This window comes from Poecilia formosa, unplaced genomic scaffold (genome assembly GCF_000485575.1).
Source record: "Poecilia formosa unplaced genomic scaffold, Poecilia_formosa-5.1.2 Scaffold95, whole genome shotgun sequence".
Taxonomy (NCBI): domain Eukaryota; kingdom Metazoa; phylum Chordata; class Actinopteri; order Cyprinodontiformes; family Poeciliidae; genus Poecilia; species Poecilia formosa.
In genome coordinates, this window is record NW_006800034.1 from 10,673 (window position 1) to 82,761 (window position 72,089).

The 72,089-nt window shown below is 38.4% G+C and overlaps 2 protein-coding genes across 3 annotated transcripts in view; both read right to left on the reverse strand.

Moving 5' to 3' along the window:
• Positions 1 to 14,610, reverse strand: part of LOC103142262 (SH3 and cysteine-rich domain-containing protein 2-like) — a 19,948-nt gene extending 5,338 nt beyond the window's left edge. The window contains exons 1-3 of one of the 2 annotated variants that reach the window (XM_007558218.2): positions 14,173 to 14,610; positions 2,549 to 2,915; positions 2,372 to 2,466 (exon numbers count right to left, since the gene is read on the reverse strand). In XM_007558218.2, coding sequence (XP_007558280.1) covers positions 2,372 to 2,466; positions 2,549 to 2,915; positions 14,173 to 14,262 — 552 coding nt within the window. In that variant the 5' untranslated portion in view covers positions 14,263 to 14,610. The remainder of the gene's footprint in view (positions 1 to 2,371; positions 2,467 to 2,548; positions 2,916 to 14,172) is intronic. The other variant, XM_007558217.2, reaches the window with a different exon arrangement.
• A 16,682-nt stretch (positions 14,611 to 31,292) lies between these two features.
• med1 (mediator complex subunit 1) lies at positions 31,293 to 44,009 on the reverse strand. Its single transcript, XM_007558219.2, has 16 exons — positions 43,753 to 44,009; positions 42,408 to 42,514; positions 41,742 to 41,820; positions 40,955 to 41,009; positions 40,735 to 40,867; positions 40,562 to 40,590; positions 40,387 to 40,458; positions 39,777 to 39,851; positions 37,609 to 37,772; positions 36,945 to 37,056; positions 36,724 to 36,848; positions 36,503 to 36,630; positions 36,151 to 36,352; positions 35,955 to 36,050; positions 35,578 to 35,683; positions 31,293 to 35,503 (listed from the first exon to the last, which is right to left on the reverse strand). Exons 1-16 carry the CDS (start codon positions 43,871 to 43,873, stop codon positions 31,726 to 31,728), a joined length of 5,382 nt encoding a protein of 1,793 aa, XP_007558281.1. The 5' UTR covers positions 43,874 to 44,009; the 3' UTR covers positions 31,293 to 31,725.
• Between the last annotated feature and the right edge of the window lie 28,080 nt (positions 44,010 to 72,089).

The window sequence follows — 72,089 nt, forward strand, 5'->3', positions numbered from 1 at the left end:
TTGTACATTTTGTTGGGCTAACTGAATTATGAAAAGCTGAAGCATCTAAAAGAGGTGAACGTGTTTCTTATTTTTTTAAATGGCCTTTAAACTCAAGGTCAGTCATGCTAAGCCGGTCCATTTCTCCAAGGCGCTGCTCCCAACAGCCAAACTTAGTTGTAGCTCCCTCAAGGTCTTTGAAGATCCACAGCATAACAACAATTAATTTGTTTCTTAATTTCATATGCTTAGTTGTGTATTTTAACAAGATCTGAAACATAAAGCGCAACTGAAGCAATCGCCTTAATTGCACTCTCCGCAAAATTATAAACAAGCTTGATGATAACTCTATTTTATCAATCAAAGTTTTGGTTTTTGAAGATTTAATTTTTGGAAAATGTGGACAAGAATAAAGTTGTAATATTAGGAGACATTTTTGAGAGAGAAAAAATTAACAAAGAATGTTGAACATCGTACAAACTTATACTCTGGTATAAGTTTTACAGATAATAGCTAATAGGAATACCTAATCTTTTAACACATTAGCATCAAATTAATATCAGGCAGATTTTTTCTGATTAAAACAACTTTTAGCTCATAATTATAAGGCATTTTTTTCTGCTAAAACTATGAAAATATTCTTGTAATTAAATAAAAATTCTTGTAGCCTGGCCATAGCGTCCCATCATGCAACTTACTTTTATATTTTATAAAAGTGGGGGGAAAAAGCCACTTTTATAAAACATTTTCTGTAATTTGTAATTTCTTTGTTTAGAAAAAAAAAAAAAAAAAGATCAAAACCAGACCTCAGATTTGGTATTAAAATAAATCGGAGATTTTATTTTTAAGCCATTTCCCTCAGCTGTAATGTTTTCATTGAAAAACTTTAATTTACATGCATAAATGCTGGCTTACGCGCCTAATTTCACAAAACGGCTAATCTCTGCCTTGATGAGTGTGCAGTGATCGAAAAGGACACTGGATTGGTGAGAGCATGCACATCCTTGGGGGACAGTGCTCGCCTCAAACACAGCAAATTTCACACTGAATTAGGCAGACCAGCTGGTACAGAGAGATATTGATTTTCCAGCAAAGTTTAGAGGAAATGTTGCATCCAGACAAGTGAGAGAAAGAGGGTAAAGAAGCAGAAAGGTCGTAAGACAGACAAAATATGGGGATGTAACCAGATGAACTTTACTACTGCTAGACTCAGCCTTTTTTCTTCTGATAAGGCATGGCATATAGAAGAGGAAAAAAATGTGCTCCTCTGCTACTCTTTCATACATTTCCAGTCAACCCATGTTCCAATTATACCTCCACCTTTTTGTCTTTGCTGGTGTGAAAAGGGGACTTTATTCTCTCTCTCTACAAGCCAGGGATTTTGGGACTGGGCATATTACCAGGGCTAAAAGGCTGCGCCAAATGACTCAGAGACACTTAAGGCATCCAGATGCCATTTAATTCTGCTGATACAGAGCATTCTTAATTTGTGTCTTCTCTCCAAGGAACAGCCACATTCCCAGTACATTTTGGAAACAATTACAGTAAATCTAATTAATTATGTGACTTTTTTTTTTGTTTGGGGTGAAGCAAAGGAGCAAAGAAAACAGAGAACTTCACATAAACAATCAGTACAAAATAGCCAATTAAGCATTTTTTAGCTAATAAGCTTCCTTTCACAGCACAGGAAAATCTGTCACACTTAAGCTACAAGCATAATATTTATGAAAACCTTAATGGTACTGTATATTTAGAAGATATTAGGCATATGGCTGCATAATGGCATAGCTGCTGGCACTGTTAAGCTGCAGGAAAAAAGACCTGGATTGGAGACGAAGTCTGAAATCTTTCTGCACGGAGTTTGCATGTTCTTCCTGTGAATGTGTGGCTTCTTTCTGGGTACTCCAGTCAAAAACATGCCTGTTAGGTTAATTAGTCTCCCTAAATTCTCCTTAGGTGTGAGTATGTGCAGATAGCCAACAGGTGAGCACTTTGAATTGCCTTGTTGCTGAAAATGTGCTATATAAATAAAATTACTTTAGCTTACTTTTATTGGCCATGTAGTATCTGCAGCAGGGCAAACCATGACTCCATAAGGTGCAAAAGGAGACTACGCTCCGCCCATATGGATACATTTTTAACTTATGGCTGTGAATTATGTTTAGCAAATAAGCTGTAAGTTTTGTTATCCATGTTATTTTTTTCACAAGCGTGCGCTACCGAGAGCGGCGGAGTGAAACAGACTCTTTTTAATGTGAAAAATCGTTTATAAATCACATTATGACTCTCTAACATCCACTGAAGGGGAGCCCTGCGGATGCCGGGGGAGCTCATGCCACCCTGGGTGGTAGCCCATATCAGAAACCTCCACTGGTTACACCGAGTCTCTTACCTTGCCATTACAGGCCTGCTGAGATAGTTCAGAGGAACACCAAAGATGAGCCGCCAGCTTGCAGGCTTTACAACGCAGCCCTTGTTTGGAATTTCCTGAATACACAGCAGATGAAAAGCACTTTCCGGTTAAGTCAATACAATAATAAATTGCTGAGCAGCTTGCTAATTGACCTACCTTGGATCATATGTTTGCATCGCTGGCAGCTGGTAGGCCTACGGAAGACATGGTCCTGGAAACAGTGAGTTTTGACCGGTTGCATTGGCTGAGACTTCAGCTGGCTCTTTAAGGTCCGGGACAGCGAAGGGCTGATGGAAGAGGAATGTGACGACAAGGAAGGGTTGGGGCTGACTGATGGGGATAGAGAGGGAGAGCGCTCATAGCCCAGAGGGGACTCAGAGAAGGGAGGAGACGATGGACGTGGCGGCGCTGTGATGATGGCTGAGGCTGGCCGAGATTCGCCGTTGCTCTGTTGGAAGAAGTTATCCACGCTCTTGCTGCGTATGACTGATTTGAGGGACAAGGAGCGCTTCAGTCGCTGCAGCTGGAACACAGAGGGAATGTTTTAAGACTGCTTTGTAAAAAGAAGAATCGCTCAAATTGAGCAAACATCCAAGTGTTTCAGAGAACGATGATCCGAAAGCTATACGTGCTAGAAAAAAGCAAGCACACAGAATCGGAAAAGGTACATGAGCGGTGAGCAGCATTTCAAGATTTCCAGGATTTTGTTTGGCATTTCCCAAATTTTCACTTCTCCATACGTTATATTTTCTGCCAATTTTAACCCTCTAAGCCTAAACGGATCCAGCCGTAATCCCGCCACACGTTGCGCTTTCTGAAAAATTCAGTTTCTGAAAGGAGAGACGTGCTTTCCAGCCAATATCGGGTTATTACGGTAATTTCACTCTTGCCGTAGCAGGGAGTGAAATTAATCTGATGGCCACTCTTAATAGACAGTAAACTGCGGAAATAATTTGCTACATATTGAAAGTTCCAGTTGCTATTTATAAATGGGCAAATATATTTACTCACAGGACATTTAAAGAACTTCGTACAATTGAAATAAGCAAAATTATCCAGGCGGAGATTTGAAAGGACTAAATTACATGACACAATTTCTGTATTTTTGTTTGCGAATGGCCTTAAAGTCAACCAAATGATAGTGTATTAGAGTTTGGATTCAAAAAAGGGATAAATTAGCCAATCTTAGTGAAAATATTTTATGCTTCTGCATTAATTTCTCCACAGAGAAAGAGGAACCAAACCAAATTTTTACCAAGTAAAAGTTTCAGTCATAACAGAATTTTTTTAAAGAAACCGCTGGGATCTTTCAGATAGCGTAACCTGTGGCGGGATTACGGTACTGCAAGTCTGGCTGCGTCGCTGGCAACACGTTTGGTCGGGAAGGGTTGAAAACCGGTTGCAGATACCGTACTATGATATTCACGAACCAAAACTAAAAACCAGGGGAGGAACCGACGCTCCCCATCTGATTCCCAGTAAATTCAACAAGCATTTATCAGTGCAAGCCTTTTTACTTTAGGTTTTTATTGTTTAAAATATTGGCAGGTGTTTAATGTGAAAGCAGGTGCCCAGCTTGAAGGGCTACTCAGGGTTTAAACTCTCTGGACGCTGAACGCTTTGACTGTCCCTTCAAAGTCAAGATAACTTCTGATATTTTGTTATCTTTCTCCTCCACTTTTCCTTGGGCTGCAGATTTACAGCCTCTTTTGAAACCACCTATGTCAATACTTCTTAAAATTCACATTGAATTAATGCTATTGAGCGCCCCACACCTTCACTGTATGCAGGCAAACGTTTTGTTCGTCTTTGCTGCCGTTTGCCTCCATTTCGCTGAACAATTAGAGATTCGGAAATTATGGGAGGGCGGTATATGGAAATAAAACTGCAGTGGAGTCGTACATTAAGGGGGAAGGCTGACGGATGAGGACAAGGATGTAATGGGTTTCTGACAGTGAAGAGCAGCTCTCCAGTTTGCGATGAACTCATTATCTGGCTGTAGTCACCGCATTAAACCACACAGATTAAGTTATCGTAATGATTTTCATGTGGCGGCTGTGAAGAAATTTAGACAAACATGTCAAGATATTAACAATATTACAACCTCCCTATCATGTTTATTGCACTTTTTAGCTTTTATATCCACCACATTGTCCACCTGCACTCACTTCACACACACAAAAAAAAAAAAAAAAATCGATAGTATTGATCAGGTTTCTCCTCTATAAGATACAGATTTAAAGAATCCAATTAGATTGAGTGATGAAAAGACCCACTAGGTTCCTCTCATAAATGCTTTCAAGAGAAAGCTGAGTTTATGCTTTCTTTAATGGTCTTTTCTTGGCTCAACTGAAGCCCCATTCAGTAATGAGTGTTCATCTCTATTAGATCTTTAAGCTGCTTTACTGTGCTGATCTTCTGTCTGGTTTGGAAGGAAAAATGTTGTCTTCCTGCAAGCTAATTTTCTAATTGAGCTGTAAAAATCAATCTATTTTTTGGTAAATGTCCCTACAAAACATGTAGTTTGGCTCATAAAACATGACAACGAACAATTAGGTCTGCTGAGAGAAACATAAGGGCTTGTTCAGGTCTAAGGTCTGGAAATGAGCAGTCTGCAGACCCCACACACCCTGGACACAAACTGTTTAGACTTTAACCTTCAGGTCATCACATTCATCTAAAATGAATCAATCGAGTTTATTTGTGTAGCACATTTCTGCAACAAAGTCCAGAAATGTGCATCATGAAAATATATTAAACAGGTCATAGTCAACAAATGTGAAAACCAGTAACAGACAGCAAATACACATCAAATGCAGCTCTGAGAGACCACTTAAAATGACCAGTTTCTCTCAGTTTACTCTTTATAGGTTTATGTTTGAGTAAAATGAACTTTGTTCTTTTATTCTATGAACAGCGGACAACATGTCTCTGAAACTCCAAGCAAAAATTTTGTATTTATTTGCAGAAAAGGAGGAATGAAAAAAAAAAAATCCAGTCCTTTCAGACCTCAAATAATGCAAAAAAAACACGTTCATATTCATTTAGAAGCAACAATACTAATGTTTTAACTCAGGAAGAGTTCAGAAATCAATACTTGGTGGAATAACCAGGTTTATAATGAGGTTCAGTGCAGTGAGCTCTTAGTTTTTCCCAGAGGTGCGTGTTGGTCCAAACAGATTATTTCTATGTTTAAAATCCAAAAGGAAAAACGTTTCTTTTCTTTGTTCATTCACCAATCACATCCACCATCTGGGTGAACTGTATGCCAGTAAAACCTTGATTTTTATGCATTTCTGTGCTGCTCATTGCCTCAGTTTTTGGGTCCCCTCTCAGCTGTTTCCTACCAGTAATCACAAACCTCTCTTTCATCCAACAAAGATGAAAGACTGTATTTATACACCTTGATTTTACCCAGTTCTCTAACAAATCTGAGGTGTTTTTCTGCTCTTCCTCTACTTTGATTTTTCATCGCGCTTGCTTGATATTCTGCAGTTTTCAAAGTGAAAACAATATTATTTGTTCCATCAAGAAACTAATCCTTTTCATTCCTCCTTTTTGTTTATTAATCATTTTATATTAATCATCATATCTACATGGAGACCAAAAAGAATGTGATTAAGTCTTTTAAAAGTTTAGGTTTTAAAAAATAGCACCAAATACTATCCTGATTTAGTTCATCATTATCACTGTGCACAGAGAAGAGACATAAGACAATAACAGCTGTCTACGCTGCAGGGCATCACACTGCAGAGACTCCTCTATCTTTATTATCTCCAAAGCTTTATAGTTACAGTTATAATAGATGTGCAGCATTGTGTTGGAGAAGCTGCTGGTTAATTGGTAGTTATTTTAGTCTGCAACCTTCCCTGAAAAACAGTGCAGAAACCAAAAGCTCAGCTCATAACTATAATATTTACTGATAATACTGTGACTCTCTCCAACATTTTAAAATCTATTTATGGATCACAGAACCCGACACAGTCCTCGCTGAACTAGTGACAGCAATAATCTCATCACAGAGGAACTGTGTAGAATAAAGAATGTGTAGTAAAACAATTTATAAACGGCGCCACTGATTTATATACTAAAAGAAAAAACATTCTTATATGCCACACAACTGATGCCGAGTGAAGGATAAGTAACATCTGTTGCAAAATCATCTGACACACTGAGGTCAGGGTAAATGTATGGGTCTACTCACAACGACCTGAGCTTTGAATTAAAGGTGACCTCGACGGGCATCCATCCAGCTGGAGTGCATTTGGTAAACATCAATTCAATCAATCTTTTTCAGGAAATGCAAGTAATTTTTCTAGCACTGCTGACTAACATAAATTAGAAAATGTTTTGAACAAGTTCAAAACTATATATGTTTTTTTATAAATATTGATTTTTATATTAATTACGTTTAGGTTTTTCAATACTATTTGCCACATAAAATATACAAAACAGAATTCCGACTTTTGATCTTTTGAATTCAAAAGTCACATCTGACTTTTGAATTATGACTTTTGAGATCAAAAAGTCAGAATTCTGAAGATTAAAGTCAGAATTCCAGAGGGGAAAAAAAAAAAAATTCTGAAGAACAAAGAGCAAATTTCAAAAAGATTAAAGTCAAAATCCCAAAGAAATAAGTCAAAATTTTGAAGATTAAAGTCAAAATTCAGACAAAATAAGGCACTTTTTTTTTTTTGGCCCTAATCATCTTCCATTGCAACCCCAATGATCCCATTGATTTTTGTAATTTCAACATGAAATGGGGAAAACCTGAAAGGTTATAAATAGTTCTGCGAGGCATTACAGGCGCAACAAAATCCCTGAAAATGTGAAGATTCAAAATTCCCCTGTCAGGAATTTTGAAGTCTCAGCCTGTGTTTGGGGGAAAATAAGAAAATACAGCAGGCCATGAATGTGATTGAAGTCAACCTTGTTGCTGTATGCATGGTTACTTTACCATTATATGCAAATGAATGAGCCATTGTGATTGTCAGCGGTTTCTAAGAGCTCCTTCTGCAGTTAAGCCCTTTTAACTGCCGGATTTGGAAATGAAAGCCTCTTTCTCTGCACACTTTGGCAGGCAGCTTGTGGGCTGCTGGAGTCTGCTAAAATGCAAATCACCAAAAAAAACAACAGGCAGGCCTTTTAGAGCCACACACAGAGGTGTGAATGTAACAAGAAGAGAAGGATGAAAGAATTCATACAGCAGCTGCCGTTCTGGTGCAAAGTTGTTTCACCTTCTGGGGAAATAAAAACGGGAAACAAGGAGTCAGGAAATCATCAAGGCGCAGATGATCCAATTATTATCCAATTACTTTGTGCATCAAGTGTTAAAATAGTAAAACAGTAATTATCAAACAAAACTCTAAAAACTTATTCTACTCACCAACCTTCAAGTCAGCTGAGACTTTATTTTACTTAACTTTTATTTTCTGTTTTACTGCTTTGAGTTCTTAATCGTTTAGATTTGTCATTTTATTTCTGATGGGTTTTTTTTAAATCGCTTCATAAATAAAGTGATGATAATGAAAACTCAGATACAAATCCGTTTTCTGCTATTTTCCAACTTTCCCCTTTCAGTCCAACTACGTTCTTTATCAGGAATAAAAGGATATGGGTAGGAGTTTTAAGAGTTGGTGAACAAAATAAACCATTTTCTCTAAGTCCATAATTTAATACATGTTGGACTGCCATGGTTTCCCCCAGAAACTTACTAAGCCCTGTGTTTGGGGTGCTAGGGCAGTCATCCAGCTGCCCGCCATGTTTTTGAGCTAAAACATGTTTACAGTTGACAGGAAATTTGAAAATATCACTTGATAGTTATGTGTTACTGGAAAACTGAAAGATTAATACCTAAATACAGACTATAAGGTCTTAAAAAAGGCAATCATTAAAAAAAACTAAAATAAATTAACAACGCTCAGCCTGGTGGGGGCACAAGTAAAGCCTGGTGGCCCCACCAGGCTTATAATACGCAGATTTTTGCAGCAACGCAGCAATAGAAAACCTCGAGGTTGTGATTTTGATGTTCTCAAATGATCCCAGAAATTTAATTTTATCTTAAAAGAAAAACAGCCAAAGTGTCAAGTAGTAAAATGTAAACCCTAAATTGATGCTACATCTCATCCTACACCTGGTTGTCATGAGTTATGCAGATAAACCCAGATATTTTTATCTTACAGAAATCTATTGCTGGCCCCAAACATAGTGAAAACAATTCTGATTAGCCGATTAGTTTCTATATTATGATACTTTATTTTTTAAAAACAGGTGCAAAATTCATTTGCACCTGTCATTTGGGTGCATTTAACCCTTCTATGCATGAATTATGATCTTTTAAGTCAGGATTTGTTGTCATTTGATTTCTGATTTTCTTAAGACATAAAAAAGGTGGGAAAATGTTAGTAAAGTAAAAAAAATTCTAAGATTTTTTTCTAGGTGATCAGTTGTAATTTCCTCCAAATGCAAAGTTGTTATTTGGTAAATACATCAAGAGTAGAAGGAGGGACTGGATATTCCTCAGTTGCTTTTTCGTCGGTCTGCCATATTGGATTTAACAAAAAATTTCTTGCACTTGCAGTGGATGGCCAGTAGTTGGCAGTGTATTTTGTGATGCACTAGTGTCCACTTTAGTGGTCTCTATGCATTCATAACATAAAAATCCACAAGTAGCACAAGAAAGTGGCTTATTGACAGCTGTCCACTGCAGTGACTGCTATGCATGAAAGGGTTAATTTTATTTTATTTAGAGGTGTCCGACTAAAATAGCTCTAGTTTGATGTATTTTAGAATAGAAGCAGTGATGATATTCTCTGTTTTATGTAATTTCTCGCTGGTGCTTTCAGCCTTTAGACATATTTTTGCCCAATCATTTTGGCATGGAAATCATGAACATATCCAAGTCAGTCAAAAAATTATATGACTTAATGATGCATCCATCTGCAAGCAGAGATATGAAATAAACAAACACAAGTAGGCTGAATCTGTTTTGTCCAGAAATGTCATCAGCACTCATTAAGTTTGCAGATTGGTGCTGGCATGTGCAACAAACACTCTGAAAGAAGCTGAGATTTTATTCTGCAGAAAGAATGCAGCTAAATAAATGCCAGTGCTTTTACACAATGCAAATGAAGAAAATCTGCATGTTACACTGCTGGGCAAATACACACGCAAGACTCGTTTAATGAGCTGCAAATAACCTAGAATCATAGCAGAAAATTACAAAACGATGAATTTAGTTTAATGTAGTCGGCGGGTGCCCGTTTTATCTTCCATTATTATTCAAAGCATCTCTAAATAGCCTTTATCTTTACAATCAAGCACTATGCAAGGGTCAGGGAGTGAAAAGATCATAATGGAAAATTAACAGTGATGGTGCAGCAGAGGAAAGAAAAGGGATGAGGAAGTGAAGGACAGGTGGAAAAGGTCATCGGACTGCGGAAATGGAAAGAGAAAAATGTTACATAACCTATGTGTGGGGCATAAAAGTAATACAAAACTGATAAGGAGGTAAATGTGAAATGAAGGTGAGCGGAAGAGCTGGAAAGAAACAGTTTTCATCATTGCAGACTCATTAAAATGTCTCTGTGTTGGCCAAATATCCAGTGAACTGTGCAGAGGCCCTGGAGACTGCTGCATATCTCCACCTTGCATTATCGGCAGACTCAGCCACTTCAACGACTTTATTAAACTTTATGTAGCGTGCAATCATCAGTTCATCCTCACTGAAACAACAGAGGATACATACGACAGTCCAGGAATTGCAGAAACCGTTGAGATGATGAGGCAAATAAGATGCTGCAGCCTGCTGACTATTGGACAATTCCCAAATTCATGGTTATTTGATTGTTCTGGATTAAAAACAGATGTGTAAAATCATCAAACATGCCATTTATCTGAGAGGACCTCTTTGCCTTGCATCAACACATCACCTTCCTGAAAGAATAGCCTATTGTTTTTAGGAGGTGGTGCTTGGAAAACATAAAGAGGAGAGTTATAGCCTCTGCAAGTCTGTTGGCCCAGCAAAAGTACTGGGCCAACAGTACTTTTGCTGGGCCAACAGCAAAAGTACTGTTTTGCTGTTGGCAAAAGAGAGAAATGACGGGGTTAGCAAAGTATTTCATAGTTTAAATCTTAATTGTGAGTGCTGTTAATGTAGACGAATGTCATAGGATGACAGAGAACTGTTTAAAACCCTTTATGACCTAAGTTTCAAATCTCCGGCTGGATAGTTTTGCTTATTTTAATTGTACGCAGTTCTGTAAATGTCCTGTGAGTAAATATATTTGCCCATTTATCCATAACAACTGGAACTTCCAATATCTGGCAAGTTATTCTTGCAATTTACCGTCTATTAAAAGAGTGTCCCTCAGAGGGACAGTGAAATTACCAGAATAACCAGAAACCATTGGGATTTTTCAGATTGTGCAAAGTTTGGTGAAATTACAATACTGCAGATTTAGCTGGATTGTCGCCAATACATTTGGCCTGGAAGGGTTAAACCATTAGAGTGCAGTTTATTATCCCAACCTTATCAAACCTGCAAGTGCCATTAAGACACAATACTAAAACAGATTGACTATGCAGACGTTTCATGTTTAGATCAAACTACTATGAGATGAATTATAAGTTCTAGAGTAGGGGGGGGCATTTATCGTATTATTATTTATCGTGACAAATTTCTTATGAGAATTTTGATGTAGCAGAGTTACAATAAATTTGAATTAACGCTGAACTGTCTGTATTTTTACTATTTTCTCTACTGTCTGTTAACCTTTCCATACTGAAAGGAGGGCGAACGATAGTTAAATTTGCAGTACCGTAATCCCGCCACACTATCTGAAAAATTCCAACTGAAAGGGGAGACGTTGCGCTTTCCAGCTAATATCGGGTTATTATGGTAATTTCACTCCCAAAGTAGCAGGGAGTGAAATTAATCTGAGGGACGCTCTTTTAATAGATGGCAAATTACAAAAACAACTGCTAGATATTGAAAGTTCCAGTTGTATGGATAAATATATTTATTCACAGGACATTTAAGGAACCGCCTACAATTAAAATAAGCAAGAATATCCAGATGGAGATTTGAAACTTAGGTCATAAAGGGTTAAGATAAATACTAATAAAGTTCAAAATATGATTAAATGCAGCTACTGTGAGCAGTTTTGTGATACAAATTACACTTCTTTGTGCTAAAAAAGATTATTATAAATAGGAGTATTTGTAAGAGCATTGTATTTTGTGCTCTGCCAGGCAATCACATCCATAAAATTACCTAAAGAAAAAGTAATTGTCACTTTTTTACCACTAAATATTGCAATAAAGGTTTAAGTTCATATTCCCCAGAGCTATTTTACAGATTCTTGAAGAATGAGATAAAGTGAGAAATTGCATTTCTGCTCATCTTCTCAAATATTAATACAATCCTGAGTGTAAGGTATTTGAATGACATGTGCTCCAAGTGATTATAGAGGAATAATAATATTTTTGGAGTCGTCACCTTGCCTGTAGGTGGAGGAGGTGGAATAACTATTCACTCTGTGTCACTGCCTCTATTAGAAGCACTCTAGAAAGCTGGTGGGCCCACTTAGCACTGTAATAAATACTCCAAGGGAGAACAGAGAGGGATCGAAGAGAGACATGAAGGAGAGCTGCTGCTGACGGGCTGAGACAGATGGATGCAAAAGACTCATATCTGAAGGTTGAGGTTGTTGGGAAATTATTAAAATAGCAGGTGTATCGAAAGAAATAAAGATGTAAAAGAACCTCTTGTGACATATGTTTAGTAAATTCCTCTTCATTCCTCTGCAGGATGTTTAAGGGAATGGGCTGCCAGCAGGGGCTTGACAAACATCTAAACTACATGGTCGATGTAGCTTGGAGATCCATTTTGTCTTGACAACCACTTGGGTGAATTATGGCCGAGCCCCTAGCAGGACACTGCAAACATCTGCTAGATGATTGGCCCATAAATTCAAGTGCCACCTCGCTGCCCACCATTCATTATCGTATCTGTAGACAAACGGAGACAACAACAAGAAATCTGCTCTGCTGGACTTAATCTGGGCCCCCGTGGAGATGACCAACAAAATCTATCGGAAACTAATAATCTCTGGCAATTAAGGCTGCTTGTTAAAGCTCAGCTGAAAATGGAAAAATGAATAGGGTGGTCAAATAATGAGGAACAAGTTTAAGATTTATATAAAGATAATTAAGATGATGACGAACATTGTTCCTTTATTCTATGAACTACTGACAACATGTGTCTGAAATTCCAAGCAAAAATTTTGCATTTATTTCGTCAAAATAATAGAAAACAAGTTCATATTCATTTAGAAACAACAATATTAATGTTTTAACTCAGGAAGAGTTCAGAAATCAATATTTGGTGGAATAACCAGGAGGTTTTCAATGGAGTTCAGTGCAGTGGACTCATTATATATCATACCATGCATTTGTATTGAACCCCCTTAACCCTGACAACCCTAAATAAATTTAGCAATGTTAAAAGTTTCCCATTTACTAAACATTTGTGTGTAATGTAATCTTAGTATAACTATAGGTTTACTGGATAGATGTTATCCAATAAACCTCAAATGTTTATTGGACTATCTTAGTGAACAAAGAGCATCACCAGAACCTTGATTGTTCAAAACATTGTTGGGGTATAAAATAATATCTTTCATTTATTTAAAAATACAGAGGGGGGAATAATCTGACAATAACATAACCACACAATAATTAATGCAGTTATTAAATCCAGACTATAACTTGTGGATATTTATTCAGAGTAATAAGATCATGTTAAGAAATAAAACAAAACAAAGAGTGACTATGTCAGAAAGCATTTCATACCCAGTGTTGGGTATGCTGGAAGATTGGTGATGCTGTGGGCCTGTTTCTCTACGAAACTTATTAGATAGGGATTGAAAAAAATAGTAAACTGACAGCAAAGTGAAAATGGTTAATTACCGAGGAGAATAATGATCCAAAATGGTTCTCCAGGCATATTTTTTGATAGACCCCCCCAGCAATAAATACAATAGAAAGTCACAAGATGAATGGAGGGTATGACAAATGTGCAAAAAGCTCCCACAAACTATGCCACAACCTTGTCAGATGTAAAAAATAAGTTGTACAAAGTGTCACAATAATTGTGAATTTTTAACATGTATTTTTCTTCTTCATCCACCTAATTTTGAAAGTTGTGTTTCAAATTTTGACTGCAAAATTTTAAATTATGCCAAAAGTTTGAGTAAACAAATGGCATTACTGTATAGCATTACTAATAAGTTAATCTTTCAAAGTCAAGGTGAAACAATGCATTTTATTTTAAATAAAGCAGAACCATATCACCTAGAAGGAGTTCTCTTGTGCATCTGTCAGGAATAAGTTTTGTTTTTAATTTGAGATCTACAAGAAAATGAAAGCTCTCATTGAATATGAATATGTCAGCGAAAACATGCACACCTTTGTGTAATCTCTGCTCTCTAACTTTGAGGTCAGGCAAGGTGGGAGAATTACAGAGGCTTAGAGTCGTTATGCAAGACCTGGAGCTACTACAGAATTAGCTTCGTAAGGCAGAAAACGCTCAGTCACTCATTTCTAAAATTACCTTTATTTCAAATTAGAGATAGACCTCACCTTGTTACCAAACACAAAAACCTACTCACAAAAAAACATTATTCTTTAAAAAAAATAAATCCAGACACTAGTTTGAATAATTAATCGTTGGTTTTTCTGTTTTACAGTTGGCGTTTGTCGAACAGGTGTGTTGTTACCTTTGATTCCGGCTGACCGGACACGGTGGTACCCTGCCGGTTTAGGTCCCGGTTCTGAGGTTCGCTTTCTTTTTCGCTGATTTCCGTCATCTCGAATCGGTAAAAATGCTCCTCCAGCAGCAAAAACCGAAGTCCGTGGAGACAGAGGAACGAGAAAACTATTCATACAGAGAGCTCTTAAATATATGGCGTGGAAAAGAAGAGGAGACGTTACAGACTCTAAACGCTAATCTACCCCCCAAAAAATCCTTTAAAAAGCGACCTGCTTCCTTTCAGGTTTAAAGCTCTGAACGGGTGGAAATTAAGCCAATAAAACACCGGATTAAAACCAGAATATCCGATAAGACTTGCTGTTCGTCCTCCGCCGCCTCAAGCCTGTCTCGTGCCCCGGACAGTATTTCTTCTCGCGCGCACACACGCGCTCCTTACAACAACTTTAATCTCGTCGATAGAAAGTGCTCCGCGCGCTCTGATTGGTTCAATTTGACAGACAAAGGGAAAAAAAAGAACACAGAAGCCACTGTGATTGGCTGTGAGGTGATGACGCTTAGATGTGATGAATATTTTAAATCTGAGCCAGAATATCGTATTTCAAGGAAAGATTTATCTATATTGCACATTTCACCTTATCTGATAAAATGTAAACATAATAACTAAACAGCAGAAAATTTGGATTACAATTAAACAGCAATGAGAAATTATTTTAAACATAATGGAATAAATAATAGAATACGCAATACTGTCAAATGATGATATTGACAAATATCAATATTGTCATTGAAAACTGTATTTTGAGAACTTGCAAACAACATAAATGTCAAATTATTTTACTCTAAATGACTTTACAAGTATGTTTCTGTTCTTATTTTGGTGTTTCAATTAGCCTACACATTAAATCAAGAACTCTACTAAAACAATGTATACCTGGAAGTATTATTATTAGTACACTTGTAGGCAGATTTTGCTAAGATATTTTATTTTTTAAATTTGTCAAGTTGATCTTTTAAGGATAATTTACAAAAAATAATCTTATTTCTTTGGTTTTTAACATCTTGCTTCTAATAAAAGTAATATTTACCCTGCCTCTTTGAAAGTGTAGGCAGCCATCTTGGATTTTTGAATAAAACTGGGACTTGCCACCTGGAATAGTAATTGAACCCTCCACCAAAAGATATAAAACAAAGAAATGGTTAATAGAGCTGATTTTTTTTAAAGGAAGGTTAGTTCCTGATTAAAAAGGAAGAGATCTCAAAACTCAGTGGCACTCAAGACACCAGCGATAAACAATTAATTTTATGGCCATTCCCACCATCATTTTTGTGCTTCAACAAGATTTGAAATGCAGCACAAAGTACACCTTAGAAAATATACCTAACTAAACATAGATAGACATCTTCTGGTCACATTGCCTCACATCAGCACATTAGACCAATGCCACTAAGGGAGCTAATATGTGCTGACTGGCTCAACTATAGTACAGTTGTATTTTTCATGTCAGACATACTGAATCAAGCTTGAAAACAAATAAAATAAACATTTACATAAAATGTGAGAATACAAAAGCTTTTTCTAATTAACTCTTACTGCAATTGATCCTTTACACGTGACGTCACTGACGGACGTCAAAACAACCTATGCGCTCCTGTAAAGCCTGTCAAGAAACGCACATGTGGTGGCCTAATATCGCTTTTATTAAGTTGATTTCCTAGGAAAAATGGCCACAGAGTGCTGCGCGGTCTTCCGCAGAGAAAGACAAGGGTGAAAACCAAACTTCTCATTTTATTTTGTAACTTTTAATCAGGAAAGATACAGCAGCGATGGATAGCAACCGTCAACGATGATTACTGTCAGCCCTCGGTGTAATCGCAGATTTGCAGCGAACAAATATTCGAATATGAAATATCGGAGAAGGCAGCGTTTAACCATTGGTAACCATGGAGACAGTGCCCCACCATCATGTAGCCTAGCATGTACGAAAAAAAAAAAAAAAGATTAGCATCTCCTCTTTTGTACGTTTTTAATGCTGCTCCGTTATAAGGGGAAAGCCTGTTTATGACTTAGCGATATAAACTATGTGGTGTGAATTCAGGCAAAGTCGGTAATTTGATCGACACGTCGGGAGGGAGGAGGTATGGGTCGGTTTCTAAGCTAGCTGTTTCCAACTTTTCTAAATACCGCCGCCTGTGAGCCACAACCAGGTGTGTAACGTTCACAGACAAATTAGCTTGACTCGAGCAAGTAGAAGCCATGAATAGACTGGCAAAAACAACTTCAGTTGCTCTGTTCAATACTCCCATCCTTCACTTCCGACGTTCATCATGGCGCCTCGAATGATTAAGTGACGTAGGGTCAATACAATTCCATGGCTCTTCAGATGTGTGCATACATATTAATGGCTGCTTAAAGCAAACAGAAAAACACTTTTATTAAGGCCCCCTTGCTTATGTTAGAACTAAACACGGAAAATGGAGAACATATAGGTTAAACATTACAAGCATGTGTAGGTGACTGCGCAGTCCACAGGGAGCATGTGGAGCCCAGCATGGGTGGCTGATTCAGCACTAAGGACAGCTCCTCCCGCCTGCCTCTGCAAGTGTCTCACTAATTATCTGGCTTCATGTGAGCTGCCTCTTTTCTTCCTCATCCAGTTCTTCCTTGAACGCATTTCTCTTGATTGAACCTCACGGTGTTTGTTGCTTTAAAAACATGCATTCAGAATAAGTATATATTTTGGAGATGTGCAGGTATTACTATTATGAAAAAACCGCAGTTTGTCTGCTTTTCTTGTGGGTGTATCTGAATTGGACAGAGCACCATGTCGCAGTTATTTTTATGAGAGTTTGTCTGAACCCACCTTTGAGAAACTCGACAGCCCCTGTGCTTTGTAGTGAAGCCGGTAATTATGGAAATTAAGGCCTAATTATTCTATTTTTTTTAAAAAAGCTAGTGAGGTTTACTTCTTAGTCTCATTGTTGATGTAGTATGATCTAATATATGCTATAATGCTGCAAACACAATAATCTGTTCTAACAAATAGCTTTTTAAAGTTTAATGTAACTATTTCTTTAACATAAACCTATTTTGGAGAAAAGTATTTTGATATTGGTTTTGAACACAACATTTTTCAGTTTAACTATTTCTAATAGCACCACTGACTGAAAATTCATACTAGATGTTTGTAACAACCGAAGCAATCTACAAACAGATAAAAGAAAATTAGTATACAAATGAAGTTATGGGTAAAAACAAAGAATGAATCAGAAGATAAGTACTGAACACATGAAAATGACATGTAAAACGACAAAATTAGGAAACCAGCTGAAAGCTGTCAGTATTTAGAAAGCATACATATGCTCATATGGTAACACAAAGCAACAAAAGCTCTGCTAAAAAAGTTTACTGAGCCATATTGCGGTAATGGAAAGAACACAATTTCTCTCTCAACCATCCTTGAGGAGGTGTCCCTAGTAGGATTTCTGACAGAGGAGTTAAGAGAAAAAGAGATGTCCAAGCTCACAGGGACACTCACACTCACACAGAGAAAGAACTGCGAATAGCTGATGCAGCTTTTCAAATAAAAGCATTAACTAATGCACTCAACTGCACTGGACTATATGTGAACTATCTGCACAAGACTCTACTGCTAAAGAAAAAAAACCTGTTTCATCTTGTTAAATATTTACTAAAGAAAAACTGGAAAAGCCCACGAAATAATGGAAGGACACAGTGTGGTCAGAGGAGATAAAGACTTCAGTTTTTGGATGCCGTTGCACACACCATATTTGCATGAAGAATGCTTTCAAAACATCACAGAAAAAAATGAAGTTTGCACCTGGGGAAATAATGATGTGGGTTGTCATACTAGCTTTTAAGACAGGCAGACTCCAAATAATCAAAACTGATAGTAGTAACTGAAGGTGTTTAACACAATAATCCCAAACAAACAGCCAAGAACATTCCTATTTGATTTCAGAGAAGGAAATTAAAACTACTAGAATAGTCAATCCAGTCACTGAACATCTGAAAAACAACTGAAAGAACTGAAAATCAGAGTGCATACAAAACTCTTGAAGATTTGAAGGCAGTTTGTGTGAAAGAATGAGTCAAAATTACACCTGAGCAATGAATTCTAGTAGTTTTTCCCACACAGGAAATGTTTTAAAATCTCTTGAAAGTGTATTTACAATTTGTTATTCTAAGTTAAAAATAAAACAAACAAAAAAAAACAACTCATTTACTTAGATTGTGCAGATTACTTGAATTGTTGCCTACATCCGGTGTAAATTTTATATCAGTGGCTCCATTAGAAACATTAAAACTAAGAAAAATAATTACATATTAATTTCTCAATTCTATACTCATTAGCACACACACATTATGTGTAGACGCTATAGTATTTGTTGAAAAATGCATACATAGTGGGATTTGGATTTCTTCTGTGGGATACTTGAAGTGTCAAAATCTATAATTTAGTTAGTTTGTAATGATCGCTTCAGTTAGTGTTGAATCATGAACGTTTTTTGCTCTCATGCCATGCCAAGAGCTCCTGCTGGTTTCCATTTTTGCAGCATCATCTTTTATTGAGTGCTTAGAAGAAGGACTGTTTCGCTCTAGTTACACCACACTACACTTCATCTACTTTCTCTTAATGCTGCAAAAACACAATATACCCACAGGAAGAACTTCCACATGGGGTGATTCTTAAAATGCATAAATCTCTAGGAAATTTTAATATAGCCATTATTGATATTGAGACTTTTCTTATTAAGCTGGTTTTAAAAAAACAATATTAAAGGCAAAATATCCTATTTTAGAGCCAACAAACCCTCAAAAACCTGAAAACACAAAACAAAAATAAATCGTAGTTAGTGTTTCCATTTTTATAACACACTTTTAAATCATATAAACAGCATATATTGGTTTTCCTAATGTAACATTATTAGTTTTCAGCAACTATCAACTCCCAACATAAACTATAACTATTCAATATAATCATAAGCATGAACCCTCTATAAGCAACTTTGTCAGAAACATCAATATTACAATACTTGTAACAAAAATATGTAGAAAAAATGTCATATCTTGAAAATGAAATCTTTTTGTCATTTCCCCCCTGCGTGAAATGAGTATGAAGGAGACTAAATTACATTTGTAAGCATCTAACTGAACCCAGGGGCAGTTGTAAACTCCACATGGGGGCAAATGAGCTAATTGTATCAGACAAAACAGCAAAATAATGCATCAGTTGCCCTACATGCATTAGTTAAACATTTAGTATTTAAATTAAACCAAGTTTTTGGCTTGGAAACACAAATCTCATTGTTACTTGAAATGCTTTTTTTTTCTTTCAAATTTTAAAAGTAAGAATTATTTAACTTAAACTTGTAATATTGAATTATTTTACTGATGTGTAACTCATACAAGACAAACAAGAAAGCAATTCCAGCTTTTACAATGCTCCACAATGAGTGAATGTTTGCTATATTGATTAATTAGTTTAATTAGGTCAACAGGGCTTCCCACAGTGTATTATAAGCCTGGCGGGCCACCAGGCTTTACTTGTCCTCACCAGGCTTAGCATTGTTTTTTATTTTCTTATTTTTTTTAAGGTATACTTTTTATTTAAGACTTTATAGTTGGTGTTTAAGTATTAATGCTCCAGCCTTGCAATAATGCATAACTATCAAGTGATAATTTCAAATTTCCTGTCAATTTTAAACATTTTTTAACTCAGAAACATGGCAGCTGGCTGGATGACTGCCCTAGCACCCCGAGCTTCAGGTTTAGAAAGTTTTCTGGGGGAAAGGCAGGTTACATTACCATTTTCCTTGCTTATTAATACGATTACACTGCCCACGTTTTCTAAATAAATAACAGAGAAAATAATTTATTCACCAGGTGAATACGCTGCACCCCCTACAAAGCCTTGAAGGATGAACACACAGAGAGCAGGTTTTCTAATTTAATGTCCATGTGATTGCAGTAATAAATGGAAGTTGGCTGTATTGGACTGCTTCTGCTTATCAAATTAAAAATGAAACACGAAGCCTCTGGTGGCCCCAGAGGAAGCAGTATTGAGTCGGCAAGGGGACAGAGGCTGAAGTAAACTTGGAAACCAGTTAAATCTGCGGGCTCATCTTTCATTTGCTCTGGCAGAGAGGGACTGGACCCCCTCCCATCCAAACAGATGTCCCCTTCGGTCGCTCCAGCATCGGCCAATCAAAACCGTTTATGCAATTTCCCGTGTTGGCTGCTGACTTATTTATAATAGCCTTTTAATCTGCTATCATTTATCCGCTAAAGGAAATAAACAATAAATCTCCATTTGAAATATGAGCAAAGCGTACGTAATGGTTTGCTCAGATTTTGAAGGTCTAGAACAGCATCAAGCAACATGTTTTCTCTCTTGATTGCTACAGATATTAAAATGTAAGACAGGAAACAGATATTTGTTTAATTATTGGCAATAAATTCATCTTATCAATAATATTTTAAGTTAGAGCTAAAAAAGCTAAAAAAAACAACAAAAAAACAAAAACAAAAAAATAACCAAAGATAAACTTTACTGTTCTTAGTCAGAATAGTTTGAATTTAAATCCAAGTCTTCTTGATTCATGAAGAGGTCTGTCTATCTTTATCGCTCTTAAATGTGGGAAAGACAGGAGAACATGCTTTTCAAATAAGGAAGATGTGTACCAATCCTCATGAGGTGGGAAACAGCCTAATGTTGCCTAATGTTGCTCATATCTGTCGTCAGAGCAATAATCAGAAAGCTTAAAACATCAAGAACTGTTAAAGATCAGACTGCATGATGATTCGAGTTTATGTTTGCCACCATGAATGGTGCAAAAGATGCAAGACATTCTGCTAAGCTCACTGTGCTGCACCATAAAGTGGCAAAACACCAAATCTCACTATTTGCCATCTACATGCTGAAGGAAATCCTCACCACATAATTCAAATACATTTTTGAAGGGCATTTTTGGTATTTTGCTGGATTGGGACTAACTGATCATTTGGTGTAAACATTGGGAGGCTTTCGGAGACTCAAAACAGATGTTCTGTCTCAGGACACGAATTTCCTGAGCCAAATCAGATCCCTCCTGACGCTACTTAGGCCAGAAAAAAGAAAATCGGTCAAATAGAGGAGAAATGAGGAGAATAAGAGATGAGTGGGGTAGAGGTGCAGAGTGATGAAGGAGGAAGGGATGGATATCAGAGGATAAATGGAGGGCGGGGTTTAAGGAAAATGATGAATAGAGATGATTAGAAGAGACTGAAGCTAACTCCAAAAGGCATTTTCTGTCCTCCCATCAGAAACATGAATGAGTTGCTTTTGTTAAACTTTACCAAGTGCTTTGACCTGAGGAAGAAAGCATTAAGCTTTTCTCCAAAACACCCAGGGGATGTGGCATTAGACAGATGATTAATATGTGGGGAAGCACCTCCTGTCCACTGTTTAGTGTAGTGGATGATCTGTGATGCTGCTGCTGGCTTGTTTTATGGGAACTTGGTAGAATGCATGGCATCATGAACTGGAGGTTTTAAAATAATAATTGGTTGAAGTGACCCAATTCCGATTTTTTTTTGCCTTAATTCGATCTGTATTTAATCTTTTCATGACAGTCTGAACAACACAGGTCGGATTTTTTTCGAATCAGACCCAGGCTACTTGGATATCCTGAACGTCATTTTCTCTCGACAAACGAGTCACTATTTTGCGTCCTGATACGCGCAAGCGGGAAGAAAAATAACAAGCATTTCGGATTATGATAAGGATTAAGTTGTTAATATGCTGGCTCCGGTCGGACAACAACCTAAAAATCATAAGCTATGCTAAACCGTTAGCATACACGTTTATTTCGGCAAACACTTCTTCTTCTTCTTCATGGGGGTTCCCAAAACAATGAGCACACTCTCTATGTGTTATTGCGCCCTCTACTGCGTATGCGGGACACTTTCAGGTTGTCTGCAGTTTACACTGGAGATCACATACAGGTTGTATGAACGGCCACGGCAAAAAGTAAAAAAAAAAAAAAAAATCCGATTTCACATAAAATTGAAATTGGGTCACTTCATGCTGCAGTGTGAACGTAGCCCTGATATATAGTCACATTAGCAAAGATACAAAAACTTTCTTAATGATTATTTAGACAGACTGCTTAAAATAATTGGTCAAACATCCCTTTTTCTGTATAAATAAATTTGCAGACATAACATTGCTCATTGTTTATATGTGTGAGTTGTGCTAATAAAAAGAAAAAACGAAACCAAAAGATAATTATTTCTTAACGAACATTGTCCCTCTAAATCCATGAAGTCAGATTAAAGATTGGATTTTTTGAAAATTTTCAATTGACTATTATTCCAGTAAAAGAGGAGATTTTCCATTGTAACATGCATAGTGAATGTCAACAAAGCAGAGTTTAATCCTGAGGTGATTTTTCAGTGTTTCCAAGAATGTGCATTGGTCTGTACAAAATCCGCCCAGCCAGGACGGTCCTCACACATCATCTTAGGTGCTGGAAACCGTGCAGAGCTCTTGCATGCCAACTGAGGCTGAGAGCAGTCACAATGTGAACCAAAAATGTAACTGGACTCAGTCCATTTAATATTTTGCCAGTCAGCGTAGAGCGAGAAAGCTGCAAATGTCCATAAAAAGAAAACTTCATGTCCGGTTGTGGTCGTCGAAGCTGTGCAGGCTGCCAAGTGCAACATGCTTTTAAAGATCACAAAGAAAACAGAAGACAAACTGCATATTTCACATGTCTCATGAGGACAAAAATAATTTCAAAAGAGCCTCAAGCCACTCAGCCTTCCTTGAAGGTTATGAGCCTGCTATGTGAAAACTGTTTCATTGTAAAGCTGATTTTCTATTCAAATGAGCAAGCCTCATTTAAACTCTTTGATGTGATGAACATCTACAGATCCCAGCCAAATCTAGGTCAAACACCAACCTGGCAAATCCCGATACGAGAAGCCCGTTTCTCTACTGATGTAACCAGAGTGTGTTTGTTCACGTCTGAAACAGGCTCCTGTTTTTACTGACGTGGCGCTCTCAAGGATTTTGAATTGTGTGTCTTTGTGTTGTCATGCAAGAAAAAAGGGGAAAGTGTCAAAGCGTTAATGACAGTGTGAAAGATGTTCTATTTTAAGCTCTCGTTGCTTTTTTAAACTGGTTAGCTGAGAAGATATTTGTAGATATGAGGTACTATAAAAAGAAATGTACAAGTGAAGCTTTCAAGTTGTCAGAAAAATATCAAAATAACTGAGGAACAAGAAACACTCCAGAAAAACAATATGTGGCATTCTGATGCCCAAGGTTAACATAAGAGCATCTATTTCAACCAAATTGCTTACATTTTAGACCAAATTATTTAACAGTTTAAATTAAACCAATGATTTCTTCAGCTGAAATGATAAACCAAAGGAGGAATGTTTTAAGACATCTGCTAAGTATTTTTTTCCTTGTGGATTTAAATATGTCTATGACTTTTTTTTTCTGATTTTGCCTTTTTTTTGTCATACCTTAGTGTTTTAGATCATCAAAAAATATTCTATATCAAAGATAACCCAAATAAATTCAACATACATATTTTTAAATGATGGCTCCCCCCACCCTATTTTTTTATTTATTTATTTTTTAAAGAAAAGCTATCCAAACCAACCTGAGCCTGTGTAAAATTTTTGGTAAAATTATGTTTTCCCTCTAAACATAATTCACAAAAACTGACTGAGAATTATTTCCATCACTGCTGAGGGAATTTCTTTTAATATAGTTTTAATTCAGCCATTTTTTTTTTTCAAGCGTGAAGGGTCAATATAAGGTTCCGTCACATAATTTAAATCAGATTTAAGTTTCTAGTCTGATTAAAAAACTTCAGAAAACAATTTTCTGACATGCAGTTAGTTTTATTCCAGAAATAAGGGATGGTACACTTTATTCAAGTTTCAGTTTCAGAATAATTTCTCAGAAGCCTGGGGGATGATCAAGTTGTTTTTCAGAAAATTTAAGCCGTTGTGTTGTTTTTGATCAGAAGAGGGATTTAAATTAAATTAAATTAAGTTTATTTATAGAACATCAATTCCTAATAAACGCAATTTCAAGACACTTTACAAAAAAAAGTAATTTCAATTCAACCACACATGCATTCCAATTGACACCTAACAAATAAGTTTATTTCATTATTCAAATTAGGCTAAGGAAGATTTCATCGAGTCGGCACTCATTCCTCCTTTTTGAGCATGCAGTTACAACAGCCAATCACATAACAGCAATCCCTCAAGCCTAGCAAGCATGTAGCGACAGTGGAGAGGAAAAACCCTCCTTTAACAGGAAGAAACTTCCAGCAGAACCAGAACAAGGTTTCGTAAGAGAAGACAGAGCAGATACACAAAAAGCAACAGACCAGATGTAGCTTCTATGGAGAGAAAAAAAAGACATAAAAAAATATAAAGTTAACAGTTAAAAAATTGGAGAGTAGTCTATTAGTCAGGCCTGGGTGTGTGCAGAAAAAAAGTGTGTTTAATCACAGATAATTCATGATTTACCGAGGAAGTTATTTGAATAGCTAATAATAGATAGTAATTATCTGCATTTTGTATTTGCTCAGGTTATCTTTCTCTCATATTAAAATTGGTTTGGTCTTAAACTTTTAATTGTGACAAAAAAAGCAAACAGAAGAAATCTCTTAGAGGGCAAACTATGTCTACCGGCAGCACACTGGTATCATCCATGTGATTATTCACGGTTTTAAAATGGCTCACTAGACTGTTTGGATCAGGATAAAAGCCAATTACATGGAGTTGCTCTATACCTGTGATGAATTAAAAACATCAGCACCAGGGAGAACAGTTAGCACGCAGGATGTGACTTATTTATAGAGAACCGCTGACTCCGACCCTCCTGGAATTTGGCTTGTTTTTGCCATAAATTACATGAACCAAAGATTCAGTGTTATTTCTGTTTCCAAGTATTAAGTTGAAATAAACTGACTAAGTGAAAGTTGGAGCAATCACAAGCCAGACATACCTGATTATGACAAAATTAACATATTTAAACTGATCAACAAGAAGGAATTAAATTGCCAGGCCTTAACAGGGTCATATGAAAATGATTTTGGACCTAGTTAGAGTAGCTAAATGTAGCCTCATCCTGTAACTCAGACCATCAAATTAGAAGTGAGGATCTGATGACAGAAAAATATACAGTATTAAGATTAAACTCTAAACACCCTTTGTGCTAATTTTAGGTTTCATCCCTTTACAAATTGTTTGTCTGCTAGGCAGCATTTCGATACTAGAATATATGAACGCATTCAGTCAGCAAACTCGTAACCATACCTCACACACAGGAAATTGATGATTTATTTAAAATTTCTATAACTCTTAAAGGGATAGCTCTGGACTATTTTAGTGAGCCTCTGTTAAAATATTATAAGCAGTTAAAATCTTATTAGATAACAATTTTGATGTCTTAAGCTAGTATAAATCCAGGTTAGTAGTTTCTGGAGGCTAAAGCTAATGGCTAGTCAGAAAAAGGGGGAGAGACTTAGTGAACTTTTACTGTTGAATCTCAGAAACCATCGTAGCGGTCTGTGTAAACATTGTTTTATCAATTGTCTAGTCTGTGATGACAGACAATTGCTAGTCTGCGTAAACACAGGAACTAAACACAGGAAACATCGGCAGGAGAAAGTGCTCCATCGATGACCTTCCTGTGTGAAACTTGCGCTAACAACAAAACATTTAAAGTGTAACTACCTGACAGAAAAAGAAAGGCGTCAAAAGTTGTGTTCACTCACATCACTGTAACGTTTTTAATTTATGTGAAGTTTTTTTTTCTTTCTTTTTCAAAGTATCCTCACCAGGCATTTTGGTATTAAAAGTAATATCTTATTTCAAGGAGAAGAGGGTTTGCAACTTGTGTAGCTGAATGAAGAGCTGGATATAGAAATAGATTGCTGACTTTTTTGGTGTCTCATTGGTCTACAGATTGTGATTTATAAAAAAAACTATATTTTTTTCAATATGACTATATCTCTAGTATAACCCCAAAACTGTCTCTGATTGGTTGATCAGCCCCTCCTGACAACTCCTCTCCTGGAGTCATGCACATCCGGTCCAAGTAACTCACTCTGAATTTGAGGAAAACTTTTCAGAAAAGAAAAATGTAAGAGTTTTCTGGATTTTATGAAAGAATATTTATGAATATGTCATTCAGTTAAAATGTCTCTAGAGAGAATTTGAATCTCGGAAATAGTTCATGTAAAATTACGTTATATATATTTAGGAAAAAGTAACATAATTTCCGCTGTAAATCAAATGTTAGAGAAACCCTAATATCCCCAAAGGAGTTCCTTACTATTGGGATGAGAGGATATCACCCAGTTAAGTCTTTATGAGGCCCAAAAGAAGAAGAATGTTTTTTTTTAGCTGAACAGGTTTGACTTAGACATGATAGCCTGAAGATATGTTTAAACTGATGAATCATCAGAAGCTGCGATCTTCGTCAGAAGAGAGGACAAGGCAGAGAGGATGGGCCAGGAAGACACTGGGATGTGTATTTGACATGCCAAAAGGTGTTGGCACTCCAAACTGCTGACTCATGCATCAGGTCTGCAGGGATTGTTGGGATTATTAGTTTTTAATGTGTCCTTGGCATTATTTTAAAAAAATGTTGCTCCTGTTAGCAGAAACCAAAGGAATGCACAAGCTGAGTGACTAACTCTGGCAGGGATAAGAGATTTAAACAGCAGTGTGTGGTTACTTTTATGTTGATTTAGCATGTAGCAGAAATGAATACTTTATCTAAAAACCTGACATGGCACCCTAAAGGAATAGTATTGCAGCTCTGACTTGCATCCAAAGACCCAAAACCTGAATTTCTACCTAAATACAAAATGTCCCCTGAGGTTGAGTTGCAGCAGTGTGTCAACTGGAACAGCGTTCATTACTTATTTGGAGTAAATTAACCTTTTTTCATTGTGTTTCTTTATATCAAGAAACATTGATAATGAAATATGTAAAATGTTGACATTGTTTATGTTATCAAAACCTTACTAAATCTGGACAGTTCCAGTAAGAAACTCATCTGCATTAGTGTCAAATTATTTAGGGGCTTTTACTGATTCATTTGAATCATTCATACTTAAGAGTGGGATTTGTTGTTTTCCAGCTTCTCTGAATGGTTTCTGATTTTTTTCTATTATAAGTGGAGTTGAGTTCATTCCACAAGTTTAAAGTTTATCTGCTGCAAACCCAGATTTGATCTGTGTTTCCGATCATTATCCTGTTGGAACAGTCCGCTTTCCCCCGTCTCAGACGTCTAGATGCTGATGTGGAATTGAAGAATTTGGAAGAGGAAGTAAGAATAAAATCCTCTCCATTATTTTGCCTGGTTTGTGCAATGTACCAAGACCAATGGCAGAAAAAAGTCATCCCACAGCATGATGCTGCCAGGAATATGACAGCTGGTTCAGTGTTCTTAAGTTTATAAACCTTAAATTGTATGATTTGGCTTCAGTACAGTATGAGATTGTTTGCCTATCTTAGATATTTTATCATATTTTACTAATTCTTTTGTTCTGCGCTCATTTAGTTTGCTAAATTTTGAAGCCCTTTAGTTAACTTTTGTTATTCTTTAATGTGGTATAGCCAAAAAATTTGAATTTGACTCCTTAAAATATCATTTCAGTTTGACCTGTCACAATAAACAATAAATCAATCACATGATAAATTAAAAGAAACTCAATAATTTTCATTTGCTTGATTTATTGTTTTTCTCTTTTTACCAAAAGTTGAATGATAAAAATCTTCAGTTTGGTGTTTAACTATCCCTTTTTTGAAATATAAGTTTGTTTACACAGACTTCATAATTCATTTTATTAGTTGTTTCTGATGTTTATTTATTTTGGATATTTCAAATGTCTTCCAGTTCCAGTGTTTAAATGTTCTCCAGAATTTAGAGTTTATTGATCTCTGAGAACGTGTTCTTGCCATTATTACTATATAGCTTGAAAATGGTCTCAAAACAGCAATATTATCGTTTATCGCAAGAAGTTCTGGGACAATTTATCGTCCAGCAAAATTTGTTATGGTGACCGACCGAATTCCAGTCAAACAATTTTATGATACCAAGGCCTAAATCAGAAATAAAAGGCAAACATTAAGCATTAAATATTCAGTCATAATGGGATTTAATAAAAATTTTGATCCAGTCTATATGTGGTGTTGACTCAGATATTCTCCCCAAAGGAAAGTAACCGAAGTGAAATGTGTCGTGTTGTATAAACATGTGGAGGCAAACTGAGGTGTACCTTCGCTTCCCTTAGTTTTGCTGATGTTTCACCAGCATCACAGTTTTTACAGCCACTCAACTCAGTCTGCCTCAGCATAAATCCAAAGCTTCATGCAATCCAGGGGAATTTTTCTCCAGGATGCATCTGAAAACCTCACACGACCATAAACTGCTCCCAGAGAGCACGTGAGGCCAAAATTAGAAAAGAAATGGACCAACATAAAGCATCAACAAATTGTTTTTTTTTTGTTTTCTTTTAGTATTATTGAGCTGAAGCAACTGGAAAAAAAATAACTCAAGTGTTGCATTAATTTTCAGACTTGAGTGTCTTCTTGTCTTAGCAATCATTAGTCATTGATTCCACTTGTCCAGGCCCGCAGCATTACTAACAATTAGCTCAGTAATGCCAAAGCAATATTTTGTCAAATTTAAATGTCAGCTCAGACAGCCGGCTTATCTGCTGCTGAAATGTTGCACTGCAGCTTAACACGTACAGCCACGACTGTTCTGGTATCTGTCTGCAGCCCTCATGCTATAATAATATACTTACTTTATATTGCAGCACTCCAAGGCTGAAAATAAATCCTGACTCGCTTCCCCTCCTTCCCTCCTTTGCCTTTATTCTTACTTCCTTTTCCTTTCTGCTCCTTCTTTCACCAGAAAGCTGACTGGGTGCATCCATAAAGCTTAACTAACTGGCAAATCCCTCCCCTCCGTCTCACTTGCTGCTCCGACAAGAATATCTGAGAGGTTATTTCCATGCTTTACTGCTCCTCAGCAGCCATGAACTCCGGGCCCTTCCCTATGAGCTGGAAGGAGATGGACGTTTGCTGAATTAATCTCATGGTCCTTTTACGTGAAGCAGCATAACACTGTTACAATACTGTTATATCCTTTATCATGCAATAAAAAAATAAGGCAATTTATTTCTTCTGTTTCTGCTTTTCATCACGTTTGCATGTTTACATGACGCTTTTTTCAGCTTACAATCATCATGATGGAAAAAGTTTCCATCATTATAATAATAGTCATGTTGGTAATTACCTGAGTTTAATTAATTGATCACACTCGGGTGTGAATATCTCTGTAACAGCAGATTTTTTATTTTTTTTTTGCAATTGTTTGCATTGTTTTAGGACATAAAGAAATTACACAGGAATGGATTTCTAAAAATAAATAAATAAATAAATAAAAATACATAAATAAAAGTAAAAACTCCATTGACCAGGCAATGCCACAGCTATAGATTAGATTTGTGTGAGTTCAACATGGCCACGTCTCCTATCCTACTCCTTTAAACATGTTATCAATGTTACAGTTTTCCTGTTTTGCCATATTTTGCCTCAAATTTGCAAAAACTTATCAGTCTATTTGAGAAAGTATTTTCCTTTGGACTTAACAGGCATTTTCCAGTCCCATCCAATTACTGGGTGACTTTTCTTTGCTTTTAATGGTCTGAACCTGCAGTTGTAAATACAGAGCAGCAGGAGTTAAACATAATGAGCCATAATGTCTTTAGCATTTGGTAAAGAGGTGCGCCAGTTCTGCTTATTCTATCCTCCTTGTTTGACTCTCCACAGTCAATTTTGCTGATTTTTATAACACGCATGTTAGAGCAGTTTCTATGGAGTCACTTCAGCAACCTTCACAATCAAAGCACAAAATGTCTTTTTACCTTATACCGCTAAAAAATGAGTCCTGTAGAGTTTAAGACCTCTAAGATTAAACGTCCGGTACAGTTTCAGTTTTTAATCTGTGAAATATCTCCTTGGTGATGATTTAATAAGATTGAACTTTTGACTTTCTGGAGTACAACCAGATATGCGTTACTCATGCTTAAAGACGTTACATCATAATTTTTCATATCTTATTTCAATTCTATTTCAAACGTGGAAATCAATTTAAAATTACCTTCTGCAAGACGTGACCCGTTTAAACTCACGATGCAGCTCAACGGCCTGGTACTCTACTGCCATCTAGTGTCACACCGTTAAAATGTAATTAATTAATCTTCACTTGTGGCGGTAGCCACAACAGGGAGCACCAAAGTATTTGTCTTGCTTTAAATTAACTACTCTATGCTCTACTTTGTCAGTTCACCACGTGAAATCCTAAACAAATGCATATTTTGTGGGTATGATAAGAAAATTCATATTAGTTTTACAAGATGCTGCATTAGTAATCAAGTCTGTTCAATACAGGAGAGTTTGTAAGAAGTTAAATATTTATTTCCAACTTTAAAAAATTCTCAATCATATTCTGCAACAACCTCCTTCAGTTTTTATACTAATACACAGAAAGGTTAAAAATCAATAATTAACAACAACCATCCTCACCTAGAAATTAAAAAGCAAAAACTTTTATTCTTGCTTTAACACATTTACATCAGATCTTTTTCTTTTTTTTTTGGACAGCATACAACACGGTAACAATGTCAAACGAACATGCAACAAGACATGTTCTCACAGAAAAAATGTTCTGAAACAACGTCCGTTTCTTTAAAAAGCACACCGTTAAAACCATTTCTGCAGTGAAGCTAAAGGCAGCTGCCACTCCACTGTCCACCGTCATGAAAACCGGCATCCCATTCGTGACACAACACAATGCTACTTGTACAGTAAACACTGGTGGTAAAGCACAGCTTTAGCGAGACATGTTCAGTTGTTGTGGCTTCAGCTGAATAAATAAAAGTTACATTTCTGTGTAAAATGCTTTTTAAAGCCACAGCATGTAACTTTTATAAAAATATGTTTTTCTTTTATCTATTTATTAAAACTATCACTTTGTTGTGAAATAGAAAATCTGTGGAAAAAAAATCAAGTTTTTCTGCTTTCTCCCAGTTCTAAGTAGAAACAACCAACCAGAGCCAGAAAGCGCTGTCAATCATGCCTCTGTACACGCCAAACTCTCTGTTATGCCACAGCGCCTTCCTGTCTTGAATGCTAAGGCTAGTTAGCATGGCCGCCAATAAACAGTATTCCTGGAACGGTAAGTTATTTCTCTGCCATTAGCACATTGAGCAGCACCTACACAAGGTTGACTGACAGCGCTAAGATGCTCCTTCTGGCTGTGATTGGTTGTTTTTGAGCTTCTACAGATCGCTGTAGTAGATTTGAGAAGAGGTGGAGGAGCTTGATATTTTTCTACAGATTATCTATCTAATGCCATACTGTCAGGACATAGTGGCAGTTTTAACAAATATGTTAAAAATATTTTTTTATAAGAGTTTTATACTGTAGCTTTAAAGAGCAGATTTAAAAGTCTCCTGTGAGTGCTGAGTCCATAAGGTCATCGTCTTCGTTTCTCATATACATCGGGCTAGACCGTGATGGACGATCCGAACCAAGCATGGAGAGTGATGAATCTGATGCTGAAATGGGAGACCGCGACCAACTGTCTGCTTTTGTTGAATGTGAAGACGATCCCATGGACATGGAGGACTTCTTTTTCTCCTTGTCCCTGTCCCTGTCCCGGTCCCTGTCTCTCTCACGCTCCTTATCCTTTAGTTTCTTCTTCTCTTTCTTGTGCTTCTTGTGTTTCTCGCCCGAGCTGAGGGGGATGGAGCTCATGTAGTCCTGGGGCGGAAGGGGCCTCACCGTTTGGTCGTCATCTGAGCTGGGGCTGTTCTGGTGGGACTTCTCGGCCACCGAGCTGCTGCCCGATTCGCTCTCACTGTCCTGGTTTAGAGGGGTGTACCCTGGAGAGCGGCTGTGGCTTGGTGACGATCGGTCGTGCTTCGGAGTGGAGCCACTAAAGAGAGGGGATGCTTTGAGCCCAGAGATCTGTTGACGTATTGACTCTCCAGAACCTTCCCCGGGTTTTTGAAGAGTCACTTTGGCCTTGATGCTTGGTGAGCCACCATCTGGTTTGCTAATGATAATTTTGGCCAGGGTGGTTCCACCAGACCCACTAGTTTTTGGGTCCATCATCTTTTTATCTCCACTGCCACCTCCTGTCACCATCACTTTTGCTTTTCCGTCTTTGTCAGACTTTTCCCGCTTATAATCTCCGCTTTGAGATGATGAGGAATGCTTAGAAGAACCTACGTTCGGTGGACCACTGGGAACATTTCCAGGCCCACAAGGAGTAGATGTCGATCCAGGACCTCCCACCGGAGTCCCCACCTCACAGCCGTCCTCCCCAACTCCTCCGCTGCCCACACTCTTCAGTTTGTCTATGACTGCTGTTAGAGAAGGCTTCTTATTTCTACTGGGAGACTTCCCTTTAGAGTTGGGGTTATTTGAATTGTTCTGACCCGCACCTCCACCACTTCCTCCACCATTTCCTTCATTTCCATTTCCTCCACCTCCCCCTCCACTTCCACCGCTGCCGTACTGTGACTGAGATCCACCAGAGAAGCTCATGGAACCAGATGAAGAGGTAGAGGAGGAAGATGTAGAACCAGAAGAACCTCCACCACCTGGTTTTTGGGAACTTCCACCAGAAGAAGACTTGGAACCTCCTGAGCTGCCACTTCCTGATCCAATCGGAGACTTGGCTTTAGAAGATGGAGGTGTTCCTGGAACTTGGGATTGCTGCATTTTCATTGGTGAGGAGAGTTTATCCCCAGAGCTACTGGAGCGGGAATGGGAAGGCGAGATGTTAGGCTTTATGTTGGGATTCATAAGTGAACCTGGAGGTTTACCTCCCTGAGGTTTAATTTTACTGCCACTTCCCATTCCACCTCCAGCACCCCCAGGTCCAGACAGACCATGTTTAGTGATTGGGGACGATCCTGACTTGGCAACACCCATACCTTGAGAGGATCCCTTCATTTGCGACTGCCCCCCTCCACCTCCTGAACCCCCTGGCTTGGAGCTGCTGCTTTGCGTCATAGATCCTTCTTTGGACTTGATCTTCCCAGAGGAAGAGGAGTGTGAATGGTGGCTTTTGCTGCTACTGCTTGTCCCCCCTACACCTCCTGTGCTGCTAGTTGCTGAGCTGCTGGAGGTGTATCCGCTATGGGAGGACGTTTTCCCCCCAGTTATGGTACCCTTTGGGATCTGAATGGTGATCTTGGGGATTGGGGGCGTGGCACCTCCTGGTGGAGTTTGCGAGCGCCCAGAACTACCGGGAGACTTGGAGCCTCCGCCACTTATGCTTCCTCCAGAGCCTGAACCACCACTAGGGGGCGTGTAGGGTCGCCCCCCTGAGCTGTGAGAAGGAGACTTTCCATCAGGATCAAGCTTTTTGCGTTTGGGGGGCTTATCCTTAGACTTTCCTTCACTGGATGGCGTCCTGCTGCGCTTGATCTGTTTTCCCTCTGCTGAGCTGCTTCCCATCCCAGAACCGCTACCTCCATTTCCCCCATTCTCATCCTTTGGCCGTATGAGTCCCGTTTTGATTTTTGGGTCTGTAGTTTTAAAATCCGAACATGCACCACCAAGTCCCATCATCAGGGGACTCTGAGATCCTCCGCTGTGTGTGTCTATTAAGTCAGGAGCTTGCCCCAGTAGTGGTTTACCACCACCACTGTTACCTCCAAAGACTATCCCCATATCAAATGGATCCTTGAGTGAGGGCTCTGGAGTACTCTGTCCATGTTGAGGGTTCTGTGGAGTTCCTGAAGGAGTGTTCTGCTGGCTACCTCCCCCAAATCCCTTGACCAAGTCCATATCTCCATCAGCACTAGGGGAGCTGTCATCAAAGTAGCTTTGGGAAAAGCCATGTCCTGAGGTCAATAAGTCAGGGTTGAAGTCGGATGCATCCGGAAAGAAGTTAGTGGAGGAGGAGTCACTGTTAGGAGTGGCAGCAGTTGCAGCCGCTTCTGCAATCAGGTCGGCTGCGTCTGTAAATGGGTTTTCATTGCTGTTGGTATTGAAAATGTCCGCCGAGTCGAACACTGCGCTACCCTGGCCAGAGCTGGAGGAATCACGGATGGGTGTGCCCAAAGGACCTCCATCCTCCGGTTGCCCATGGCTGCCACCGCTACCTTTTCCTGTTTGCTCTGGTAACTCCTGTAGGATTTCTGTGATATCAGGCCCAATGCTGTCAGAACTGGGAAGGCGGACAATGCGAGGCGGTACAGAACCAGGTTGCTGCTGCTGAGTCTGGACATGAGACTGTGAGTAAGCCATGCCGGAGCCGGGTGGCGGCGTTCCGCACTGGCTAAGTGTTGGCGTTATGCTGTGGTGTGTGTCCAGGCTGTCGCCTGCAAGGTTCACGTCAAATATCGAATTCTGAGAAGCATCAACATCCATCGAGAGAAGCTTGCGGTGGAAATCATCTTCATGAGAAACGGAGTGATGCTGGAGGTGCTGCGGCATTGAGGACCCTGGTTGCGGTTTCATGCCTAGGCCACCACCTGCACCCACTCCAGGCAACACTCCACCCTTTTCAGAACCCCGAGGACGCTTCTTCTTCCCCTTTGTGTTCCCACTGGGACAGGCACCACCCATGCTGTCTGTTCGTGGAGAGCCAGACGAAGAGTTCTGCCGCTCTAAGGGACTCGAGCTGTACAGCGCGGCAAAATCTTGCGTGGGGTTGTCTTTTAACAGGTTCATCAGCATAGGGTGACTCTTTGTGTTACTGGCAGGGGATGAGGTTGGTGGTGGAGTTTGATGCGGTTGTGGAGCATTCTGGGAGCTGGGACTGGAACCAACATTTCCAGTTATCTGCAACAAACTGGTCAGGATGGGATTCTGTGTGACTTTACTGTAGTCGTCTGAATGGACTTGCTGTTGTTGCGGCAGCGGCTGTTGACCGGTCACCCCCCCTGGAGTAAGGCACTCTCCTTGAGCTTGCCTTTCTGCACGGGGCATTCCAAAGAGACTAGTGATTGGACCTGCAAAATTAGGTCCTCCAGGTGGTCCTCCGCCAGTAGGTGTATTGCCACCAGTAAGCCCAGGTAGTCCCATTGGGTTAGTCCCATCTCCTCCCACCATTTTATATGGAGGACTACCAGAAGGAGGAGGGTTATTCTTCACCATGGTCTCCACTGTCTGCGCTATTAATGAGAGAGCCGGAGTGTCGGCCTGGATGGTCTCAGCTTTCCTCCGAATGGCCCGCATGGTAACAGGAATGGACATGCATCTATAGTGGTGAGGAAACAATTACTACTAAACACACATTTCAATATTAATGCATTAATGAGGAGAAAATCCCACCTCGTGACCACCTTAGTAATGAATTCATCAGTGCAGATCAAAGCATCTGATGGTCCTTTATACAGATGGCAGGAGACCTGTCTGGAGTCAATCACCTCCATCACAACTAGAAAAAAGAGGCCAGAAAGAAAAGAGAACTTGAAACAGGTGACAGTATTTGGATTTGTCTCATATTTTTAGTTCCTGTGCTAAGAAAACTAAGTAAACCCTATAATTTGCAACCCTAGATTGAGCAAAGATATTGCATAACTGTGTTAAATGCTGATTCTTCAACTGACATGTAACGGTAGAAATTAATACACATGGATTTAAATGAAATGCGATTAGAATTTTAGGCTTTCCAAAAAATTGCTGAAAATGCAAAAGTGGCTACTCACCACAGACTAAGGATTCATTGACTGGATGCTGGAAAGAGACGCTGAAACTTGAGTCGGTGAGAGGACAGACTTCAAACTGCAGAAGACCTGCACTGTCTGAAAAAACGAAACAAAAACAAGATATGATGCTTTAGGTGAACAAAAATGAAAGAAGGAAGGACGCTTCGTTACAAGTAGGCATCTCATTGTTACTTACCTTCCTTGACAGATGTTCGTTTGACACAGCTGCCAATCAAGGTGTTGTATGCTGCCTGGTGGCGAATGATATCCAGCAAGAGAGGAACATGCGCTGGGTGGCGGAAGGGGATCTTGGACACCATTGCTCCTTGCAATGAGTGGCCATCTTGCACTGGTGCATCACCATTTAGAAAATAACAGTGATGCTGGTCTGGTAATATCTGGGAAAGAATAACAAAAAAAAAAACTAACATTTTATACCTATGGGACGAACAATGTAAAGACCGGACAATTGAGGAGAAGGAGAAGAAACTTTGACAAGGAGTTATTAAAATAAACAAATAATAGAATAGAAGCACAAATCAGCTTACAGAATAAAAGTGCATGTTGTTTAAGGTGGCTGGTGTAGCGCTGCCCTCTTCTAGAAGCTGCAGTTGACTCTGGACAATTAGCTGGTACAGAAGTGAGAGGGGAGGTGGCGTCTCAAACACTGGGATTGCTGGGGGGAGAAAAAAGAAAGGTTTAGGCCTAAATCCTTACAGGAAACAAATTTATTACAACCAAATGAATGTTTTCATGAAGGTAAACTCACAAGTAGCACTGCCAAGCCTCTGAATGAAGGAGAGGGAGAACGGCATGGGGCGGTTCATCTTGAGGAAAAAACAGGCTGGCAGATCCACGCTGTTGGAGTTGCTCACAGTGGAAAAGGATGGTGTGCTTAACATAGAACAGAAAGTAAATATATGATGCCAATTTATCTCAGATTGAATGTTTTCATATCGAAAAAGCCAGAATAAAGAAACGCTCACTTACCCTTTATTATCCACAGGGTGGGATCCGGTGATGAGTGGAGCGATTGGCAGCTTATACACAGCTGACGTTCCCTCGATTGTCACAGAGACACTGACACCCAGGGAACGAGGAACTACAAAAAGGAAACAGAGAAAAGAGAAAGGTTTGCCAGGATATTTCACCAACAATCAACATATTCAGGGCTCCTACACATTTTATTATTATGTATTACATAATGTCGTTCTTCCACAGACCAAACTCTTTTTTATGCAGTTTTAAAACGTTTAGGACATTTAACCATAAAGCATTACTATTCTTAAACGTGCGTGAATATCTTTTTTTTTATCCGTACGGTCCACAAATAACCAGTCTGCTTAAACTAGGTTCAGATTTTAGAGTTTAATATTGTTTTTTTTTGCCACTTGTGAAGTCTGGACTAACTAACTTAGGTCAACTCTATTTCAAAATCTATTTGGACATTATAGATAAAAAATGGATGAAAGAGATAAAAGGTAGATTTTTAAAGCAAATAAAAAATAAAACATTTAATTTTAACATAAACCATACTATGAGGTCTTATAAGACATTTTTGATACTCATCCACACCTAAAAGACTATAAAAGCCAATTCCACACTTTAAGACGGAGTAGGAACTAAGAGTAACGCTGTTCATAGCTGGACTTGCCATTGTTATCTGGTAAGCTGAGCTGGGAGCCAGTTTCCACCTCAAATATGTCATAAGGGGAGACGTAGCACTGGAGAGACACCAGGTTTCCACCACTCCTGGGAGTCAACCAGCCAACACTCCCATGGAGAATAGTTTCAACTGTATTCGCATTTGTTGCCAACCTATGAAGTACAAAGCAAGAGTTATCCAAACACATGACCAAACAGTGTTTCACTACTGATCAATTATCTAATCATATATTTCACAAATTGCAACCAGCTCACTAAACATGATATTGTATTCAGGGTTTCCCCCAGAAAACTTGTTAAGCCCGGTGGTTGGGGTGACGAGACCTTGTTTTTGTATTAAAAGATGTTAAGGTGACAGGAAATGTAAAAGTATTACTGTGTAATTATATGTTACAGGAAAACATCTCCAGTGAAGTGCCATTTAAACACACAACTAGTCTAAAAACAACAAATTTGCACTTCTGTTTAATGCAAATTAAGTCAGCGGCTCCATCAGGCCCCCAAGGGCTTCAGGGGCCCCATAAACGCTAATATTTTAAAACAAACCACAGATACAGAAATGTAACACTTGTTTATTGAGATGATCAATGCTGTTAAATTTTATTAAATTGTTTAGGCATACATAATTTAAATGATTTTAAATTGCTTACCTTTTAAATACAAGATTTTAAGGAGCTGGCAAGTTTACTTTGTAAAACTTCACAGAACAATATTCATAGTTAGATTGTTTTGTTACCATAGCAACAATCTGATGCTGTGAGTTTAATCTATGAATTTACAAATACAAATTAGTAAACTGCGATTATAACTTATTGCTTTTTAGACTGGCCAATTAAACTACTCCCTTGTCCCATATTTCACTAAATCTAACACAGAAGCTGTTAGAGGTGCTGATATTTTTATGAACAAAAGGGGCCCCTAAGTCAGATTCTACTCAAGGCCTCATACAGCCTTGGACCGGCCCTGCATGATGAGGTAATCCCCTGCACTACGCATAGATGCGCAACAAACGGGAGATTTAATTCAGTGCTGCTAATGTGGCTTTAGTAGCTCTTTCATTTCGTGTCTGTTGAGTTTTAATAAGCGTCACAGAAAATATTCTGGTTGGTCGAGTTTATGGGACGAGTTTCTCAGATGTCCGTGCAGCCGCGCGCATTAACTCCAAGTAGACAACGCATTTGATATGGTTTGATGCATCGTGTAACCGGAATAATAATAATAATAATAATAATATAAAATCTGCGTGATGCGTGACTCCGAGGAGAGAGCGTTAAAGCTCCTCACCAGGCTGAACCTGCATGATGACGTTAGCGCTGCTCATTATCCACAAACTCTCCGGCCAACCGGGACCACAGACATAAACTTTACAGGAAAGACGGACACAGAGCCACACGCTGGGCAGCATGTTGAGATGTAAACGCCCCATGTAATTGTTCATTCACAAAGATAAATCATTCTCACCACTCCACAACGTGCATCTCTGTATTCGCTACAAATTATTCCTGAGGTTCACATTGAGCTGTGCAACCAGAGCTAACGCGGCGGGTTTTAAACTCTTACCTAGAGTTCTCCAAAGGATCATAATTCCTCACAGTAGGTTTATGTAAATTTCCATACAGGTCAGCCTGTGTCCAGTTTGAGGAAAAAGGAGCCGCTCGCGATCCCGCTGAGGTAAAGCAGCGGCAGCGCACGAGGCAAAGCGCAGAGGCGCCAGCGGTGTGATTGGTCCGCGCGCCGTCGGCTTTAAATGCATAAACTATAAACCTATCTATTATAAACCTATCATTTAGGAATAAATCTGCTCTGCTAGTGAAATGCTCAGAGCAAAAGAGACGCTTGCAGCCTGGCTTAAAAAATAAAATAAAATAATTTTTTTCCCCTAGAAACGTAAACAAGCAATGATAGCATGGCGGCGGGGCTAGTAAAGCATGGCGGGCCGCCAGGCTTATAATACACTGGGGGAAACCCTGGTATTATAGCAGTCAACCCTGAGAAATCTCTTAGGTCACAATATTTTTTTAAAAATCTGACGAGGAATGCAGAAAGCTGCTTCACCATCGACTGTAATGTTACAATCTTCTGGCCGTTACTGAGCCGTGAAATCAAAAATACAGAGAGAAATCTTTAAGGCGATAAAGATCTTTTCTGTTAACTTACCTAAACATGGTCATCATCTTGGTGAGATCGAGCTCCAGAGACTGCAGTGCAATGTACATCTTCGTTTTCAGTTTACTGAGACACAAAGTTAATCAAAGTAACAGGATTAAATGTGTTTTCTAGAAAAACAGAATACAATGAAACAAGTATTTCTTTTTGATCATCATTAGATATTAAATGGATATTTCCAGCACTGACAAGGTGTTTAATTACATAGATACTGCTGTTTACAGTGATGCTAACTGCTAACAAGGGGTTTAACACAGTTTAATATGTCAATGCGAAATCAAGGAATAACCAGACTTTTTTTTTTTTTACAAAAACAGACATCGAAAAGGAAAATATTTGGATGAAAATATAAACACTTTTCCAGACCTACAAAGGTATTTTATTTCCATGCTTTTATAGACTGTGGAGAAAAAGAAGACAACTTTCCTTACTGTTCACTTTGATCTCAAAAGAAAACTTTATATTGAGTGTTTGCAGCAAAACCCCAAGTTAGCAAGAACAATCATATGGAAGATTTTGATTTAATCCAGGGGTTTTGGTATCAATTTAAAACACTTAATTCTGCTTTAAATACCATTTCATAGTCTGCGAAGGAACTTACTTGTCACCAGGAAGTCGGTATAAATCAACCAGTCCCTTGAGATGTTTAGAAAATGCTTCAAAGTTCTTCTCACTAAAAAAAAAAGATGTAATGGTTGTCATTAATTACCCCAAAGCATTAATTCATCTGCATTATATTGAAGTATCAAATGTTTGAACTTGTTACTTGTACCAACCTTAGATGTTGAATAAGTTCAGAACAACTCTGAAACAAATGAATCAAGATAAAAGCAATATTACTTTTTACATATACGGTGTTACAAACATTTAAAGCATAAAAAAAGGTCTAACTTCTATGTTCTTAGACATTATTACACCAGAATTTCTCTATAAAGTCAAATATACCAACCGTCGGGTTTTCTCCCTGATGAGCAACCTTGACGTCCACTAGCTGGCCTCCAGTGTCCAGCTGTACCTCCACATAAAACATATCTGACGTGATGTAGCACTCTGTTTTTGTTGTGCTGAGGTGAGAGCCCAACCTACAGAGACAGGTAACAAATAATTAAACCAGAAACATAGCAAGAAGAAAGTAAAACATACATGAAACAAAAGTGTAAGACACTCACATGTTTTGTCGAGCAATAGACTCAAGACGGTCTGTCATGGAGGGGAGAGATGAGACTGGAAAAAAAGAGGATCAGAAAATGTAAAATATGACTGAGATACAGATAAAAAGCATGCTTGTGACTTTTACAATCAAAAATGACTGATTTTATGTTGTTATTTTTGAAACATTTGCAAGGAATTTTGTGATATTTTATCCTAATTAAAGAAAAAAGAAGAAAATAACAGGCGGACAGATTGGACACACAGAATTTTATTCTTTAAAGAACTTAAATTGCTCAGTGGCATAACTTATAATCATGCTTGGTCCTTTATATATGTCAGTAAATGTGAAGTTTACTTGCCATATCAATCATAAATTGTAACTTGAAAATAAGTAAAGCTGAGGCAGAAGTGTAGTAGAAGTAAGAAATACTGCCACCCGCAGGTGGGAGTTAGAAGTCACTTAGATCAAATGTTTTTGACCATTTTTGAGAAAAATTTCTTTCTGACGTAAATAATTCATAATAAATCAAAGAAAGATTCTTATATATAATGAATGAGTGATTTGACACATTGCAAATATTAAGTTGTAGAGAAGTGGTACTTATTTTTGAAATGATATTTTAGAAACAAAAGTGAATACATATGATATGGAGCAGAAAATAAATAAAATTGTCTAAAATTGTTCTGCAAAAACTGTTATCAGAAAGCTCTGACTGGTGCATCCATTTTCTTAATGCTAACCCTACCTGTAAATGGAAATGTAATAATTTGAAATAAAAGTCTCCTGTGGATCAACATCCTCACCTTTCAGAGCTCTCTGCAGGGTCTCCAAACAGTTGAGCAGGAGCTGATGACCTGCTTCATTCATCACACTGCGTTTCTCCTGAGACACAAAGTGGTCAGAAAAAGATCAACACGCTAATTATGAAAAAAATGATTTTATGGATAAGATCTGTTGTTCAGATTTGATTTCTACTGAATTGCAGTACCATATATTTACTACAGTGGTATATTATTACAGTTAATGTCTGTGCTATTATTGACCTTAATGAATATGCAATAAATACATTGTGATATTTGTGTCTCGGTTATAAGCTCATTAAGTAAAGCATTGGCATTGCAGTGGGACAACATTAATTTTTAAAGCTTTCTAAATGTGTTTGCTAAGTTTTTCAAACAACATAAATTCACAGACAATGTGGAAAAATTCCCAAATAGCCTACACCCTTTGATTGTCAGACAAGAAAATATTTAACTGATTTAGATGACAGTTCTGCCACTAGGAGATAGTTTCACCTGCCTAAATAAATGGTAAAATGACAAACATTGTTTTGATAAAACAAATTACACAACAGGAGCTTGAAGCAAGTCACTAGAAAGTTCATATCAACTGGTTAGAAACTGTTAGAAATTTGAATTTTTTTGTGTGCATATTTTCAGATAGTTTGGTGAAAGCTGCTTCCGTCTCACCATCGCCTGACGCACAACATTGATGGTGCCCTCCCATGGCCGTGAAGCGTTGTGTTTAGCATGAAGCCTCTCCAGCAGAGCAGCCATGCGACTCTGCTTCTCTGCTTCTAAAAACAGCAGAGAAAGTTTTTTTTTAAAATAAAATAACAAATGACACATTAAATACTGGCTGAAAAAAAAGCATTTTAGTCACATAGGGCAGCACAATTAGTTGCATATTTTGAATGTTGACAGTGTGATTTCAATGCAGACAGACAGCAGAAACCAAGTAGAAAATTCTTTGCATGTCACACTGACTGAAAAAAAAGTGTTTGATCCCCTATAAAATACAATTTACAACTTAGGAGAAAAAAAAAAAAAAAAAAAAACTTTTGCTGCCTTTTGTAGCACCACAACATTTTCTGTAGTTTGACAATACATTGGGACACATCGCTGGATGGATTTGGTTCCTTATAGACCATCTTAGTTACCAATTAGTAATTCAAAGGTTCAACTAAAATGCACTCTATAACAAAGCTAACTTGACTAAAGAACTTCATAGAAGGGTGATATAATTATTTAATTTAAAATAGCTGGTTAGGAATTATATATTACATATCTGCAGCCTATGCAATTATATATTCCAAACGTTCTTTTCCTTTAGTAATCTCTTTTATTAAACATGCAATCTATGCTCAAATAAGTTAATGTTAAAGTTCATTTTTGTTGAACAAAACGCGTTTTCTACAAGCATTCAACGCCTCAAACAATGACAACACTTGAGTTTGTTTCCCATCTTCTGTAATAACTAGAGGATCAGAACATTATTTAAGAAAATACATCATTAGAATAAGGTTGTATTAGACTAAATGAAGAAAAAACAAGGCAAACGAATAACTTTGATCACATTACATTGATCCATTCAAATAATACGTGCGACTGTCAGCTATATCACTCAATGTGCCATAACATTTTTATAACATTTATTAAAAGTTATTACGTATTCGTATAGATGCACAAACACTACAAATAATCACAAACAACATGGTTTTGCAGAACAAATATTTATCTTTCGTATCTTTTTGTTGTCTTGTGTTAATCATGGTGTTTAGACAAAGTTTTGTTAGCTTGTTAGCCTTTAACTTAAATGATTAACAAGAAAATACACTGACTAATCTAATTTTTTATGTATTCTTACTCTGTAAAATATACTTTTAATACGTGGAAGACACGCAGGAAAGAGGTTAGCAGCACTTACACAGGGACAGACTAACTGTTAGCGATAGCTAGCGTTAGCAGCTTCAACTAGCGTTGTTACTTTCTTTAAAACTAGAATAAAAAAAATTAAAATAACAGTGGTGCGCACCTGTCACATCTTCTGTTTTTATTCGTTCTCCGAAAGTCTGACTTGATCCTTGCTGAACCGAAATAGAAAGTTCTCTGGCAGGACTGCCGCTCTGCATAGAAACACCAGGCCCAGCCGCCATTGTTTCCCTTCTGGAAGCCCGCTTCGAGTTCCCCACTCTCCCCTCTCGGGCTTCCGTAGCGCACACATCGCACTTTCTTTCAGAAACATACACACGCTTTTACTTTCGCGTATACTCCAGCCTCATGTACAGTTGTACATAATTTTGAAACCTTTAAAAAAAGAAAGAAAGCAACACTTGTAATCAGTTATTTTGACTGTGTATATGCGGTAAATTACATAAAATATTTCATTTTCTGCTGTCACAAACACAGCATACTTTTGTGAGAGGGAGCAGTGTGTGCATGAATACATGTGCGTTTGTGGATAAGTGCAGAGATCCAAAGGAGCCGCAATTCTAAACACAACAAAGTATAAACATTTAACTGATTAAATTAATGTATGTTGTAATTACAATTCAAAAAGAGTGCGCAAAATACCTCTTAAAGTATAATTTAATAGTCATGTGATAATAAATAAATGTTTTTTAATCCATGCAAATAACACATTAAAATATTTTTTTCAGCTTACTGTCACTCATCAGGTAATTTAATTTGAATAGATAGATAGATAGATACATAGATAGATAGATAGATAGATAGATAGATAGATAGATAGATATGCACTTCATCAAAGTAAGCACGAAATAACTGATTAAAAACAGAAATAATTGTACATTATTTTTAAAAGTAGTGATTTCCAATTTTACATATTGGCTTTTAATAATAAAATACATTCATTTAAAAAAAAAGACACATTATTTTATTCACTGTTTACTTTATTTTCTTATGACACATACAATTATATCTTTTATTATAGCTCTAATGCGAAAAAGACGCTCTATTTAAAGACAGTTTCTTCATGAATACTGTAGATGGCGCAGTGCTGCAAGTAAATATTCATGTTTCACCAAGAGCAACCAAATTTTAAGTCAAGTTGAAATAAATATGTTAACCTAAAATGTCTTTATGATGTCTGATGATTGTATTTTTTTAACCATTGAATCAAACAAAAAACAACAAACTAAATCTAGACTGACTAAATCTAAACAGTCCAATGAAATAAACTAAGGCAGCCATGCCTTGCACACACAAGCACATACTGCACACACACACCTGAGCCTATTGTACAGCTGAGCCTGTGGCAATGAGTGCTCTCTGGGGAGGGTTTTCCCACCTACCATTATGACCTGCTTGTGAGAGGGAGCAGAGAGTGTGTGCATGAATACATGTGCGTTTGTGCATGTGTGAAGCTGTATTTATGAACAGGAGTTTAAAACAACAGTCACAAGAGACAGCTTTAGAAGGCAGAGGAGATGGAGAGGGACCAGATTGGCATCGTCTGAGACAGTAGACAGACCCACAGATAGACACGAGAAAAGAGGGGAGGTGCCGCTCTGTAATTGATGTGCCCACCAGGAGCTTTAGCTGGCTGCCTAGTATGAAGGAGGATTGGACGGTGCTGCCAAGACAGCAGTGGGAGAAAGGAAAAGGAGGCACGAGCCTCAGGGAGCACAGTAGCAGGCTGAAACCTTGCCCATCAATCAGAGGCTAGTTCACCTTGCCATGCCAAGCGGGACCCCCCGCTGCGCCGAGGGATGGCATGGCACAGGGAGCGAGGCTGGCACAAGAGCTAAATCTTCCCCTAATCTTCATGGTGGGTGTATCAGTGCCATGTCTGGATGGCAGCAGAGTGGCCAAAGCTAGACACGAGGCAAAAAAAGAGAAAGTTCAGCGCCAGTGCTGAGAACTGTTTCACACAATGTTGTTAACATGAGGAAGAAATGTTCTAGTTAGTTTAGCAACAGACTGCATGTTAAGTGTCTCAAAGAAGAAAAAAACAACAAACTGTTGAGAAGGTTGATTCTGCATAATGCTGAATTTAGATACATTTTTGGAGCTCCATAGCTTATCGCATATATTTTACTATATAAAACGGTTATGCATAGTTAGATGGAGCATTGAGAGAAAAAAATCATACTAAGTTTTCATATAGTATGCATCGAAAAGGCTTTGGAATGATTTGCAAAATAATTAAATAACAGACTGTAAAGATGGTTAATTGAGTTCATTGTTAACTGATAACAGATCAACAACAAAGTGAGCTCAAAATATACAATATTTAAAGGAATGGTGGTGAGAGGTTTACCATTTTGCCTTCTTCTGACCCTGTAGTGATTACTTACTTTTTAAGATAAACAAAGTGCTATTTAATAAAGCCCATATTCCTGGATTTATAGTAAATGACATACATCATAGAGCTGCAATCTGTTAACGAAACAGATAAAAGCTATATCATAGATGTTACATTTGGTTACTTAAAAAAAGTATTCATACCCACTGATTTTTTTCCACATTTTGAGACATTACAATAGATTGCAATATGCTTGAGTCATATTTTATAAACCCAATGCAAAAAATACATAATTGCAAGGTAGGAAAAATCTTGGTCTTGGAGGACGGGTCGGTTTCTAAGCTAGCTGTTTTCAAGCTTCTGTAAATACCGCCGTCTATGAGCCCCAACCAGGTGTGTTACACTCAAAGACAAATTAGTGACTCGAACAAGAAAAAGCCATGAATAAACTGACGAAAACAGCTTCAGTCCATCAGTTCAACACTTCCGTCTCTCACTTCCGAAGTCCATCATGGCGTTTCGAATGATTAAGTGACAAATTCATGCCATCCTTTTCAGAAGTCTGGTTGAAAATCGATTAGAATTATCATGTAGAATTATCATGACTCCATGTTACAGTTACAAATTACTTTGTGTGGGGTTATCACAAAAATAACAATAAGTCACAATGAAATCTGTGATTGTAATTAAATAAAGTGAAAAACAAAATGTAGGACGTAAGGCTCTGTAGACACTTTTCTGTTAGGGGAGGAATCAGAATGAAGCAAATCAGCTATTTTGAAGAAACGTAGTGACAAAGATTTATGTTCAGTGCTGAAAAGATCAAAGTGTCTTAAAACAGATGGTTCAAACCACAGGAAACCCTAATCTCACCACTATTGTGTCAATATAACATCATACGAGGTCAGAGAGGCAAATTACACAAAAGCAAATCAGTACAGCACCATTCATACCAAAGGAAATTCTAAGTGCTTTGAAGCGTTGAATGTCTCACCAGGTTGTCCAAAGCACAGGAGCACCACAGAGGACTGTACTCGCACCATTCCTTTTCCCTCTGACATCTGCAGAAATACTGAGATGACTCTGAAATGGTTGGGCGTATCACAGATGGACAAAATCCTGAGTGGAGAGAACTCGAGCGTGGTGGTGTGGAGAAAAAAAAATCATCTCATCTTGAATGTGACAAAAACAAAAGAGATGATTGTAGATTTCAGTTGACAGAAATATATCACAAACCTTTCCCATCACGGGGGAAGACATGGAGGTGGTCAAGGTGTATCAATATCTCGGACTTCATCTGGATAACAGACTGGATGGAGACCCAACAGTGAACAAGAAGGGACTGAGCCGACTACTACTTAGAGACAAGATGCCACGTGTATTTTGTAGCTCAGCTGCAGAGAGTACAATCTCTTCTGCCATCATCTGTTGCGTTTGCAGCATCAGAACCACTGAGATTAAAAAGCTCAACAAGCTGGTGAGAAAGGCTGGCTCTGTCCTCGAGACGACTCTGGAACCTTTGATTGTGCAAAGAAGGAACAAAAGTAAAGAGGGGTCTATTCAAAACAACAATAAACATAAATGTTTTCTGCACATCTTACATAATCAGGCAGTTCCAGGGCTAAAAAAACTAAATGGTACCTTCTTCTGTTTTTTGAACTCCTAATTGTCTCTAGGAATGAGACCATTCAATATTTTATTGTAAGATTTGAAGTTCATAAAATATCCCATTTTGCAAACAAGGAAGAGTGATTTTGGGACTTCATGCTGTTGGTTTGGACTCCAGCAGCAAGATTTTAATTAAGGTGCAGCTGCCTGATCAATTAGTTACAGAGGCAAGCAGAGACAATATCACAAATATCTAACCCACTGGAAATATGAAAACATGCACAGACTGTATTCTGACTTTGTTTTAAAGATGGAAATAGTATGCAGTTTTTAAAACCAAGGTCAGACCAAAATGACACAGCTTTAGTTGAATGCCAAGGAACTCTGAGTGACATCCTATTACATTGTTCTCCATCTTTGAAAGCACTGATCTGTTATGCAACTGTCTTTAAGCTGGCATTGTCTTTCTGTTACCTTTTGTTTCAGGTAATATTAAAATTGTCATTTTTGTATGTGGTTGTTTTATCTTTCAATTATGAAAAAAAAAATGTGGGCTGAGGATGGAACCCTGGGGAACCCCACAAGTGAAATTGGACAAATTTAACCTAAAAACATGTGCCTTTAAATTTATCCCAAAGTATGTCTGCTATAGTGCTATGTGTTTGAATTATCTTCATAACTAAATCGACATTTGTGGTGCTTTAATAGCAAATTTAGAATAACCAACAATGTCAAGCTACACACACTTCTTCATACATGCTCTTACTTACACTAAGCATGTTTTTGTATGTGCACATGTAGATTTAGCATGAACAAGCCAGAGTGAGGTTGATTTTTTTCTTCTTCTACTTCATTTTCGTACAGCATTTGTTTAGCAGCTCTTTCTCCAGCATGTTTTTTGGTTTCAGAGCTGGGATGTTGACGTGCGAACATCTTGGCAACCTTATGGAGCGCTTTGAAGTTGATTACCCTCCTTTTTTCACAGCCTCTCTAGGTAACCTCGCGTCTTACCTGCTGTGAATGGAGATAAACTATTTGATACGTACAAGCCTCCTTGACAATCTGTGGCCACCAGACAAATTAAGCAGACAGTGCAATCGACAGATTTCTCTGTACGGCTTGGTGCTTGGATGAGAATCGGTCCTATTAAGATGCTCTTTGTAGAAATGTGCCAGACAAAAGGAATCAACTGAGCCTCTTGCTTTTCACCTACAACGTACAAGTTTGAGATCAGTGAGCGTAAAAGCCTGGAAGGAGTCCAGGAAACAGTGAAGCATTATCAGGACACAGTTTCTGCTTTTTGGCACCGACTGCCTTGAAGTGTGTGGGGCAGCTGGGAAGATGAGCGGGGGGGGGAGGGAGGGTGGTGAAGTGAGGGAAGAGCAAGAGACGAGGAGAGAAAGATGGAAAAAGGAGGGGTTAGCCCTATAGGACCATTTGTGATGAGGCTCATTTGCACAACGGCACTTAATTGGCTACAACAATTAATTAATGTGTTGGAAAGTTGGCAAAAAAAGTTCATTTAAGAGGGTTTTAATAAGCAATTAGGGAGAAGTAACCAGTGAGGTGGAAGCAAGTGCAGAAAAAGGATGCTGAAAACTCCTGCTAGGACTTTTTAAGCATAATGTGCCATAACTGAAAACCAATGTGATGGTTTGCTATTACGGGCGGTTATTGCACATCCCATTGTGAGCGGCTGATGACACTGAAATGCATTATTTTTACCCCATACTTTTACAGCCCCAGCTGAAAACACATTGTCTCGGCTCTCCCTCCCACTGTCTGCCTCCCTCTCTCACTCTGTGTATGAAATATCGCATGACTAATGAGCGGAGCAGGTTGAAATCCTGGGGAAGATGTCCTTGGAAGACGAATGCATTTTCAGCAGAATAATTAACTTAATTAACAAATTCACATGCATATTCATCAGCCTATTAATGTCTCCTCTGCGCGGCTTGATGAGCAGTGGGGTAATAACCATCTCATTTGCATAGGCTGTTCACACGGCTCTTTCCGTTTAAAGGCGGAGTAAGGGGGGAAAAGAAGAAGGAAGCGGGAAAGAGAAAGAAAACTGAAAAATGGGGAGAGGACCCAGCAGGGCAACGTGAAGGGGTGAGGAAGTGACGTGAACTGGTTGGAAATAGCCTCTCTGACTGATGGGTGACACGAAGAGCGAAGGGGGACAAGAGCCCCAACAGATTGTCTCCCTCTTTTTCCCCTAACCCGTCTTCCCCCTCCTGCTGCTTCATCGCCATTTTTGTTGCATCCATGCAAGAACAGCCCTCAAAGCTAAATTGCTGCCCCTATTTACTTTTTAATTGACCCTCTCAGTTGTATATAAAGTTATAAATAACTTTATATACATGTTTATTTATACACTTAATAAAGATTAAGTGTATAAAGTATCCTTTTCTCCTTCAGTGATGACTACCAGCATGGCCTCTCTGTGTTTCCTCTCCCTCTCCTGTCTGTCTCTTTCCTTTTCTCTCTCTCTCTCAGGGGGAATCTTTTTGGCATTGCTCCACTCCTTTCTTCTTCACTGCCAGACTGCTGCTGATGCTGCCGTCTCTGCTCTGTTACCACTGTCTGCACACAACCTGGTGCTCCTAGCAACGCCACCTCTCCTTCCCATACATGCTCCTCATGGCAGTCCGAGAGGCACGCAGACACGCACACCTCGTATTTGCCCGAGGTTTATGGTTCGCTCTCTTGTTTGCGTCTGTCCCGCCACAAATCCTCGGATCTAGATCATGAGAGATGAATGTTTGCTCTGCCACTATATAAAAAAACAAAGCAAAAAGAGATTGTCAAATTCAATAATCCCCTGTGCTTAGACTGTTTGTTTGAACAAGTTTGAAGAAGCTCTGTCTGAGTATAGTATGATATTTTTATTCCTATTACAAATCAATGATTTCATCTCTTTAACTGCTTTCATAGCAAGTTTCTGAAATGTTCAATAGTGTTATTGAATATACTGGTATGATATAAACTTACTATAATTGCACTGGACATAAAGTTGAAACCGAATGTTTAAATACACGGTAGTTAAAAAAAAGTAAAAACAGATTTTTCCTCATTGTTTTTACTTTAAATAAGGCCGGTGTTTCCTGTTTTAGGTAAGATTTGATTAAACTCTATGCATCTGCTATAAATGCTGTAAATTTTGACAAAAAAAAAATGGCTTTCACCGGTTTTTTTTCCAAAACTTTGCAAACATTTCCTTAGCAGTGTGGGTAAAACATTTTGTTTCTCCTGCAAGCATCTCAGAAACGATTTATGAAAATAAGGCCCAGTTTTCCTTTCCAAGTTGAAACTGGCTTTCAGGCCTCCTTGCTCACACACACATTTTCACCTTTCCCCACAAACTGTGCGATGCAGTGGTCCCTCTAAAATATTGTCATTGTTGCCACTTTTCTAGCTAATTATGTTTAGGGTGAGTGTCCATAGGGAACATTTGTTTATTCATGATTTAACTTCTTGGTTATGTCTTGGAACGTTGCTTCAATATTTTCTCCTAATGTTCTTCACATATTGTTCAGGGCTGCCAGTAAATATGAAGTGTGCTTTGTCTGAACTCTACAAGATATCATTGATTGAGAATGAGTAATAAAATGTTGTTGCATTAAGACAAATGATCAGAATTACTGCAAATCCAGATGTTGTTGTATTTGTCTTTTAATTTAAATTTTTCTGGTCAGAACAACAGATGGAGCTATTCTGCATTCGTAACCCAAATAGAAATTGTCAACAGGAAACATTTTTTAAAATTAGCAAATTTGTTTGACTTTTAATGTAATTGCTTGATAGAAATCTTTCAAAAATAATTTCCTTTATGCTTATTAGATGCTTGACAAGGCTACCATCTTTCTTCAGGATTGTTTTGTCCTAATCTAAAAAATATATTGTACGGACAGGGGTGGGTAGAGCAGCTAATGTTGTACTGAAGCATTACTTTACTTTGGTTATCCAAAAAAAATTGTTGAGTGAGTAACAAAGTTTTAGTAAAAAGTCGACTTAAATTCTAAACAACTGCCAGACCGTAACGTCTTACTTAAATTTTACTAAGTTATATGCTCAGACACATGTATAAATGACATGCAAATAATAAAAATGACATTAAGACATAGTCAGGCAAAATAAACAAACATTTCTCATGAATATGTTTTCAGAACATAGAGCTTTTTAAACCAGTACTTATAATATTAAATATGCAGAATATTTTCACTGACAATTTATGATGTTTCCTGTAGAATTAACTCGATCTCCAAATGTCACATTTAGCAGATGGAAGTCGTCTTGTTATAAAGCTTGTGTAAAAACACTAAATTTCATTTTATCATAAGCTGCTGCTTATCTGCTGTATCTGCTGCTTCCTCATTTGGTGAAGGAACTAAAATTGGTAGAATAGCTAGGAATTGTAATAAAGGAGAAATGGCACTACTTTAAAATAATGTAACTCAGGTAGAAGTATGATGGAATTAATTTTCAAAAAGTTACTTAATAAATGCTGAGTAAACAAAACTCTAATTTCTAATTTCCTGTGTATGCAACAGGACACAGACTGTCTGTGAATGTGTGATTTTTTTTTTGTCTTTTTTTTGTTTTGCTTAAACATTTAAGATAAATTTTAACTCTGATTAAGTACATTTTTTTTGGTGTATTAGCTTTATGTAGCTAACCAGCTGGCATCAATCAGCTGGACTGATTGATGCCAGAATAGTAAAATCAAAACAATTACCTGTCTGAGAGTATGAAACAGGTCAAAACAGCTAAAAAAACCCTCCAACAACAGATCATATCCGTATTAAAAAAAAGAATATAAAAAAAGACCTTTCGACCTTCTCAGCAGAGGACAGGCTACTAAAATGTCTCCAGAAATGACAACTCAACTATAATGTCACAAAACATCTGAGGTCAGAGTTCATATTTCATCAATATGAAAGAGACCTTTGAAGAAGCATTCTGTGTCATGTTGAGACAAAAACAGAGCCATTTGGAAAATATGCTTTTTGCTCCATAATCAAGACATAAAACAGACAGCATTTCAGAAAAAAAACAAAACAAAACAAAACAGTGTTTTCCCAGAAGTCAAACACGGTTGTGGCAGGGTGATGGTCTGGGACGGCTTTGTTGCTTTACAAACTGGAAGACTGGCTGCAGTTGTTCTTCTCTCTACCAAAAAATCCTGGGATTGTCCCACAATCAGTTTGTGGGACAATCAAACACATTTGAGTTATGCAGTAACACAAAGTAGGTCTAATCCTGAGTAGCTAATACAAAAAAAAAAAAAAAAAAAGAAGAAGGAAGAAGAATTTGGAGTAGCATAATCAAAGTCTGGACTTAAATCTTAAGTACGGCTGAAATTCATCCACAGTGATGTAAGTGACTCAGTATATTATTACAAACTCTCAGTCGCAATGTTTGTCTCCAAAGGTGGTAAAAACAGTTCCTAAATCTAGAGGACAAATAGTTTCACACCATTTGTAAAAGTCCTTCTATTTGCATTCAGGGTCGGAGTTTACCTGGCCTTTTACAAAAAGTTTTCAGCACAGCTATCACCTCTTTGTAGAGGTGATAGCTCTGCGAAGCCATGTGTGGAGTACTTTTAGTTTTTATTTAAAGTTCTTATTCTCTGAAGCCTCTCTTTTGATCGTTCTGCACAAGCTGTTGCCTCGTTGTTGTGAACCAGGAACCAGACGATTGAGACACAGAGTATTAGCTGGTGTCAGGAGAAAATTAAAGGCCAGATCGCTTTCTTAATCAGAGCACAAGCACAGCGTTGAGGAGGAATTAGGTCGACAGCTGCTGTTTAGCTGCTTACCTTGCCCTCGCTCTCTCTTCCCCGTATATGTGCACACGTGTTCTTCGAAGTCATTCCCATGTTTCCTGCCGTTCACTTTAGTTAAGTTTGCAGCCATGTCCCCTTGTCTGTACAGTGTTTGTGTTTGAGTCTTTCTAACCAAGTGTTTCCTTGTTAGTTTTCCCAAAATAGGCGAAACAAAGAGTAAAATGTGGTCCAAATGTGAGAAGAAGAGGAGAGAGGGGATGGAAATGAGTTCTGGTTCTGTTCCAGGAGGCTGAGTGGAGTCCCTGCGGCTGATGGATGAGCTGTCACTGCTGAGCTCTTCCTTATACACCTGAGATAAATGGTCAAACATCAGCGGTCCGTTCGTTAATCTATCCATCTTCCTCTGTTGAGACGCATCCTTCCAACTGCATATAGCTACACTCTCCAACACAATGGGCCTATCTAATATGAGTTATATTATTTTTATAACCCTAAGTAGGGAAGGAGTAACACTTGACCAAACTGAGAGTTTTAGGAAACTAAAACTCCTAATAGAGTTACTGCTTTTTATTGTAATAACCACTTTGAGTATAATTTCTTTATTGAAAAGCATGTACATTGTTTTTTTTAATAACTAGGATAAAATTGTAATGTTTTTGATAAACAAGAGTTTTCGGAAAGTTGATGTTAGTTTCACCTGCTGTACCGAGATGTGACAACTGTACGGCTGCCTAAACTGAACCTGTCTGACAAAACGAAGAAGGCAGCAGGTCTCAAGCAGCAGAACATCATATTCCAACTTGAAGAAATTCAAAAACAGATGAGAAAAATAAAGTTATTCACACTGATCAGTCTGGAGAGGAACCAAAGAATTGTATTATCTACACATGGAGAAAACATCGGCCGTCCAAACAAAATGACTCCAACAGAACCTCAAGGCGATGTTTGCCCCTCAACATGTTCAAATTAAACGAACCTGGTGTTAAACGTTGTGCTGCTGCCATTTTAAAGATACTAATAAATGTTTCCAGAGGTCATCAAAGGTCAACCAGTCAGTCCACATTTACATACATTTACAATCTAATCAGTGTGCTATGTTTGTGCAGTAAAATATTGTTGTTTGTGCCATTATAATTTTTAAGATTTTTTTTTTAAGTCTCCAAGGTTTATCAGAGATCAGCCTGCTTTTTGCCCCAATATTAACAAAATCAAACAAAATTGATATGAATTATGTATGCCTTTGTTTGTGCAGCTACAGTATTTGTAGCTCAGTTGATTTGCACCAAATTTGCTTGGTTCTGTAAATGTGGTGGTGGAGGGTTGAGCTTTGATGTCCTCTGTAAACATTAAATAATATCTTTAAAATTTCTGTTACACAAACCAGCACAAACGTTTGACACCATTTTTATTTAATTTGAAGAAATTAAATAAATGCATTTTATTTAATTTATGTGATGAATCTACATAAGGCCACTAGGACCCAGAATAACTGCAGGCCTCACTTGCCTCAATGTTCATGATTGAACTATATGAAAACAACTAGAAAGAGTAACATATACGGAAGAGTGCCAAAGCCAAAACTCTCGTGGCTCCTCAACACTTTGGGGGAAAAAGTGGAATATTTTGGAAACCGTGCATTAATATGTGTTTGATCATTTAAAAAAATGTAAGTCTCAGAAAAAACATGAGCTGTAAAATGCTGTATCCAAGCTGTGATGTCTATGCCACAAAGTTTGGGCAGGATTTTGAAATTTTCTAATAGAAAAAGAGCCTCCACACACAGTTTTATCTTACCTAAGAGGATTGAGCTGTTGCTCAGTGATCCAAAGTCCTCTTGTCAGATGAAATTTTGCATTTCATTTGGAAATCAAATTCTAAGAGTCCGTGGGAAGAGTGTAAGTGCCCAGAATCCAATTTGCTTGATGAAGTTTCCACAGTCTGTGATGATTTAGGCAGTCATGTCATCTGCTGATGTTTTCTATCACATCTACCGCAAAATTTTAGAGTCCTTGATGCTTCCCTCTGCTGACAAGCCTTACAGAGACACTGAGTTTTTATCCAGCAGGACTTAACCTGCTCACACTGCCAAAGGCACCTTTAGGTGGGTTAAGGATGATGCTATTGCTGCATGGGGAACAAGTCCTCCATAGAGGAACTAAAGGGCATTTTTAATAGGAAGATGAGAGACACCAGATGCACCAATGCATATGAGTTGGAGGTCATTATTAAAGCAACCTGAGCTTCTTTAGCCCCCTCAGCGGAGCCACAGGCTGATTCCTTCACGCCACACTGCACTGATATAGCCACTCATGCAAAAGAAGCCCTGACCAAGTAATGAATCCACATGCAGTACACTACATGGAATATTTCTTAATGAGCTTATGAAATATCAAATTTCCCAAAAAACAAAATTTGGCATTTAGTTTTAATCATCAAAATTATGAGAAATAAATGGTGGGAACATATTACTATCTATAGGGTATGCGTTTTTATTTTATGGACTGAAATGTTTTCAGAAATATTCTGATATATTACTGTTAAGGCCACCAGGCTCGTTTGGTGGGGTAACATTAAAGGAAAACACACAAGGATTTTATGACTTCAAGAAAAAGGAAATGGAGTTATCAAAACAACAAACACCAGACAGCACTTACCTGTTGCAAAACTAAAGACCTCTCTCTCTCCCCTCCTACAAAAGTGCCAAAAAATCCTCATGGACCTCCAACAACATATATATGGAACACCAAAAATGTCCAAAAACTAGTATGGTTAAAACGCCTTAAACTAGCCCCCAAAAAACTATGAATGACCTGCAACACAGGGAAACCAAAGTCAGGGGCATGCAACTGCAACCTGGACACAACAATGAGGCCAATCAAACATAATTAGTCCAAACAGATCCCACAATGTTACGTCCACCAGGCTTGCTTGGTGGGGCAACATTAAAGGAACCCACACAAGGATTTTCTGACTTCAAGAAAAAGGAATTTATTAAATTACACTAAAGAAGTAAAACCTGAAAAGGAATACCTGAAATGAGAAACCAGATTAGATTAATGCATAACCCAAAATAAAAAAAAAGCAAAACAAACCTAACAAAACCCAACCATAAGATACAAGCCATACCAAATGGGGTTCTGAGGAGGGAGAGGGGAAAAGCCTTCTGTTGTGCTGCATGCATGGCAGCTTTAAGGCAGCAGAGCAGCAATCAGGGCAAAACAACTCCAGAACCCTGCAAAAAAAACAAAAAACAAAACTGAAGCCATAACATTACAAAGCAAGATTTAAGAACTTCATCATATGATCCATTTTCCTGTTGTTGATCAGAACTCTGACAACAGCATTTTGGATGAGCTGCAGTTGCCTGATTTGTTAATCTGACATGTTTTTCAAACTTTAGAGTCCAAAACCAGAGGAAAATGGTGATGTGGTGACACAGGAAAATGTAAAACCCGAACAGGACCAAGAGCACTAATGAAATCACAGATAATTGCCTCCATTTGCCGAAGGAAACAAATAATCACTCATCTTCCCAAATTTTTCAAAATCCAATAACAATTAATCGCTTTAAAAAAAATCCTATTTGCAACTGATAAAATAGGAGATGAAATATTTCAAGCATTTTAACAGAAACTTGCTTTTGCGTGTTGCCAAGTGTTAAAATTGTAGTTCTACAACAAGTTCACACTGTTACATAACAGTGCAGCAAACTGCCCTTGAGAAGTTGTGTCAGGTACGCTCGGCCCATATTAAGTATCCTCTTTTTGACACAGAGGCACTTTTGGGTGAAGCTGCTCTGTGCCCTCTCCAAGGGGAAAGGTTTAAAAAACATTTAATTAGGCTTTTGGCATGGCTTCACTTTTACCCTGGAGGTGTTGGAGGAGATTTTACAGACTTCATCCCTATTAAAGCCTCACAGATTAAACATTCATGAGAGCAATCAGCAGTCCTTCTGTGTCCTCTCCTGCAGTACAACTTCATCGGCAGTTTGCCGGTGTATGGAGTTACGTTTCTGCAGCTTTATGGCTTGGAGTAAATAAGTGTGGCAGGTGTAGTGTTTTAGAGAGAGACGACCCTTAATAGTCTAAACTGATATTTGTGTCTATGCAAGTTTCGTCAAACTGGTAGACGTTGAAGTTTGGTGGCGCTTTGAGTCGGCTGTACGGGCAGGATGGCACGGGAAGGTGTAGAAGGGTGGGATTGTGTTGAGAGAGGGTGGGATGGAGCGGAGGGGGGCAACAGATGGTACGCCACGCTGCGAGGGACGTCGGCTGCCACGGGTGGGAGTGTGAGGTGGAGTGGGGGGCAGATAAATGGGAGTGGGAGGAGGCACTTTTTCCCCAAAGTGCCAGCAGGGATGACGAGGAGGGGATCTAGATGTGTACATTTGTGTTGTTTCGTGTTCCTGCGCTTGCATCGCAGCAAGAGAGGGGTCAATCAGACTTCTGACTCCCATCAAGCGAGGTTAGGAACCTCTGCCTCATTTCTTTGCCCACTCTATCTGTGTGCGGACTCCCGGCGTTGCAGAACAGAATGATGATTCTCCCCTACAAGCCAGAACACAGCTAGTTCACTGGCATGGAGACCGAGTGAAGATGATGCTTCAATTACTTGTAACCCAGTTGTTGTGATGAACTACAAATTATGATCCTCACGTCAGACACCATAAATCAGCCTGGAGCAAAACGGCCATATGTGAGGGGAATTTAATAGCTCTTGTTTGATTTTTGTGCAGTTTTCTTGTTGTTGTTGCTGCTTTTCGAGCTAGGCGGTATTTCATGCTCTGAAATTTGCTGAGCCGAGAGCAGCAAATTTGAAACTCGCCTTCAAATATCCTGCAATCCATTAGCTCCCCTCTCCCACAACACCTATGCAAGCACATGCTTGCACACATGCACAATGCATGCACCAACCTCCCCCCCATTCCTACGGCTGCCTGTAAACACACCAGCTCCGTTGGTGTATATGGGTGCTGCCTATTGAACAGATGTTATGGAATTTAAGATGCAAAAAAACCCACCGCACCACCTCCACCCTATCTGACACAGACACATACACATTCAACCATCATGTCTCCCTCCTCCCCCCCCCAGCTGGCCCCGCCATGAGCGTGCCATGTGGCGCTCCATTCCCTCTGGCACTCTGACTCTGGCTGTGCCAGCTCTGCCGCGTCTGGCCACCGCCAACTGGAAAGACCAAGAAAACAGCAGAGACTCAAAGTGCACTGCTTCTTTGCATGTCTCAGTGTGTGTGTGTGTGTGTGTGTGTGTGTGTGTGTGTGTGTGTGTGTGTGTGTGTGTGTGTGTAAGTAAGCAGATGAAGAATAACCAGAACACATGAGCTGTCAGTTCACTGAGGAATCTGACATTTTGGTCTCTCACATGAACAATGAGTCAAAGCTCCTGTTCTGTTTTTTTTTTGTTTGTTTTTTTGTTTTTTTCTGGAGGAATAATGCTTTCGCCTTTCTTCTGCGCTCAGGTGCAGAGCGGATGGCGGCGCGCACAAAGCATGTCACGCCGTCAGTCCGTACGCGCGCTGCTCGTTAGACCCACTTGGGAATTGTGGTGGAATTCCTGTTACCATGGAGATGTCCAAGCTCATCTGAAATAAAATTTCAACTTAAGAGAGATTAATTTAGAGGAAAGTGTTGATTTATTCATCCTGATGGATACTGATACACTCATCCATTCGCTCTGATGTTCAGCTGCCTTTTCTCTCTCTCTCTGGTTTTGATTTTTCAATCAAACGTGGCAGCTGATGTGCTTCCAGTCTAAGATAACAATGAGGCACAAAGATGTTTTCTTCATTTGGCGACCCTCTCCCACCCTATGATGGACACAATGCCTGAAAATATGTCTAAATTTTAGGTACAGTGCAATTGAAAACACATCCGTACCCATTTTGTAACATTACAGCCACACATTAAAGTAGATTTACAGGAATTTTATGTGACAAAGTTGTGAAGTAGAAGGTATTTGATGATATGGAGACTAATCTAGCTCACTCTCAACCAGATTGGATAGTGAATGTCTGTGTCCATCCATTGTCAGGTCTTCCCACAGAATGATCCTGTCACTACCATGTCTCTCAGTGTTGATTTTGAATCTCCTTCTTCTTTACAATTATGTGCAACTTTGTGTTGGTCTATACATACAATCATGATAAAATACAGTGAAATGTGGTAGTTAGGTCACAATGCAAAATACTGTACATGCACTTTCGATTTTTACTCAGTGGAATTTAGGGTGCGTTCACACTGCAGCCTGAAGTGACCCAATTACGATTTTTGTGGCAATTCCAATTTTTTTGCCGGGGCGTTCACACTGCCAGTAAATGCGACCTGTATGCGATCTGCAGTCTGAACAGGCAAACGACCTGAAAGTGTCCCGCATGCGCAGTAGAGGGCGCAATAGCGTCAGCGTTCTCAGTGTTCTGCCAACCGCCATAAAAAGAAGAAGAAGTGCTCAGTGTTTGCGGAAGTAAACATGGAGGCTAACGGTGGAGCTTAGCTTAAATATTTGAAGTTGTTATCCGGCCGGAGCAGCTTATTAACAACTTTGTCCGTCATGGTTGTTGTTTTTCTTCCCGCTTGCGCGTATCAGGACACAGAATAGTGAGATTTGTTGAGAAACAGTTCAGTTCGGATGAAGGCGACCTGGACATTAGGTCGAATTTGAATCGGATACATATCGGATATGGGTCAGATTCGAAAAAGAATCTGACCTGTGCTGTTCACACTGCCATGAAAAGATCGGATACAGGTCACATTACGTCAAAAAATAAGAATATAAATAAATAAATAAATAAATAAATAAATAAATAAATAAATAAATAAATAAAATCAAATCGGAATTGGGTCAGTCAGGCTGCACCCTAATTAACCTCAAATTATTAAACATGAAGAACGAATTAACTGTTTGTGTGCATGAGCCGCTTCTTGGTGGTGGTGTTTATGTTTAAAGGCGAATGTATGTCTGAGCAGCTAATTTATTAACTGCAGCACGCTGCCTGCAGGTATTTCAGAAAGCTGAATATTGGTTCTATTTTTCGGACTAAGCCACTACTTTCCCCCCCACACTTTGAACCATGTGGCTTGCAGCCCGGTGCGGCTTTTCTGTGGATTTTTCTTCAACCACCAGGGGGCTCTTTAGCAGGAAGTGAATCGTTGGAAGTCAAAATTGGAAAATACGGTAATGCTTTTGCGTTTTACTAACTTTTCTCTCCATTATCTTGGTGAAAACCTCGTTTCGCTCATCGCCAGTCAGTGGACAGCAGTCCGTTTACGTCACATTTCAGCCCAAAGCAGGTGCTGCTATCCTGCCGGACTTGCATGACCGATAGTGCAAGAGTGGTTACACTGCGGTAAGTTTCATGGCCACTCTGTTATATAAAAAAAAAAAAAAATTCCCCTCTCACCCTCCATGGGTGGTCTCTTTCATCCTCTGAGCTCGGGTCCTCTACCAGAGGCCTGGGAGCTTGAGGGTTCTGCGCAGTATCTTGGCTGTGCCTAGAACTGCACATTTCTGGACTGAGATGTCTGATGTTGTTCCTGGGATCTGTTTGAGCCACTGCTCTAGTTTGGGGGTGACTGCCCCGAGGGCCCCGATGACCACAGGCACCACTGTGGTCTTCACCTTCCAGGCCTTCTCCAGTTCCTCTCTGAGGCCCTGGTATTTCTCCAGTTTCTCGTGCTCCTTTTTCCTGATGTTGTGGTCACTTGGTATTGCTACATCCACCACAACGGCTTTCCTCTGTTCTTTATCCACCACCACAATGTCCGGTTGGTTCGCCATTACCATCTTGTCTGTCTGGATCTGGAAGTCCCACAGGATCTTAGCTCGGTCATTCTCCACCACCTTTGGGGGTGTCCCCCATTTTGACCTCGAGGCTTCCAGTCCATATTCTGCACAGATGTTCCTGTACACTATGCCCGCCACTTGGTTATGTCGTTCCACGTACGCTTTCCCTGCCAGCATCTTGCACCCTGCTGTTATGTGCTGGACTGTCTCAGAGGCCTCCTTGCACAACCTACACCTTGGGTCTTGTCTGGTGTGGTAGATCTGAGCTTCTATTGCTCTGGTGTTTAGGGCCTGTTCCTGTGCCGCGAGGATGAGGGCCTCTGTGCTGTCCTTGAGTCCAGCTTTATATATATATAACTGTAAATTGCTGTTATTTCTGACAAGCAGTTTAAACAAGTAACAAAAAAGTTTCTGTAATCACCTAAACACCTGAGTAAGTTTAAGGAAAAATTCATTGTTACAAGATTATGATGTAAAGTATTAAAACATGATTTTTCATGCTCCTGACACGTTTCTTGTTGCACCACTGTTTTGCCCCTGCAGCCACTACTTGTGTCTACTGATTGATGCCACTTCCTATATGAGCTTAGAGCTATGCCCAACAAGGCGTTTCGCAAGTCTGTTTAACTATTTTTGTGTTGTGGTTTTCATTCAGGGTTCAAATTGTAAAAAAACAATAACTATCACTTCTTTACTAAGTTTAGTAAAAACAACTTTGCTTTCCTTTTCACATTTGACTAAAAACAGTCTGAGTAATCTATTTATCTGTGCAGTTCATTTCAAACAGACACGTCTCTTTGGAAACATAATGTTTTATTTGCTGTGACATGTTGTGACTAAAAATGGTGAGACATTTTGCCAACCTGTGTTTGCTTTTGATAATTACTGTGACTCAATTTATTGTACCCCTTTGACTTCTGTCCAATCTCTGAAGTGGAAAATGTCAACCTGAAACGGATAAGGCAACATAAATTTTCAGCTTGCATTAATTCTCAAAGAATGAAAATAAGTTGAGACATAACTCATTTGAATCAGGTGGTAAACCTGTTCAAGAGGACCTAATTGTAAAGAAACGGATGCATCCATGTGTGCATATCCATGGACATGTTTCATATGAGCCAGTGGTTTCACAACCCTTCAGTCTCCATTTATTTCACCCTCAAAATCCTTCTTAACCCCTGGTGTGAAGTGAAGTGAGAGCTCTTTTTCATTCCTCCTTTGATAATCTCTTTAAATCTGAGAACGCAGCAGCAGCAGACAGCTATGTCAACACGCCGAGCCGCTGGGACTCACTCTCCATTTTGTTTACTTCATCTTTGCATCCAAGTAGAAGCTGAGTAGGTTACGAAAAAAAAAAAAAAAAAAAGATTAACTGAGAGTTAGACTGAGAACGAAATAGAAAATATTCACAAACCTCTGAATAATTTATTTAAACTAAATGCAGTGAGTTTAACTAAATATTTGGTTAAAATTGTGCTAGCTTGTTCTGGACCCTCATCATTCTGCAGACTTTCATTTTGTAATATCCTGAACCTCGTCTGCAGGAGGATCTTTTTAATATCTTAAATATGTTAAAATTATTCTGTATGGTAAATATTAATGGGTTGTATTAATGACTTTACTTCAAATTAGAAAGTTAGCCAATAGTCACACCTTCACAAAAAAATTATGATAAAATCACAACGAACAGGTAACGTTTTTATGCAGTATCATTTACTGAAGATGAATTTTGTTACTGAAATTCAATAGTTTGACATTAATTGTCATATTAGACATTATGAGATTTTGTTCAAAACAATGAAATAGCAAAGTTTCCCCCAGAACTTGCTGTGTTTTTGAGATAAAAAATGTTTCAAGTTGACAGGAAATGTGAAAATATCACTTTATAATTATGTGTTATTGGAAGATTATTATCTGTACACCAACTATAAAGTCTTAAAAAAGGCTAACTTAAATAAATAAACAATGCTAAGCCTGTTGGCCCGCCAGGCTTATAATACACTGGTGGAAACCCTGAAATAGGATAATTTTTCTGAGTTGTCTTGAATCATTAATCACATTTTCTGGAATATAACAGAGACATAAAATGTACACACACACGCATCCGAAGTAATTTATTTTATTGGTAGCAGGTGACCTGGCACACATTCAGCAGCAACATTGTTTCTTCATAGTGAACATCAAACATCTGATCGTTTTAACTTTTTATTGTATATAATACTCTGATTACCAGAGTCTCATATGTGGCTGCATTTTATAAGCAAACATTTTAAGACGTAAATCACTTCTTTGTATGTACAGAGGTGAACATGGTTACATGCACTTGTATTTCATTATTATTTTCCTGATAAATAAGCTGCTGTCTGAAGTTATGAGACAGATCAACACAATGTGATCTGTTGAATATTTTAAAAACTTAATTCTTGTGCATAATAATTATATATTAGTACATGGAGTCACTATGTGAAGAAAACATGTAGCTATGAAATAATCTGTATTAGCATTCTAAATGTTAATTAAAAGAACTTAATTTTATGAACCTTCATAAACATTTATCTACTGTATGAATAGATTAGTAGCACAATGATGGACATTTAAGATCCCTGTGCATTTGAAAATGTATGTATGATTGCGGGGAAATGCTCGGCCAAAGCGTGTGTTCACACTGTTTGTAATTATCCCGTTTCATTATCATTCAGTTTTATGTGTTAATAATGTAGCCACAGGGTGAAGTTTAATCATCTAAAAATGATATGTTAACGCTGATTACTGCGCCAGTTTGTTAGGGATTGAAAAGTTTTTTATGTGTCTTAAGAAAGCACCTCCAGTATCACAAACTGGTTGGACTGCATTTTTAAAAACATGATTAGTTATTTTAAATCCCAAATAGTGCTTCACCTTACCACCCCAACAAAAGTAGAAATAATCCATGTACCATTAAGGGTTTTTATTTCTCTTTTATTTTCAAGGTCCTGTTTCAGATTTGTGTTGACACCCTAATTTGTGTTTCACAAGAAAATGTTTTTTGTTGTTGTTCCAAAGCAGTTGCCACTGGTTAAAGACATTTTCTGAGGATATTTTTTCTAGATTTTTAGGCCTGAAAAGGAAGTTTTTGTTGTGTAACCTGCAAAAAGTGAACAATTCTGGTTCAGGGCAAATGGGCGATTACCCAGGGCAGCATTAGGGATGGGGTCAGGTGCTTGGTCACAAGTTATCCTCCTTCTTGTACTTCAGTTATTGGGAAACTTTAAGACAAAGCAGGGGCGTATCTCAGCTGCAGAAGGAAGGAGTCGCTCCTTTAATGAAGAAACGGCTTATAGCCTCTCCATATTAGATCAAAGGCTTGATAAACAAGCATTTTATGTGTACTGGGAAAAATGCACATTTAGAGGTCAGAGCCACACAAAGTTGAAACCTGTGGGAAGCTGCTAAGTTAAAGCCAGCTACAAAAGACATCGAGAATATGTCTGCATGTGTGTGTGTGCGTGTGTGTCAGGGTCTGTGCGTGTTGTAAGCATCTGCATGTGCAGGGGAGGGACACTAGCTGTGACAATCTCTGTATGTGTGAAAGAGTATTTAAATTCAGTGACAGCTGTTCATTAGTCCATTACAACCACACTGCTGATTCCTCAAAGCAGCACATGACAGCACAAGGACACTCCACAGGAAACACTCTTTTCGGACGCACCAGCTAATCCTGTTTCTTCCCAAATCAGATTTTCACTTTGACTTGTTTATTTATTTATTTACTGTGATATTACAAGGTATTGTATATGTTTTTTTTTTTTATATATAATTTTGGCAAGTAAATTATAAAAAGAGTCTGGTAGGAGCTCATCAGCAACACTGAATGGAAGGATAGATGGAGGAAAATTAAATAAGTGGCACCGTATTTAGAGAATAAATGCACTTATTTCTGATTATGCATGTCGGTGCCTTCAGTTTTCAATTACATCTAAATATTCATTGAAACATCATACTTGTACCGTTGCCAACTTGGAGCTTTTTTCACCAAATACCTTTAGAAAAAAGCGACATCTTCTTTTCAATAGTTGTTGTATAACCTGTCTCAAAAAAAACAACAACTAAAAATAGATTGCAGTAAATGCAGTAGCATAATCTAAATGCTGCAAAAATGCAATCTTTAATTTCTGTAGGTGTTCGAATGTCTCACGTCTACAGCTGGTGCAAAATACTGCAGCACGATTCTTAACTACTGCAAGCAAAGGAGAGCAAACAACTGATTTAACAGCCGTCACCGGCTTCCATTTCAAAGTAAGACCTTTAATAGTCTTATTCTTGTTTGTCTGAGTTTTTGTCACCCTTATATGACAAAGCATTTGCAGTTTTGTCGCCAACAATGAGCTGCCTCTGCAGGCCGGACTGGGCCCATCTCCTGCCTCGTGTCCTTTCTCCTGCAATTTAACCCAGGGTGAGTTGTCATCTCAGGCTTAATCTTTTTAACCCTTCATGTACCCACGCATTGTTGAGCAGAGCATGCAAACTCGCTGCAGAAAGAGCTCAGGTTGGAGTCTAACCCGCTATGCCACTCTGCAGCCTGCAAAAATAGACAAGTTAATAACAATTGTTCTCCTTGCTACATATCCTGAACAATTCCTCTTGAATTTGTGTAATTAAAATATGTTTGCAGTTCATTATTTTACTTTTTATAATTTAATTAGAGTTTGAAATTTATGATTAGTTAATAATTAACACGAATTGATGGCTTACTGTTTCCCTGGGATATAAATAAAAGACAAATTTCTCTTGGACAAGAGAACATGCCTGGGCAGAGATGTCTCAATCTCTCCGTGTCAGGAAATCATCGTTAATCGGACGGCCAAAATACCAAAACTAAAACCTTTTACACAAGAATAAGAAGGAATTGAGAACTTTAATGCCAGTAAAATGGCTTCCACGGATTATTAAGGAGGGTTTAAATAATCATTGCATGTTTTATAATTGCTTTTGTTAACATAGCAGTCAGTCCTCTGCAAACAGATTATTTGCAGTTAAGTTTCTTTCTAAGTAAGATTTTACTTTTACTATGGCATGTTCTAATTTGCAGCAGTGTTTTGCACTTCAACGAACCATTGCTAATCTTTTACACACAGCTGAACTGCCTTTTTTTAATCAGTCCTAAATAATAGACCCATTGTTTATGAAAGTATAATATCCATGGAATTAACATTTTATCTTAAAGTGAGAAGTTGCATATTCTTTTTATTATTTTATGCTCAATAGGATACAGCCTGCTCTGCCGACAGCAGAGGATTATTCAGCTGTGGTGTATTTTCTGGATGTGTAGATCTTGTCTAACTTGCGTGATTAGGATAATGTGGAAACATATGGATGGCGAGCATCAGAAGTCTGTATCACCGAACCTTAAACAGAAACTGCACAACCGGAGAAACAGTCCGGCCTTAGTTACTCTTACTGTACACTTGTTTTGGACGTGCTCTAAATTAAACATTATATATTTTGTGTCAAATATTACAAATTACTGCAGATGAATCACAAAAGTTGTTGCAGCTATTGTTGCAAACAAACATTTAGCTTGACATGTAGAGATATTTTATTCGCGCTACAAGAGAGCAAGACTTTTTATTAAGCTTGATTTTAATATCATCATGGAGCATTCTCAATTCAACCAGATTTTGCATCTAATGTAAGATGATAAAGGCAGCTTCAAATACGAACTCTGAAACTACAGAAAAATATTTGGAAAACTTGTTTCCTAGGATTTTGAGTTTTCGGCTCCTAAAGAGAAGGTGAAACATGTTAAAATAACATCAGGACAATTAAAAAAGGAGATTGAAACTGACTGCAACATCTCTGATTTTTTTTTTGACTTGGAGAAATTGGACCAAAACCACCTGTGGAGCAAATCTAAGTCTACAATTAGCTAAAATAATTGGTCTTTTCCATCACTTTCGAGTGGATCTGAGGGTGCTAACTGTTAACACTTCATTTGTGCGATGTGTTTATTTTCCGTCTTGTTGCAAAAGTAAAGAGCTGGCATAACAAGCCCAGGGGGTTTCTGAATTGATAATGATCTGTGTGTTAGTACAGACGAATAATTACTTTATGCTCCCGACTCCTGAGGAAACTTTAGCGTGAAAAGCAGAATCCAGGTTTGGAAATGTTCCTCCTAAAATATAGAAAATAAAAAACATATCCTCGTACAATTATAACCAGCGCTTTGCTTTTTTACTAGGAATTTCTGAGCACTTAGAATTGGAAGTAAATGTTAAAGCAGAGCAACTTTTTGTTATCCTGTGATTGTTTTGTTTAGATTTCACATTTGCAGAAAAACTAAAATGACTCTGCGCTCCATTCCCAATTAAAACAACAACAAAAGAATAATTTATTGTTGAAATAAACTGCAACACGTGTTTATCCTCTACTGCCAGGATTTTCTACACACTTTAATAAGTGCTAAGATGAATATTGGAGCTACTGTGGTTGACCACAACTTGGTGTGTTTGCAGGTGTTTCACAGTCTCTCCATTTTGAACAGTGTCTGGTGAGATCGACGTTTATAGCCGGGGGGTTGTTTTGCAACTTAACTCTGAATTAAACATCTCCACAATGCTATCAGTGACCCGTCTGGTAAACAGTTTTACAATCTTTCATGAATTCATAAATTTAGCCAACAGAAAATACAGAAACAATTCATTCACTGGTCTTCATGATGCTGTTTTTCCCCCACTAATGTTCTCTAACAAACCTCTGGGGCCTTTAAAGAACAGCTGCATTTATGCTGTGTGCCCACACATGATAAGCATGAGTGTTTTCAACATCCAGCTCAGGATAATGAAATAATGAAAAGATTTTAAAACACCGGTCCTCACTCAAATTCATCATATATACATATATATATAGATAGATAGATAGATAGATAGATAGATAGATAGATAGATAGATAGATATAATCTTAGTCAAGTTCTGCGTTTGGTCATCAAATCGGTCAACATGTTAAAGATTTTTTGGAGATATTGACTGGACATTTTTCTGCAGAATCGACAAAACTGCAGTCCAAATTTGACATCATCTGTTAAAATAATAATAGTATAAAAAAAAATAACTCTATTGTCAAGAAAAGGTGATGCACCTGGTCATGATGCAGCAGAATACAGTAAATTCCTACCTACTGATTTCAGAACAGGAACACATAAGAGACACGTAGCTGGTGTCAAGAGCCAATATAGAGAGTCAATGCATACTATAAGCAACATCACCATGACAACCATTCACATGCATACACTACTCAGAGAGGACATATTTTCATTCCTGATTACATTATTCAAGAGGCTTGGAATCCCAGCTGTCTAGTCAAAGTCAAGACTTGAGACTTTAGAGCGTGAATGTACGACTCGAGTGCAAGTTGCGAACTAGAGTCACCATCTTTGGTCTCAAAGAAAGAAAAATGTGTTCACTTCTGAGTTTGTACACTTGTATTACTCACGAATGTGTCACATTGTTGGAAAAGTACGATCAAGGTTAGAGTAAGTCAGCTGTGACGTCCTCCTGAGGTGATGAAAACACACTCTGCGATTGTGTAGGTGTGCGTGTTTTAACACGTGGGTGACCAGAGACGGAGGAGCTCTGCAAGAGTGTGATGTACTTTAAGATACTAAAAATGTGTTAGACTGAAGTGACCATGTGAAGAAGAGAAAGTGAGGAGATTTAAAAAAAAAAGTGATATGCTGGGAGGGGATATGTGCTGTGTGGATGTGACGAATGTGTGATTTAACAAAAAAAAAAAAAAAAGGAGCTGTGAGAGTAAAGTTTGCGAGTGGGATGAGGCAGCGATGGTAAAGATGGGTGAAAAAAAGGCCATGGGGAGGAGAGGAACAAAAAGAAGTGAGCACGCCAGGGAAGGATAGAGAAGAGAGAGGAGCATAGGAGTGAGGGCAATGAGCTGGATTGAATACCATCTGACAGGTCCAGCTGGGAGTTTGCCCACCCTGCAGCACCACAAAACCCCTCAATATGGAGGCCAATTACTGCTGCCCGTGTGACCGTGGCATGGCAGCATCAGAGATGCAACCCTCCTCCTCGCCTTTCCTCTTGCTTTTTTTTTTTTGTGGTGGCTCACTCCCCTCCTTGTTTCCTCACCCCTCCACCACTCCTTAAAATAAATAAATAAAAAACTCTGCCACCATCTGTGCAGAGTGACAACAACCTCTATACCCTACAATGCACAACACAGGATCCACACCGCACAAACACGTCATTTTTTTTTATTTTGCCTTTTTTAAATTTATTTACACAACCCAAGTTTGTAAGTGTTTAAATATGTTATTGACCAGAGAGCTTTGATGCCTTCACACTTCCTTCCAGTTTTAATGCCGTCGCTGCAATTCACAGGTGATATAAGCAACACTTGCATCCTAAGGAAAACCTATAGTTTTCTGTTGCTTGTGTCTGAGCTGGGCAAAAGTTCCATCCACACTTTAACTATTTATAGATCCACCAGCGATAGGCAGTTTTTTTTTTATTTTTACCTAAAGTCAAACATCAAATGTGTCTCTTGTTGTGAAATGCAGAATGCAAAAAAAAGTACAAGTGTGATGCATAAACTACCAAACAAAAATCAAAAGAGACATGGAAAAACATTGAAAACATTGCAAAAAATAAAGGATATGGAAATAAAACATGCATGCATTGTGTTAACATATGGTCAGTGATTGTCTGATTTAAGGTGAGTTCTAACTTAAATACGTTTTAGGGCCTCACTCTGCCAATGCACAAAGACTTTAACATGATCTCCTAGATGCACTGCTTTCGTCTGCTTTCATTGTTCCCAGAGATGCGGTGGAATTTCGCTCCATGCCAGGTTCAGCTTCATCCCATTTCCACAGATCTGGGGCGTGGCGCTCAAGCTGGCAAGGAGGCTGAGTGATGATGTAGTGGCACCCAATGCCCACTGCAGTGGAGGTCACTCTCAAATTCAGCTCTGCGTGCAGCCAGAACAAAATCAGCTAAGTGAACGGTTCGACCAGTGAGGAGGAAGTCACAAACCAAACATGCCTTCCATACATCATGCATGTACGCAAAGCTCCACAGGAGCTCCCTACTCAGGGATTTTCACCTTCATCTGTCCACAGTAATTAAACATTTTTTTATACAAGACTGATCTGCTTTAGCTTTTTTTGTTTTTAAATTGCAATATTTTTCCCAACATCAAATAATCCCCACGTAATTAATCCGATAAATGTTTGTTTAATTGAGTAAAGGGGGATAAAACTGCCCAGATGGAGGGCTAAGCACACTGGACTTGCCTAGATGGGCTTATGTGGTTAGTAGTGAATCAGCTGAACACTTTTAAAAGAGTGAAACTGACCCACAGGGTGGATTATTCAATTACAGTAATTGCGTGGTATTATTATAAACATTCACATGAACAGCTTTGCAATGCCTGGGATCCAAACTAATTGATTTTATGCATTTCAGACGTGTCAGTTAAGCCTATTTGTCACAGATATTTAGAGTAACCACATGCTGTCAGACCTTAATGTCACGCACAAACAGAATTGGGGAAATTTTAATTTTGGATTTAACTCGAGAGAGACATTTTAAATAATATTAATATAAATAAAGTTAAATATGTATCTTTAACTTTACACATTAATATTATTATTATTATTATTATTATTATTATTATTATTATTAATTAATTAATGATAATGTAAAAGTTTCTAGCAGGATGCATGGAAACAAGTCCTTCATGCTTCTCTCAGTTGTCAGCAAGTGCATGACCGAAAAGGGTCCTTTTTTTTTATGGATCCACGCGTGGACACTCAACCTCCTATAACGGTGGAGAATAATGAACAGATGCTGAGTGAATTAGGAAAGAAACACCGGGTCCCTCCCACAAGGGCCCCCTTTGGCAGGGGCCGCCTGGCTGCCACGTGGCGCAGCTGGCACCGGGTCGTCCGCGATGGTGGGCTCTCCACCGGTCTCTGGCTTTACTGGTGCTCTGCAGACATTTAGCGACTTGGCACTGCGCTGCGCCATCAAATCTTCGTGCCACCCGCCGCCGGTCTTCACTGGGGGGGGGGGTAAAAAAGGAAAAGGCAAATTGAGAAAGAACAGATAATAACAATGTATGAGACGCGACAACCTGAAACCCTCAGCTCGCCCTCTCAGGCCAGTCCTTTAAATAAAAGCGGACACTCGGCTAAGACGCCCTCACACAGGATTTATTGATGAGGTTTGGATAGCATAAAATGTTTAAATTAAAGCTAATAGACATAATCTCTTTTTAGACTGTTCAGCGGCTACAAGTGTCCAAAAATGCTCACATTAGTCCCATCAAAACGCATCAGCTGATTGAATCATTTAATGGTTTGAAAAGCAGTGCATCATGCAATTTAAAGTTTTAATCTTTTGTAGATTAAAAAAAATCTATAATATTTTAAGCAGATCGTGATGAGACGCTGCAAAGGGTTAATTCTGACAAATAGTTGATCAAAAAATGATAAAAACGCGTCTTTCATCCACATGATTGTAGCCTCAAGAAGTAAATATTGATCATTTTGTAATTAATACTCACTTAACGACAAATTGGCTTTTCTTACGTGTTTTCATTTATTTATTTCATTTATTCAGCTTTCACTTTTTTGTGATTTATTTTAATTTTAATCGTCGCAGTTAACTGAACCTTTCGTATTTGTAATGAAAGTCCACTCAGCTTCGGGCCTCTTCAGGTTTAACCCGGCGGCTCATTGACTCGCCTGGTTCTAGTTCGGATACTTTTATTTATTTATTTATTTGGTGATTCCATTCGAGCTTTTATGCTAGAATGAAATCATAAAAAAATAATAAATAACAAAAGAATAATACAAAGATATCTGATAATGTTGGATCTGTTGAATTTCCATACAAATTTTGACTCAAATAAA

Bases quoted from the DNA above. Each gene is read 5' to 3' on its own strand.
- med1 (XM_007558219.2), bottom strand. From the start codon at position 43,873: ATGGCGGCTGGGCCTGGTGTTTCTATGCAGAGCGGCAGTCCTGCCAGA. The intron at 41,821-42,407 runs GTGAGACGGAAG...TTTGTGTCTCAG, and splicing joins ATGTTGTGCGTCAGGCGATG to GAGAAACGCAGTGTGATGAA. The intron at 36,051-36,150 runs GTAAGTAACAAT...TCGTTTTTTCAG, and splicing joins ACGAACATCTGTCAAGGAAG to ACAGTGCAGGTCTTCTGCAG.